We start from the raw sequence: 52,888 nt of genomic DNA on the forward strand, positions 1-52,888 counted from the left end.
GCTTTGTGCTGCTAAATTTCATGGTAGTTTGTTACACAGCACTGGACAGCAAATACATTGTTTCCTATCTCAACAGAAGCAGCATGCATAGTAGTTAAGAACACAAGTTCTGGGGTCAGCTCACATCACTTACTAGCTATGGACCTTGAAAAAGTTACTCCTGCCTCTCTGACTTTCTTCATTTATAAGCACATAGAATCACTGTCCCCATCTTATAGACCATTGGGTGGAGCAAAGGAGTTAATACAGAATATATAACAGTCCCTGGCATCTAGTAAACATTAGTTATTGTTATTATATGGGCGGGAAAACAGCTCCAGAGAGGTGAAGAGACATCTCCATGACTACACATCTCCATGGCTACTCAGCAGTTGGGCTGAGTGATGAACCCAGCTCTCCTGACTCCCTGTACAGTGCTCCTGGTTTCACTGAATGACTTCACTTCTATCATCCCCCACCTGCAGGAGGCCTTTTTAGTGGTGAAGCACTGTCAACAGCTGGCTGTGCATCTTGCCCTGGGGTCAGGGGGACAGCCAGTCAGGTCAGACCGTGGCCCTGGCCCTGGAAGGAGAACTCCTCAGCCCCTGCAGGAGGGATGTTAGACAGGCATGAAGGGCAGGCAGCAGCAGGCTGGGTACCCCCTGAGGGGGCTTTTCTGGATCACATTTCATTGCCAGAGCAGGTCCAAGGACACAATGAGCCATTTCCAGCCATGGTTAGGAAATGGCTGGGAGAGCAGGACAACTGTTTTGAAATGTAATCCAGTATTAGAGTGAAAGGGTTGTTGGGAGTAAGTCTCTACTGCCCGAGCTGCCTTGGTTTAAGCAGATCAAGATGACCTTGAATAAGCAGAGGCCCAGGAACCAAGGGCCCCCTAGAAGAAGCACCCACTTCCCTTTTTCCTCCGAGACTGCAGCTCAGCCCCACATCTGATAGCAGGAAGCATCTAATGGTTGCAGTGAGTGAGGCAATGGAAAAAAGAGCAGAAAGAAGAAAAGGCAGGGGCATTTGAACTTTACCTTTGAAAGAGCAGCATCACCTATGAAAATTGCATGCAAAACCTCCAGGTGTGCTTGTCACTTTCTAATGAAGCCTCAAGGCCAGGTGTAACCCTTATAAAACACCAAGGGAGGGTACTGGGTGTGATTTTTCCTAAATTGTCACTAAAGAGTGGCAGAATACGCCGTCCCAAAATATGCCTCTTTAGCATAAGGATGATTTTGAGCTGATTATTTTCAGAAACAGCCTACTCAGGAGAAGCTCTGAAAGCAGTCAGCTACCCTTTTGTAAGGGAAATTCACATTTATAAAGGAAATCTCCATTTGTAAGTGTGTCTCCCTCTCAGTACCAGGAAGGACGGCTGTAAACCTTGAGAATCTTATCCAGGAAGAAGGCACTGATGTAAATCTTCCTAACAAATCTTATCGGTTCTACCATCGTTTTCCTGGTCACCTCCCCCATACCTTTCTTTCCGTTGTCTTTAGCTGAAGATGGTATTTAAGCCTGAGTTCTAAGCCATCTCTTTGAGTTACTCATTTTCCCCAGGGCCTTCAAATCCTGTGCGTCCAGCCAGTGCTTTTCACGGCAGCGCTGCCGACCCCCTAAGGACTCCACGCTCTGATTTACTCTTCTACTTGTCTCCCCCTCAAAACCTGTTCCCAGGAGTGCATGCATTTAATCAGACTGCTCCCCCACCACACTCCCTCTGGTCACCCGCAGCTCCTCAGCCCATAGTCCCGCCCATCACCGTAGCCACCTATGAAGCATCTGCTTGGAATCACAAGAGATTTGTATTTCAGTGGCTCTCAAACGTTATCAGACACAAGCATCACCGGGAGCAGTTGTTCATCTATAGAGTCTGGGTGGGTTCAGAAACCGATAGTAATAATGAGCTCTTGGCGAGCCTCGAACTCCAAGGAACCATACCCTCACTGGGATGATTTCAGACAGGGCTAGCAGATACTTGAGAAAGGGGCCGAGAGCAAGACACGGGAGGAAGCCTAATAGTCACTCCCTGATACTATCTTCCCTTCAGCACAGGGCACGGGAGGGCGTGGGGAGGAACAGAGAAAGCTGCCGGCTCTGGGTTCCTGCAACACTTCCTCGTGGATCTCTGTGTGCCTCTTCACCCTGGCTCCACCCGTACGCCCATCCTTCAAAGTCTTTCATCCTTGGAGAAGCAGGTAATCTGCCCACCACCTGTGACGACAGAATCCTTCACGGGGCATCCATGTTGTTTGTGTATTGCCTCTGATTCTGCTTCTTTTCCTCCGAGCTGACTTGAACAATTCTTTGTTTAACCTTGCCTCACTAGTTCTCAAAGTCAGTGGACATCATGCATCACCTTTGGGGGTGGGGCGGGCAAGGATTTTGTAAAATAGGCTCTTAAGCTTCTTGGGTTCAATAGTCCACACTAGGACCCAGAAATCTGCTTTTTAAACAAACAACTCTGAAACTGTGACTTAAGTTTGAGAAGGCCTAAGGATCAGCTTCTCTTTTTACGAGCTGCCTTCTCCCTACACAGACCGGGCAGCGGACGGAGATGAGGCTGGGTCAGAAGGTTTTGAATCGCTAGGCACCTGGGCCAGGGGCTCTCAGAACTATGGTTTCAAGTAATCTCTACAGCAATCATGTGGTAGCCAATTGTTGTCCCATTTTACAGATTTTTTCAAGGAAGTTCTGTGCTCTTTGGACCACTCTAAGGCTCCTTTCAGTTCTAAAACTATTGGAAGTTAGAGCACCAGGCTTAACCTTTATATCCATCACTGTGTGACCTTGGGTAGGCTCTCTTCCCACCTGGCCGGCCGTCCTGTTCCCACGTGAGGCCAGCCACATCATCTGGGGACCAACTCTGAGGGCTCTCCAAAAACAGGCTAAGCGTGGGGCTTATTTTTGTTGTAAGGTAGGTTTGATTGTGACTTGAATCTTTTGTCACCTCAACTCAGTCTTGACACTTTATTGTTTACACTGCAGAATCAAATCACGCAGTTTCAATTTAAAAAGAAAGAAAAAAAGGCCCTCAGAGGAAACCCATCACTGGCTTTTACTGGAGGGACTGTGCCAGAATGCCTGCGAATGGGTTAACGTAGCAGGAGGGTATGAGGACAAACTGTAAAACTAAAGGAAAATGACTATGGGCCACACGAGTGACAGCAAGAACGAAGGCTGTTGCATCAGAGAGCTGAAGTATAGACTATTTATGGCCAGGTCCCTCTTTAGCTTAACCACAGCTGCTATTAAGACCCTCAAATACGCCATCAGTGGTTCTGGACTTGACATAATGACTGAACTCTGCCTTTTCATCAGAGGATAGAAGATCAGCGTGGAAACCAAAAAGGCTGAAATTTCAGCAGCTGCCGGGCGTCCCGGAGCTCCAACACACTCCCAGAATAGCACGGCTAGGTTCCCGGCAGCCTCGGGCTACTCCACAGCTGGGCTTCCGGTGAGGGAGCCGAGTCAAGCCCCAAGCAGAGCAGGGAACAGCTGGGACGGGGTACAACCCAGAAGCCAGCTGGCTGGCTGGCCCTGCCCTGCTGGAGGCGCCATCCCTGGTGAGTGTGGGCACGTCTGGCTCTCCTGTGGCACCCTGGCTCTCCCCCATCACCTTGGTGTCCAGGCTGAGTTCGAGAGTCAGGGGCACCCTCAAATCTCAGGGGAGGGGGAGGTCTTCTGAATGCTGTTGAGTGAACTATGTTGGTGTCTGGCAAGGCTGGTGAAGGACTGAGTGGCCCTGAAGGCAGGGCAGTTTATAGTGTGTGCAGAGAGGACGTGCCCATAGGGGCTGGTGGCCACCAGAACAGGGCTGGAGAAGGAAGAAGGGACAGAAAGGGAGACACACAACCCTGCCACAGGCAGGACAACTGCCCAGCAAGGCGCTGTCTTCCGAAGGTAAAGGGCTTGTTGGGAGAAGGGAGGGCAGCTGAGAAGGGAGGTTGCCCGCTTGACACCAGGTCAGCTCTGTGGCGAGCATCCTCTTGTGCTGGCCTGTGCAAAGCCTTCATCTATTTACTCCTTCATAGATATTCCCTGAGGCCCCACTATGGGCGAGGCACCAAGGCAACACAAAGAGGGATCAGGCACACGTTTTTCCCTCAAAGAGCTTACTCCCGGGCTGGGGACATAAGACACGTACCTGAACAAACAGAAGGCAGAAAATGAAGAGCTAGCCAAGAGATGAGAGAGCGCTTTGAGGTGTAGCAAAGTGACATGCCAGTCCAACCGAGTTCAAATAAATGGGCTCTGATCCGTGGCAAGTCACTTAGCCTTAATGAACCTCAGTTTTCACATCTATAAAATAGAGATAAGACTACCTGCCTTATTGAACTCATAGGGTTGTAAAGATCAAATATATATAAAAGACACTTTGAAAATTGTACAGTGCTACAGAGGTAAGCTGTTACGGGTATGCATTATCGGACTAGCCAGCGTTGCTCTGAACTTCTCGGCCTGGGGTTCTGGGAGCCAGCGGGAGCCAGGAGCTGAGTGCTGGGTGCAGGACAGCAGCAAGGCCAAACCTGCACCTTCCCCTGAGGGAAGGCTGATGGCCTCTCCCAGTTCTTGGCCAATCATTCCACTGATACTTACTGTCGACTTTTATTAATATGTCTATTAATACAATATTGTAGGGGCTGCCAGGAAGAATAGACATGAAATCTAGAGTCCATTCTCCACTGAGCCTATCGCAGAATTAGGGAGACAAGAGATCCTATGCGTGAGATACAAAACAGTGCAAAGCAGTGCCAGGCGGAGGCTGTGGGAGAGCAGAGGGAGGAGGGCTACGGGGTGGGGTCACCAGCCAAAGCTTCTGGGGGGAGTCAAAGGTTTCAAAGGGGGATTGATTCAGAGAGGCAGGAAGGTGGGGGCCTCCTGGATTGAGTGGCAACAGTGAGTGAAGCGACGGGAAAGCAAGTGTGGTGGTCTGACTCAGAGCTGACCTCTCAGGCCCAAGTGGCCACTTCCTGTGGGGGAGAGGAGGAAGATGAGGCTGGAGCCCAGGTCGAGTGCAGCTTGCAGAGGTCTTGAATGCCGGGCCAGGGAGTTTGCTCTTTTCACTTAGAGGCAGTGGGAGCCAGGGAAGGTGTTGTGAGCAAAGAGTGCTGGGTTAAGTCGGGGAGTGTCCCACAATGCATGGGGGTTTCAGGGTGTCTGGAGGTGTTGGGGAGTGGTAGGAAGACTGCATGTAGGGGTTATCAGTTTGGGCGTGTGTAGCTAGCTAGCTACTGGGATGAGGTAGAGGGTACGCCCTGAAATGTTCTCAGATCTGGGGTAAGACTCTACAGAAGGTATGGGGGAACTAAACACAGCACTGTTTGCACATTTCTTTTTTGGTTTTGGAAGGGGAGGGTGGGTTGAGGGGCCTGAATTCTGGACTTTCAGCTTTGACCCTGGTTCCTAGATTCACTCAGTCTGTTGGTGGAGACTGCCCAGACCTGCGCAGCTCATAAAATCCAGTCCTCTTCTTCCACAGGGAGTTGGTCAGGGGCCACTGAGCTATGGACAGGAGGGGAGGACAGGGAAAAGATTTTGTGGCCACTGTGGGGGCTCAGGATCAGGTGACATTCCAGCAGGCTCTGCCCAAGGCCCACTTCCGGGTACATTTCCAGAAGGATCATCCATGGGCAACTGGTTGTGGTGAATGAGCATTACATTCACCTGTGCCCTGCCCTGGCTTCCTGCTTCTTAAGGGGTCACGTTGGTACCTGGCTCCTCTCAAAAACCCAGGTGGCACCTGCTGCTCCAAGCAGGTAGTCCTATGAGCCCAAGAGAAAAGGACACATATCCAGACACAGAAGCCTGGACAGTAACCAGTTAATACAGGGGCCGGGGCAAGCAGAGGGCAAATGCAAAATCTGTTTACCAGCTGGTGGTGGGGTAGTAGGGACCTGGCACTAGATTCCAGGCACCCACCTGTCAGGTAGCCAAGAGCCCCACCCTCAGCTCAGTGAGCAAGTATTCTCGGAACTAGAACTATTCTCGCTCCACTGGCTGCAAGACCAGGGGTACTCCACCCGCTGGAAGGGAGAGCAGGCCTCCCACAGCCAGAGGAGGAAATGGCTCCTGAAAGAGATTCTGCAAGCTGAAACTGCACTCCAGGACTGCTGCTCCCCAGGGAAAAGGGAAGTCCCTCTAGGGAACAGAACTGACCCCTAGTGTTACAGGACCCCAGGCAAGGCCCCACCCTGGATTCCGGACACAGAGCTCCGCTGGCCCAGAAAGGTGGACTTCTTCACCAGGCACTGGGGCTTGCCTGCTTCCCAGGAAGGCTTGGCCCCCATGGGCAGGACATATGCTAGCAGGTGCAGGGCTGTTTGCAAGGCCCCTGGGTGAGGGGAAGGTCTGCAGCGGGCTGCCCTCCAGGGGCTGTATCTCAACCCTTGCTGCTATTGTTTGGGTCATAGAATAATGGATTTGCCGTGTGCCCAGCTCTGGGCCAGATGCCAGGGACAACAAGATGTGAGACATGTCCCTGCTCTTGAGAAGGGCACAGTCTAATTGCGGAGACAACAATTTAGAAAGCTGATTACGATACACTAAGATCAATGAAAAATAAATAAATGTATAATAGGCCATGGGGAAACAGGGCAGGTCACATAGTTCTTTCCGGGGAAGGGAAAGAAAGCTTTGCAGAGAAGGGGCACTGGAGCTGAGCTTTGATGTAGAGTTTAACATTTTGGTCCAAGAAAGGGAGGTGGGAGGGAAAGGATGTTGGAGGTAGAAGGAACAGCACAGATGAAGACCTAGAGCATGGCATGCCACGGCTATTCTGATAAATAATAAGACAGAATCAAACGGATGTCAGAGAAGCAGCTTTTACAAGTTTGGGTGAAAAACTTAGGCCTTTTTAACTGACAGGGCTAACGCTCAGAGGGGAAGGACTAGGAAAGGAGAGGCTCACCCCTGGGCCAGGTTTGTTTGAGGAACCTTTAGACGCAGCTTCATCTAGATGTTACCACAAGATGTGGGGTGGCGTTATACAGGTTTTAGAAGAAAGTGGGGCTCAGAGGAAGTGACTTGCTCAGGTCACACAGCTGGCAGGCGGCAGAGCTGCTCTTGACCCCTGGGCCTGGTCAGTACCTTAGACTCTTGCAGCTCAAAGAAGGAAGCAGTCCAATGAATGAAGGTAGTTTCCGTGGGCCAGCAGGAACTCAAGCGCCATGTTGGAGAAGGGACGGAGAGAGGAAGATACTCCTTTACAATTCGTTCGTCCCGGATCTCTCTGAACAGTGGGTGGGCAGTACCCATATGGGTCCACTTCTCCAAGTATTATTAGGTGAAAATGACATTCATAAAGGCTTATATGCCTGTGGGTTATTAAATTGGGGGAGGGGCATTTGGGGGCAAAGATGACCCTTGTCTTGGAAAGCAACATCACCTCCCACAGAACTTCCCTTCTAGTCACCCCAGGCCTGCTGTACCCGGCAGCACCCACCACCCTCTGAATCGCGGGGTGAGGTTCTCACCACCTCCACTTCCAGTCTTCCCACCGCTCACGGAGCACAGGCTGGGGGAAGAAAGCTGAGGGTACCGGGGACCCTGGAGACCTAGAGGCCCAGGCCATCCGCCCCAAGGGCCGGGCTTTGTTTTGAAGACAGATCCTGTTCCGCAGTGAGATGGGGAGAAAAGAAAACAAGCAAACAGTTCTCAGAAAACTGCCCTACATTTCCACTGCTATGTGCCGCTCAGGGCTGGCTGAGGGCAGAGCTCAGCCGCTCGGGTGTCCAGGCTTCTGTCCAAATGACTCCCAGTGGGTGGCCAGGCACCGGGTCCCCCTACCTTCCCCCTGTCTGGGGCCAGAGTGAGGGGGAAGACTTGCCTCTCCGGAAAGGTCTCTGTAGAGTGAAGGGGTTCACAAAGTTTGAATGTAAACGAAGACAGATCTACAATTCATCTGTCTCCAAGAGGTCTCTCTCAGGCCACTTCCCTCATCCCTTTCGGGGGGCTCTGAATTGGCTTGTCACTCTAATAAGCGACCCCTCCCAGCAAACTGATTTCAGCACTCGGAGTCTTTTTAATAAAGCCAGAGTGACTTATCCATGTCCGTAGGTCTGACCAGCTGCTCGCCTTTTCGTGGTGGGCACCCAGCTGCCTGGACCTTACAAGCGTCTGCACACCCTCGCATGGGGGGGCCCTGAGTTGTGGGGTGGGGGCTGTTGCTAGGGGAGGGAAACCAAAGGCACAACAGAAAGGTGCTTTTCCTCTTCATATTGAAAAGAACTGAAACAGTTCAGTCTTCGCCACGTTTCCGAGACCAGCCGGCGAGGGCAAGGCACAGAAAGGGACAGACAAGGTTCTAGAAAACCTGGGCCCCACCGCCAGCTCCAGCCGCTAAGCAAACACTCCCTGCTGGAGTCCGAAAAGCCGGTGTGCGACGGGAGGAGCCGGCCAGAGGTTTATCGCTCCGGCAGCTCAGGGTGATTCACGGAGTTAGACTGCAGGTTGTCAGAGACCGAGGCACTCAAACACCCTGGCAGGTACCCCTCCCCCATCCCTGCCACCCCCACCCCACCCCCAGCCTTGACCCGCTGCCTCCCCTCTTCCCACCTCCGCTCCCCCCCACCGCCCTCGCCCGGCGCTACAGGCTGAGCAAACACGTCCCGCCACCGGCTGGCTCCGACCGCGCGCCGCTGGCTATCCCCCAGGCAACTCGGCGTCACGAGAACCAGCACCCCGGAGACCCGGCGCCTTGCCCTCCCTCTGCGTCCCCTGGGCCCCGGCCAGGCCCAGCAATCTCTCCCTTCCCGGTGCGCCGCGGCCCCGCCGGGCCTCCAGCGCGTGCTAACTAGGCCCCGCTGGGCGCCGGGGACTGCGCAGCCCACGTCGCCGGAGCCCGCAGCCCCGGGGGAGGGCAGCCGAAAAATCTCTTGTTTACTGGGCCGGGGAAGTCCCAGCTTGGATTCGCTTCCCCATTTCTGCGGTTCCCTTTCTGCTGGTTACTCGGGCCGGAGGGGAAAGGGTGGCAACCGGCTGATCCACCCCGCGGCAGGGATTAGGGGTGGGGCGTGGAGAAAGCTAGGGAGAGCCGAACTCGTGGAAAAGTCCCCGGGCCGCGGGAGGGGCAGGTCTCGGAGTCACGGCCCACGCGTCCCGCCGCGCCGAGACCGCAGGGGCCGGGTTAAATACTGTACCTCGGGGAACAGGAGCGTGAAGGCTAATTAGGACAAGTCGGAACAAAAAACAGGGACACGGAAAGGGGAGCGCGCGCTCAGAGTTGGGCCGACTCTGGGGGAGGGTCGCAGGAAACCCAGGCGCTGGGCAGTCGGGCCCAGGGCGACATTCGCCCACCGTCCTGAGTGATTCTGAGCTCAGCCCATCGCATTAGGGGCGTGCACTGTGGTGTTCCCACGCATACTTGGTGGCCTGGGTGCTGGGGAAGGACCACGCGTGCAAGAGCGGACACTCGGTGGGTGGTGTGTCCACGTGTGCAAGCTCGGCGAGGGGAGGGAGCGCAGCAGGCGTGACAAAGGCGGACTTTGTGTCTGAGAGTGCGCCTTGCTCCAGTCCAGAGCAGCGAACTGTGTCCGGTGGGTGTCTTACGGGAGAGCCAGGACGAAGGTGACAAAGGCTAGATGTATGCCACCGAGAGACGCACCAAGGCGGCCCCTGCGCGCGCGTGTACGCCCGCGCTCTAGAAAATGCGAGGAGGGAGAGTCCGCCCGCAAGGTGCGCTGGGTTGCACCCCAAACTGCTTTCGGGAGAGAAAGCTGAGTGCAGAAAGTGAGTGCGCGTGAGTGTGCGCGCGCCCGCACGCGGGGGCGTGGCGGTAAACAGCAACAACTCACTTGCCAGCTCCGCCAGAAACTCCGATCTCCCTCCCCGGCCGGAAAGTGCGACTCGCCGGAGCCTGGAGGTGAGTCGGAGTGGGAGGGATGGGAGGGCTTTGTTACAGTGTAAACCGATTGCACATACCTGGAGCTGCGGTCGCCCGATAAGCGCCTGAATGGAGGTGATGTCACGGTGATGCAGGCGCGGGCCCACCCTCGCCGAGAGAAAGGAATCGAGCGCGGGGAGAGGCCAGCGCGAGAGCTAGCGACCGAGCTCCGCCAGCTCAGCCACGGTCCGGGAGAGGCAGGCCCCGCGCCCCGAGCCCCCGCCTGGGCCCCGCCACCCCAGGCCAGGGCTGGGCCTGGCCCTGCGTCCTGAGCCGAGTCCCTCCTACCTCCGCCCGCGCCCCGCCTGGGGCAGGAGTTGGCCCCAAACGCCGCGCCGTAGCCCGGCCGGCGGCGCGTCCCAGGTAAGGGCTGCTGCCTTCCCTCCCCGTCCTCCCCTCGGCCGCCCGGAAGAGTCGGGTCAGTCTGGCCCGGAGTGGGCGAGGGCTTAGGCCGGGGGGTGGAGAACGCAGGGGCGGAGGACGCCACGCCAACAGCGTTCACTCACAGAAACTTTCCAAACCGGACCCCGCTGGGGACTGCGGGTGCGGGAAATCCGGCGCGGCGCTCCGAGGGAGACGCGGGGCAGAACTCCGCGATGAGGGTCTCCAAGAGGTGCCCCCTCCAAACTCGCTGCCGCTCTGTGCGAATCCACAGTCAATAGTGACTTTGGGCAGCTGTCCTTTCCGCCGCCCCCTACCGTGGATAGGGAGGGCAGGTTTCTGTGGCCAGAGGAAATGGGGGAGAGAGGCTGGCTGGCTGCCCTGCGCCTTCTGTCCCGATGGCCTTCTGTCCCGATGGCCGGGGGAGCGTCGGTGTAGACCCCAGTGGAGGACGCGAGGAGTGAAGAGGGCAACCCTCAGAATCTTCCTGCCACAAGTTTGGGCTTTCAGACAATCAGAGAGACTCTACTTCTGGCAGCGTGGCTTCTAGATCCCCTGCCCCCCCACCCCCAATGGCTTTTCCAGCCTCAGGTTGAGTAGCGCCCCTCCATCCCCAGGCCTGCAGTTTTATATCCAGGAAAACCCCGTCACTTAAGAACGCCAGAGTCTTGATCCTTAAAGCACGGGGACCAGAATATGTGGAAATATGGTTTTGTGCTCCTGAAGCCGCCCCCTGCCCTGCCATGAGCCATGATGTGTGGCTGGGGGTGGGGGAGGGAGTGCTGGTGGCGGGTGGGGCACATTCCAGAACAGACCCTTGGATTGGGACATCCAAGTTTCAGAATGCTCATGGAAGTTTGGCCCATGAGCCCACCCTTGGTGTGGAGGGCCAGGCTGGGGTTCCAGGAGGCCTCCCAGCCCCACAACCTGGGCACTGAGGTGGCTCCCTACATCTCAGGTCCTAGAGGAAGGAGGAGGAGGGGAAGAGGTGGGTCCATCCATCTCTCCTGACAGGCTGCTGAGTGGTGACAGACAGGGAGGAAGGAGGATGCTCTGGGATTCCTGGGTGAGCATAGGTCCGTCCAAGAGGGAGCTCTCAAGGGTCGTGGCACCCTTGAAGGTAACCACTGACTGTGGTCTGGATCTTACTCTGTGCCCCTGAGCCTGGAAGACTGACCAGGGCAGCAATGTGAAGCCCAGTATGCTCTTTTCAGTATGGTTCTCAGGCCTTTGTGTGGATTGGGGGTGGGGGGTGCTCTGGAAAGGTGAGAGGGCCTGGCTGCCTCATCCTCGCTGGATGCAGCCAGTCAGGGCTGGCTGGGTCTTGAACCCACCGGCACCCCTGAGGCCTCTCTGCTGCCCTGGAGAGGGAAAGAGGGCGGAAGGGGATTCTGGAACTGGATTGGGCTGAGTGGCTGAGCCTGGGGAAAGGCTGGTTTCAGAGGTGATTAAAAATATTTGTTTGACTGATTCCAGGGAGGTGAGGCAAAAGGGCCCTTTTGTCCAGAAGACAATCTGCAGCTAGGGTGGGCTACAGCCATGTGAGGGGGAAACTGGTGGGGCAGGAGGAGGGCCCCCTCCCACTCCCACTGAGACCTGTAAAGCAGAAGATGTGACTCCAAAATGAAGCAGGCAGACCTGGGGTGGGGATAAGGGGGCACTGAGCGTGGGTAGGGAATGATTGTCAGATGCCTGCTGTGTTCAAGGCAAGGCTCTCAGTCCTGCAGGGGACGCGTCCTCTTCTCTATCCTCAGACTTAAGAGCCTAGTAGGGGAGACATGTGCACACATGCTTCTAACGTTCAGGTCTCAGGAGACTCAGCCTAGAGGTTCAGGCTCTAAGGACCCATGGGAGGGAGAGTCTCCAGGCAGAGCTGGGTCCGTTTCGTTGAAATCCTTTCCCCCTTCATCTTAAAAGGTAGCATCCGCAGACCGGCTGAATCTGGACTCCTGGAGGTCAAATTCTTCTGAGCTTCCTTCACTAAGTCTGCTGCTGGCTTCCAGGGGTGGCTGTCCTAGGCAGTGGACAAGAGCCAGGTCCCACTGGCCTAATTTCTCCAGCCGACCTGGTATATTCTTGCCCTTCCATTTTCCAGGGATCAGAGAAGCGAGACATATTAGGGTGGGAATGGTTTGTTTCATGGGGCTGGTAAGTTTCAGGGCAACTGGGCAGCGTGGTACCTGGATGGGGGAGCAGAGGCAGTTTCCTGTTTCCTTCCTTGGAAGTTCCCTTCTTGGTGGGGCCGACAGAGGGGAGCCTTGAAGGGTAAGGTTCAGGACCAATGGCAAAGTTAAGAGGAAATCGGGGTGAGAGCTGTGAAGCTTCTCTGGCCCTGGCCTAGTGTGCGTGGCTTCCTGCAGGGTATAGGCAGGTGTGGGTCTAAGAGCAAGGTGGATCAAGGAGTGACAAGGGTAACCGGGTTAAATGGAACCTGGTGTGTGGGTCCAGAAGGAGTCACCCCAAGGTGTGCCTCTGTGGTGTGCAGATTTTTTTGAGCCGAAGGCCACGGTAGCCTAGCCACAGGCTCAAGAGAAACTTCTGCCCACCCCTACCTTAACTACCTAAGAGAACTTGAATTAGGGGCCTTGTCCATAATAAATTATCAGAGATAACCTCTTTTGACCTATCTATAGGGCAGGGCAAACCTCTGTTTGCTAAAGGTCTGCTCTTCTAATCTTCCTGCAAATGAACTTTTGAAACCCTCAAGGCACCTTACCTCATTAGCTCAGAATGTCTTAAGTGCCGTGTTCCCTTTCTAACTCTGAGCCTCCTGTGCTTGGGAGTGGGGGTGGGAGGGGTGGGGAGAGGGTCTCTGACTGTCGTGTGTGTGGGGGTTCCCATATATATGTATGTATTCAATTTGGTCCTTTCGCCAATCTGTCTCACGTCTATTTATTTGATTATGAGACCAGCCAGAAGAACCTTGAGGGTAGAGGAAAGTCTGTTCCTTCCCCACACTGGCTTGGGGTTTTGTAAGACGGGGCTGTTAACAGATATGAACTTGTATCATGGGTTTATTAGCAACCTTTCCCGTATATCCAACCAGGCCTTAGATTTTATTTTGGAAAGGATCTTTCAGGTAACCCATGACGGCTTACCTTTGGTCTCGATCTTTAAACCGGGTGAATGTGCCCTCCACAAATTGGTTGCCTGTGCTCTTTGTGCCAGACTCAAATCTTAAAGCCCAACCCTGGTTATGCCCCCACTGTTCAAAAAACAGCCTTCAGTGGTTCCCCGTCGCCTTCGTATAATGCCCCACGCTCCTTCCCTGTGGCATTTCTAATCTGACGTCAGCCAGCGATTTAGTTCGTACTTGGTGAACTCGATGGAAGGTCTCCATTCTGTCTTTTCTGAGCCCCTCAGCTGGAAGAGCCTCTTGTGTTCCTGTAGCACCTTTCTGTCCCCTAGAGATAAATTCTGTTGTGCAGCACTTATCTTACTCTTCCTAGTGTAATTTTCCTGTAGACCTATCTTATCTTTCCTATTAGATTTTTAAATACCGGCAAGTCAGGGACTGTGTTTATTCCTCTTTGTATTTCCAAAGCTCTGAGAACAACTGGGCCTTGTCCCACAGATGCACAGTAAATATTTGCGGGTTTGGAATTATGGCCTGTTCTAAACCGGAACCTGGAAGAAGGAGGTAGGACGAAAAGCACTTGAAGACGTGTGGGTTCCCAGAGGCCAAGTCTGGGTGGCCATTCTCAGCATTCAGTTCCACAGCTCCCGGCGTCACGTCAAGTTCTGGCAGCTTTACTGTGAGCCAGAGACGCCCAAGATAGGGCTGAGTGCTTAGAATCTCATAACATCTTACCTGTGAATTACCTCCTGCAGCCGTTCAATATTCTTTCTTACCCGTTAGCCCTTCCTGACTCCTCTTTTCTCTTTCCAGCACTTGCAAATACTGTGTGTGCTTCATTGGTTTACGATTACACAAAGTCTCCCACAAAAGCTAATTTAAGTCATGATGTAGGGGAAACTCGCTTTTGCATGGGAAGTCAAGAGAGACTAGCTCTATTACAGTGCCAGTTATTTAGGAAAACAATAGTAAAATTCACGTAAGAATGTTAGTTTGTTAAGAGTTAACGGTGATCACTGCATAAGGTGTGTAAATGTCTAATCACTCTGTTGTATACCTGAAACTAACATGGTAATATTCTATGTCAACTGTAATTGAAATTAATTTAGGAAAAAAACACCGTTCATGGGAAAAGCAAGCTTACTTGAAAGATGTGGAGGTAGCTGAGAAGGCTGAGACACCTGAAATATTTCCAAGGGGCGTGTAGGTTATCTTAAAGGACGTGGAAAATTGTTGATCTTTATTATTACATCAGTTTCACGTCATTTGTGAGTTTTATTTTCCCTGACTTAGTAGAAGCGTCCTTCCATTTATCAATTACAGAGAAACAATTTTTATCGACTGAGATTTAGGATTTTTGTTTGCCTATTAGAAATTAAGTAACCAGGAATGGTGACAACATCAGGGAGTAAACTGTGCAAACCTTCCCTCCATCCCACCCCCCAAAAACACACAAAGAGGAAGAGGTGGTGGGGAGGATAGAGCTGGATCATGCCGTTCCCTTGCCATCCACTAGTGGTTACTATCAGCCCAGGAAAGCTTGGTTGCTGTCTTTCTGGACAGTTGTAGGCCCAAGAGGTGAGAGGAAGAGGCAGGGTCATAACTAGTTAGTTGAACATGCGGGATGATTTAAATGTGGAGTACCTGCATTTCACAGACTTTTTGGAATTTACAACTTGCGTTTTAGAGCATTTAAATTTTCTCTTCTCCAAGTAAATGTAAAGCCTTTGATTGGGAAAGACTGATTTGGTCTTTAATTTCTCTTAACCTGCCACATTCTTAACCTCCACTTCATACAGGAAATAATCCAGTTGGTAGTGAGGGGGGTTGGTTTTCTTTGGTAAAGCTGATATCCGGGACAGGTGGAATGAGTAGATGGAGTAACAAGTTAGCTTCCTGGTGTGAGTACAAGACATCTTTCTTGCCTTCCAGCTACAATCCTTGAAAGTCTTTCATTATAGATGCATTCCTTTGGGTTTTACATTGCTCTTGCCTGGTTCTTGTTTTTAAAATGTTAGTGCCTCATAGGAGAATTTTTGCATTAAGTCATTAACTCCCTAGCTGAAAAATTAGTTTATTCTGAGACTTCAGCCATGGAGCTAGACAAAGAACTTTGGATTCTGAAGAGAAGCCTTGGCACTAAAAGTGGGGAAATGAAGGGCAGAAAAGGGAAGTGGTAGGAGGACTTGGGGAAGTGCTGATAAACACAGCTTTTCAACTGTCTTCATTTTTTCTGACTGTAGGTCCATGCCTGTCACAGGTACTTGTTAAATATTTGTTTGAATGAATGATGGAATGAGTGAACCTATGGCTGATTCATCACAGGGAAGGAGTTCAGGGGCGTGGTATGTGGCCTATTGAACTCTGGAAGTACCAGGGCAAGAGAGGAAGTGCTGAATCGGTGGCATAAGCTTGCTCCTAAACCCCCTCACTCCCCACCCCCGCAGCTGCCAGAGCTCAGGGGACATTTGGACTCAGGTTACGGTTGGTGGAAGGAGGGACCTGAAAATTCAGTGACAGTTTTGTCCTCTTCCGTGACTAGGAATAGGGATGACAAATGGGCTTCATCTCCTTTGCCTCTCTGGTCCGTTGCTATGCCTCCCAGGAGATCTGGGTTAAGAAGGATTCTGAAGCCCAGAGGGACAATCTTACGATCAACTGTCACTGTGTGCCCCACTTCAGCGTGGGAGAATGAGCACCTTGGGTGTCAGAGTCTGACTTTGGAGGACTAATCTTGCCTTTCTCCTTGTGTCTTTAGGGACCCAGTGGGAGCCTGGCCTGGGAGCCAGGATGGCCATCCACAAAGCCTTGCTGACATGCTTGGGACTGCCTCTCCTCCTGTTCCCAGGGGCCCAGGCCCAGAACCATGCCCCACCTGGCTGCAGCCCGGACCTCAACCCCCTCTACTACAACCTATGTGACCGCTCTGGGGCTTGGGGCATCGTTCTGGAAGCAGTGGCTGGGGCGGGCGTCGTCACGACCTTTGTCCTCACCATCATCCTCGTGGCCAGCCTCCCCTTTGTGCAGGACACCAAGAAGCGGAGCCTTCTGGGGACCCAGGTGTTCTTCCTGCTGGGAACCCTGGGTCTCTTCTGCCTCGTGTTTGCCTGCGTGGTGAAGCCTGATTTCTCCACCTGTGCCTCTCGGCGCTTCCTCTTTGGGGTCCTATTCGCCATCTGCTTCTCCTGCCTGGTGGCCCACGTCTTTGCCCTCAACTTCCTGGCCCGGAAGAACCATGGGCCCCGGGGCTGGGTCATCTTCCTCGTGGCCCTGCTGCTGACCCTAGTGGAGGTGATCATCAACACGGAGTGGCTGATCATTACCCTGGTCCGGGGAGGAGGCGAGGACGGCCCGCTGGGCAACGGCAGTGCCGGCAGGGCCGTGGCGTCCCCGTGCGCCATTGCCAACATGGACTTTGTCATGGCGCTCATCTATGTCATGCTGCTGCTGCTGGGAGCCTTCACGGGGGCCTGGCCCACCCTGTGTGGCCGCTTCAAGCGCTGGCGTAAGCACGGGGTCTTCGTGCTGCTCACCACAGCCATGTCCATCGCCATCTGGGTGGTGTGGATTGTCATGTACACCTACGGCAACCAGCAGCACAACAGTCCCACCTGGGACGACCCCACGCTGGCCATTGCCCTCGCTGCCAATGCTTGGGCCTTTGTGCTCTTCTACGTCATCCCCGAGGTATCCCAGGTGACCAAGGCCAGCCCGGAGCAAAGCTACCAAGGGGACCTATACCCCACCCGGGGCGTGGGCTACGACACCATCCTGAAAGAGCAGAAGGGCCAGAGTATGTTTGTGGAGAACAAGGCATTTTCCATGGACGAACCAGCCTCAGGTAGGTCACGGGACACCCTCCCCACCACCCCTTCTTTTGTTCCACATCGTTTACTGCAGGACCGGGGCTGGTCTTGAGTGAAATGGAAGGTTCTGGAGAGTCATCTACAGTGTTCTGCCTTAAAGTCCCTAAATTCCATTTTTTTAAAGTTTTTTTTTTTTCTATACTCCTGTAATGCATGAATATATTTTCGCCAAAAAATTTGAAACGTTGCAGATAAAACACGTTTCTCCCAATTTTTTCCATAGTTCTACCCCATTTCTTCCTGTTCATCCCAGAACTGACCAGTGTCGATTGGTATTGTACCGTCACGTGCCTCAGTTTCCTTATTTGTAACATGGAGATAATAATGGCTCCTGTTTCATAGGAATTAATTAATGTATGTGCTTGGCACTTGGAAGGTACTCCAGAAGTATTAGCCATTAGCTGTGTGCAATACTGTTATTTTGCTATTATTATTATCCTTCATTAATGTACATATCCATAGTTGTCTTAGTTTCCTTTAAAAGTCTTTTCAGTTATACATTTTTTTTCTTTTTAATGAAAGCGCTCATGCCACACACTGATCTAATAAGCAGCGCCCCATTATCCAGCCGGCTTGTCCCCAAGCTCCTGCCCCAGCTCTTTGTTAATGGGACAGACTTTCTTGGCAGAGTCCAGCACTCCATGGTGGTCAGGGCTCCCCTCCCCACCCTTGCCCCTGGGGGTGGAAGAGGCAGGAAGGGGGGGTGGAGCCTCTGCAGCCTGTGCCAAGCCCCCCTGGGGAGGCAGGAATGGGGGTGGCCTTTCTCTGGGACACTTGGCCAGATGAGCTCCCAGCTCCCGAAAGAAGGAGTATTTCTCTGGCATTTGTGAACTGCGAGGACCGCTAGCATTTCTTGAGTACTTGCTGTGTGCCACGTGCCTTTCCGGATGTGTCCTGTTGCTTGTGTTGCACATGCTTTCTTAGCAGCCTCTTAGCAGGCTGGCTACAGTCCCTTGATCTGACATGACTCGGAAATCGAGAGGTGCAGTCTCAGAGCCCTGCCCCTGACTCCAGACTGCTGAGTAAGCTGTCCAGGGGCTTAAGACTTTACCTGCCTGATTGTCAAGTGCCAGCTCTGAGGCCTCTGCCAGAGGTCAGAGTTAGAAGCAAGGAAAGGTCCTGAATCGGAGAACTATCTCCCTGCCTCTTCTCTACAAACTGAGATCTCCGTAATCTCCGCTTTGAGGAGAGTAGTGACCCTTGTCTTACCAGGCACTTGATCTTTGATCTGCCCCCCAGGGTGGCCCCTGGCACACACAGTGGGCCAGTTGAGGGTACGTGAGGTGGGGGCAATTGATGAGGCTGGCAGGAGAGAGGGGGCTTGTGAACAGTGTTGGGAGGAGCTTCTGCCGTCCCTACCTCTGATCTCACCCCATGCCTATTTGTCAGGGCCAAATAGTTCCCAGCCTTTGTCCTCTCAAGGCAAACACTTCTGGGGCCCTGAGGGTTTTTTTTCCCAAATGGAAAAATCAATCCAGTGAACCAGGCACTTAGAAGCCCAATATAGTTGTGGTCCCTCAGAGCTCTGGGGCCATCGGCCTGCAGGAGACAGACATCCGCTGCCCCTGCCCTCGCAGCCCAGCCTGCTCCTGGGTCCCGGGGTTGGTCAGCAGTTTTCCTCAGACACCCTGGGAGCGCCCAGCAGGGTGGAATAGATCAGGAAACCAACACACCGAAGTCTCCTGGAGCTGAAAATAGTTCTGGAGACTTGCCCAGGGGCCGCAGGACAGGATGTGCATTCAGTCCCCCTGGGGGGCTCTGGGCGGTGGGTCCTGGGAACTCAGCACCAGCTATGCCCTGAAGACATGAGGAATCTTGGGCTATGGGGTCTCTGCTGTGTGTGCCCCAGCGCCTGGCAGCTGGCCCACAGCCATAGACGCCGGAGCTGGAGGCTGGCCATCTTGGAAGGTGGCCGAAGGCCCATGTGCCCCTTGTGGCCTCTGGCCCCGCAGGGCGGATGGGGATATGAAGATTGCTGACAGGAGCATTTTTCTGAGCTGACTGGTGAGGGGGGGATACCCCCCACTACAGGAAAGCCCGAGGGGAAGACAAAGCAGCATCGTGCTCACCGTGCATCTGAGCAAAGGGGTGCTGAATTCCGGGGGCCCCCACACCTACAGCCTCTCCCCCAAGCTGGCCACCCCTGGCCAGGCTCCCTCCCTGGGTTAGATGTTACCCCCTGGGGGGCCTAGGCCCCTCTTTTGTCTCCCTGTCCCCCGTGGAGCCTTGCTCAAGTGTGTGAAAGGGCGCTGAGAGCCCAGCCCTCAACCATTCCTGTTTCCTTGCAGCCAAGAGACCGGTATCACCATACAGTGGGTACAACGGGCAGCTGCTGACCAGTGTGTACCAGCCCACTGAGATGGCCCTGATGCACAAAGGCCCGGTGAGTGGGGTCCCGGGGTCCCCATGACCCTGCTGGGGCCACAGAGCCCAGCCTCAGTGGGTGGGTAAAGAGGGCCGTGTGGCCATTGCAGGGTGGGGTAGACGGGGTAGGAACAAGGCAGGTGTCCCCATTTAGTACGGCAGACTCGGGGAACCCAGAGCCCTGGCTCCTGATGCCCTTTTGCTGGAGTTGATGTATCCATGGCCTTTAGTTACACCTTGTCATCGGGGCGTCACACTGACTGGGGTTGCATGCTGTGGAGAGTGCTGGACGGGCTCTTTGAGCTGGTGGCAGCTACCAGCTTCACCCTTAGCAGCTTAAGGTAGGTGTCAATTCTTGGTGGCCCCAAAGGGGCAGAGGGCCAAGTAGCAGGTCTGGAAAGGTATTTACTCTTCAACCACAGCTGTCCCAGGAGGGCCTCAGCTCCCCTCCCCCTACCAGCAGGCAGCGCTCTCGACCTCACACCTCCCCTGGGTTCTGGAAACCAGATGCTCCATTAGCAGGGAGGGGGTGGGAACAGGAAGATGGTGAGTGAAATGCACTCACTCCATATATGTTCCTCCTCCGGGCCTGGCAGTCGCTGTGGGGAGAGGTCAGTGACCTGCCTTGGCAGGATGCTGAGAACAGGAAGCAGGGAGGTCAGCAGGGTGGTGTTCTCATCCCTTCCCCCTGTGAGCTCCGGGGGCAGGGTGAAGCAAAAGTCTCTGAAACTGCCAACCCAGCCCTTCTGTCTCCCTAAGCCTGAACCTGCCACCAGCCAGGAGCCGGGATGGGCAAAGGAGTGTCTGAAACGAGAGAGTCCTCCAGGCCCAAGCCACCCAGAGTGCCCTCACCTTACCACCCCTCACTCACAGGGAAGGGGCTGGGAGAGCTGGACCAGCAGTATGACAATGATTCTGAAAATGCGGTCCCCAGACACGCAGCATCACCGTCACCTGGGATCTTGCTAAAAATGTGAGCCGTGGTTAGCATCTCTTCGGTGACATCACCTTGATGACTTAGACTCTGCCACGATGGGCGTAACCACGTACAAAGACCTGCAAACACTGCAGATCGGGCTTCCTCCCTCCCAACCCCAGGTGTTAAACATTTACCAGCCCCGCCACAATTAGGTGTGGATGTGGCTTAACAAATAGTCCAGATGATTCTGGTTCACACCAGGTTTCAGAATGCCCATCCGGACGGTCCAGGATCTACAAGGGGAGGGGGAGTTGGAGACCACTGGGACAGCCCCAAGGCCGCTTGGCGCTCTGGAGCTGCAGGGGGTTGGTGGCAGCTCTTTCCCTGCAGATAAGGCAGGTGGGGCCAGGAGTTCACCTTCTCTCCAGGGGGGCAGCTGGGACAGCCTCTGGACCCTCTGCACCTGACAACTATGTCTCAGCCACATAAGAACAGGACCAGCTCTAACCACGTTTCAGGCAGAGAATTTGGGTCTCCAAACCCTTAAAACTCTCAAACGCAAAACCATTCGGGATTTAAGTCGCAAATCAGATGGGCCAGCCCAGACTCCTGGATAAGAAAGACAATGTGGGCATTTCCAGGCTCTGACAGAAGCGCGTGTCCTTCACCAGGCACACCAGCAGCTATCATGCCGTTGGGGGGACTCGGGTAAGAGAGTCTTGGAGGAAGGGAGTCTGGGAGTTCCAGACAGGTGACAGCAGCTCAGTGTGGTTCACCTTCCATTGGACCCCAAGTTTCGAGGAGGCAGGGGGCTTGAGAAGAGGCTTCATCTGAAAGGGTCAGTCTCTGAGCGAAACCCCAGGAAATGGAGGGGAGGGCGCCTCATTGGAATGCCCAGAGGCCTGGCCCTCTGCTGGGTGACATAAGGGGCTCAGGTCAGAGGTCAGGCCCTCCACTTCCAGAGGTGGCGTTATCCATCCAAGCCTGACACTGGGGCCTGTCTGGAGGACGGGGAAAGGGGAGCTGGCAGGCACAGCCCTGCAGGAAGCGGCGTGTTTGTGCATCCGCCCTGGCGGAACCTGGCTGTGAGACCGCCTGTTCTTCCTTCCAGTCTGAAGGAGCTTATGACGTCATCCTCCCACGGGCCACCGCCAACAGCCAGGTGATGGGCAGTGCCAACTCAACCCTGCGGGCTGAAGACATGTATGCGGCCCAGAGCCACCATGCGGCCACACCGCCAAAAGATGACAAGAACTCTCAGGTCTTTAGAAACCCCTACGTGTGGGACTGAGTGGGCGCCAGGAGGCGACAGGCAGATGCGGGAAGGGCCCTCGGGACCTGGCCTGGGCCAGGTCCCCTCTTGCTGGCTCAGGGCAGCTTGTGCCTCAGCCGTGGGGCCCTCCCTGTCGGCCAATGTTTGGGTGGGTGTCCTGAGTACCCCCAGCCACTCCTCAGTGTTTGTGGAGTCGAGGAGCCAACCCCAGCTTCATGCCAGGGTCCCCTTCAGTGGTCACACTCCAGCCAAATAGTGTTCTTGGGGTGGTGGCCTGCCAGCGCCCACATTCTCTACAGTCTTCGTGGAGATTCCTGCAACCTCGAGAGATTTCACAGGCGCTTTCTGTCCGGGGTCTTGCTCCTCTGTGAGGAACAAGGTGCCTAATAAAACACATTTCTGCTTTAGTAACCCTTCCTCTGGGAATGTCGTTTCTGACCCAGGCTCTTGGTTTCTGGTGAACTGCTCCTCCGTGAATCTGCTGTGAGTTTTCCTTCTGTGCAGTTAAGTGGCTGACGCCTCTACCCAGTGAAGGAATCTCCAGCTGAGCCACTGTCCCTGTCTGTCCTCTGTGCCCACAATGAACTTCTGGGCCGGTTCCCGTCTGGGGTCTAGTCCAGCATCTGAGCTTGTCTGAAAGCAGGCAGCTTTGCTCTGGGACCCCCTCCACTGGCCACATGTGGGGACCCCCCCCAGCAGGCAGTCCAGTGAAGGCGTGTGTAAGGGGAGATGGGCTACCTTCAGGCCTTCTCGGCGGGAACGGTGGTTAAGATCCTTTAGGAGACGAGATGGAAGGATCACTGTGCTCCGTGCTCTTAGATCGCGTTACTAAGTGGGTTTATCAAGTAGAAAGGACCAGGCCAGGCTGTGGTTGGTTTCACTCCTGGGCAGGATTTAAAATGCTCATTTGCTCAGGGTAAAGCCTTTTCACATTAGCTCATTGTCGGTCTCCCAACTGCTCCGAAAGATGGACTGGACAGTATTCTCCTTTCCAGATTTGAGATCCTGTATCATTTACGGGTAAGATGGGGCCTTGGGGTAAGTTAGGGGTGTCCGTTTTCCTGCCCCCTCTTTCAGGTCAGCAGACTGACCCAGAGAGTCCACACAGCCTTTAGAAGTGGCCAAACCCAGACCGGCCAGGTTTTCTCGAGACCCTGACCACTGGATAGTGGTCCTGGGACAGTCTGCGGGCCCCAATGGCCTGGTCGTGCATGATTGGCAGTGTCCTGACCCTTGGACACTGGCTCCAGGCTGCCAAGCCCGCCCCTCCCCGGCTTGGGAATGTTCTCCCTAACTAACCAGAAGCTATTTTCTGACACTGGTTGTAGGAAAAAATGTTTCTGTTGGAAAGGAGAGAAAGGTTGCTGGAGGAAAAAAAGTCAAACTTCACCCAAGCTTTTCCTTCTATGTCACATTGCACCAGCCCCCCGGGAACTCCAGCGCTGTTTTTGGTATAAACTAGTACTTGGGCCCCGAGCGTAGGGTCCCCTTTGACGCTTGTTCTTTCTGGTTACTTTAGGCTCAATCCCCACAAAATAAAACGAGATGGTAGACGCCCTGTTCCCTGGACTACACATCGTCCTGATGTCCTCATTCCTGTGTCCAGGCTGGGCAGGGCCCAGCACCTTTCCTGCCCTTGTCATTGGAGCTGGGAGGGCCCGGAGGCCACCAACTTGGAGCAGTGGACTGAGGGGGGATGGTCCTGTGAAACCCCGAGGCAGATGGCTGGGGCTGTAGGACCACCCCCCTTCCTGTCCTGCCCAGCCTCTCCTGGTCCCCAAGTGACTGAGGCCACAGGGAGCTGTCTGCATACCAGTCTGCCTCCAGCCCCCTGGTGACACCCTCCTCCCACATCACAGTCCGGTGTCCTCATGCTGTGGCTTCCCAGATGGCCATCCACAGATGCTCTTGTCTTCACCCCGCGGGCCTTGCTGGCCGTCTTTTGGTGTCCAGCCCCTCTCTGCGCCTTGGTGCATCCAGGTGAATCTCCTCTACGAGTCTTTGGAGCCACACCGTGGCAGAATTTGGTCCTGGGCCTTCTGCCACCACTTGGACTGTGGAAGGCCACTGAGCTGGGGCAGAGCTCAGGGGAGGCCTGGACAGACACCACTCCACTTCATGGCCTGTGGGTCTGGGATCTGAGCCCCTGTGGTGCTTCACTCTGTGCCCCGTGGCCACCGCCACCATGCCTTCCCCACCTTCGATGAACTGGGTCCCATGAAGACACAAGATGGGGGTTGGGCTGCATTCTCAGGGACCAGCTGAGTATCTAGGACCACGAGCCCTGGAGTCTAGGCCTCTTCCAGGACAGACCTGTGGGGTGTAGGACTGAACATTGTACCTTTTCTGGATGGGCAGAAATACAGGTTTCTACCTCACCTTGGGCACCTCTCCATGCTGGCACTGCTCCCCTTGCCGAGGATGTGCTCCGGAGGGTCCTGACGGCCACCAGGGAAGTAAGGGAGGGACATCTGTGGGACCTGCTTGTTGCTGGCACCAAGGACAGATGTGCACAGCTCCAGACTCGGGAATCTCTCTAGATTGGTCTCCCTGGCTTTTTCCTGTCCTCTGGTACCAGGCAGAGCAGGCTCGTCTTGGGGGGGGGGGCTCCTAGGTGTGCCCCTGGTGCTCAGGTCTCAGCCCAGCATCACTGTCACCTCTAGGTGCCAAGATGAGGGCGAGGACAAGAGAAGTGGAGGTGAGCTGGCTTGTGCCCAACCGCACCCTGTAGTCAGTCCCAGCTCCAGTGCCACCCTCCTGCCCCCAGCAGCCTGTGCCTTAGTCACTGGAGTATTTCTCCAGAGCTAGATGGGTGAACAGGTCCTGTAGATAGGAGTAGGGCTACACATCCACGTAAGACAATCCCCCCGTTGTACAGGGCTGCTCGGTTCCAAGAATGGAGTATAACTTCCCTCTGATGGAAGGGAAGGGGAAGCTCGGCGCACCTCAGGTGTCTCTTGATCTAAACTAGTGGCCCCAAGATCCCTTACGGTGAATAAAGGCACTATCTTGCTTTTTGATAGTCTCACGTGAGTCGTTGCAGCGCCAAGCAGCCACGGAGTGGCCTGCAGTGAATGTAGGTTTGTTCATAGTCTGCGTCCCCTGGGGGCCTGCTGGGGAGGCTCCTAAAAGATGCAGGCCTGCCTGGATTCAGGTATACCTCATGCCCCTGCTCACTCCAGTCCTTCCCAAGTGGAGAAGACAGAGAAGTGGTCCAGCTGCATCACAAACAAGTCTTGAATGAATGGACGAAAATCAGAATAGGCCAGAACCTGTTGCAGGTAAGGTCAGGCCAACACCTTGGTGAATTTCACGCCCACTCTGTCAACCCGTGTAGCTCAAAGCAGAGTCGTTTGGACTTCATAAATGCTAGGAATTAAATGACCTTGTCCTCCATGGGTGAGGAATTACTACCCCGGAATCCCTGTGTCCATTAAGAATGTTTCTGGGCTTTATTAATATATATTTTTAACTCTTATTCCTTGGCCTTCTAGACCAAGAAAGGCTGTTTGATTCCAATTAACCATTTTCTTGGTTGGGAATTTATTCTAAGAGGGGGACCAGGTCTCCCAAACCAGCCAGGCCTCAGAGCAGTGCCGCAGCCCCCACTCCCACCCCAACACACAAGGCCTCCGGATGAGGCAGGAGAGGGGACCACCCTTATCGTCCTGCTGCCTGGCATTCTGGGGGACACTGTGGGGTGAAATGCCGGGCTCAGGGGAAGACATACTGGGGCCAGGGGATGGTCTGTACCTTCCCTGGGTCAGGAGGGCCTGCCAAGTAGCACACCCAGCATTCAGTTTGCACATGTGGTTCCAACACTTGTTCAGGGCCCCTCACATCTCATATAAAGAGCAAGACACGGGTTAAATGACTTGCTCCTGGTCACGCATCTAGTGAGGGCAGCTGTAAGCTATCATCAGCTCTCCAACCCATTCTCACCAAGCCTAAGCTCTTTCTCTAGCCCCACGGGGATGTGGTCAGGCGCAGGTGCTGGTGACCAGACGTTGTTTCCTGTCTGCTGTCTGCACTCTGGGCCGTCCGGAAGCTGCAAACCCCACTCACAGCAGTCCATGAATTATTTAGCATCTGCGCCAGCCTGGTAATGCTCTGACCTCATCCTCCTTGGGCTCAGGGCGCCGCTCTGACCTTGGTCTCCTTGCAAGGATGCTGATAACAGGAGGCTGGGGCCGTGCGTCCCTCTGTGGAATGCAGGTGATTGAAGGAGGGGACAGCAGTACCCTTGGGAGGTGGTGGGGGCCGGAGACCAACTAGCCTTGTAGCATGAGGCAGGTCTGCAGAGGAGAGACTATGACTCAGAAATCTGTTGGCCATGGACTCAGGTCTCAGCTCTTGCTTACTAACTTTGTGACCTCCAGCAGCTCTCTTGACCAGTCCTCCGTTTCCTCCTCTGTAACATGGAAGTACTAACACCGAGTTTGTGTTTAGTGTTCCAGCCCCTCAAGGTCACTCCTGAAAGTCATGGCCACGGCAGAGCATCCAGGATTTAGCTGCCCTGTGTCCAGATCTCTAGTTGGTCTCTAGTATAGATCCCACCAGTTGTCAGCCCTCTGGAGGTGCCACATCTTCCCTTTTCTGTCCCTCATGCATCGGGTCCCCAGAGAGGGTGGGATGGCAGGTTGCTGCGATTGGAAGGGGGTGCTAAGGAGAGGGAAAGCCCTTTGGCAGTGCCAAGGCAGTGAATGACAGGGATAAACAAGTTAAGAGGGTCCCCTGGGACACAGGAAGTCAAGAAGCCAGGTTGAAGAGCTAGGATTGAACTGCTTTCTGTCGGTCAGCAAATGTTGATTGAGTGCTGATTCTGGGGACATAGAGATGAGCAAGAGCTGGTCCCTGCTCTCTGGGGCTCACAGCCTAACTCCTCCTTTGCCAGGTCAGGCCCAAGGGCTGAAGTGGGAGTGGGTTTCATCCTGGATCCATGTTAGCATTAGGCAGGCACCTCCTGTTTCCAACAGGCACCCCTTCCCAAGGGCACCTTTGCTGTCAACAGGGCTCCTTGTGCGGGACCTGGTTCTTACTAGCTCCCTGACCTTGGGCAGCTTCCTGACTCTGCCTCGGTTTCCTCATCTGTGAAATGGACCTCAAGCTCCAGTTCTGCCTAAGCCTTGCAGTTGGGGCCCCCAGGAGATGGGAGGGACCCCAACCCACAGGGCTGTGCTGAGGGTGTATCCCAATGGCGTGACTCAAAGCCTGGAGCGGAGCTGGGTGGATGCAATGCCAATGCCTGGCTGTGCCTGGGACAGAGGCGCTGGGTCCCCGTGAGCAAGGGGGCCAAATCCCAGTGGCTCTCTGCTCGCTCCCCCAGGCCTCTCCAAGCCAGGGGTCTGGGAAGGAGCCCTGTGTTGATTCTAAAGCCGCAATCGGGGCGCACAAAGGCGACAGCTGCTCCTTCACTGTCCCACCGCAGCAGAGAGCCAGTGGGGACCAGAGACCACAGAAGCTTTTATGGTTCCTTGACAAAGCGTCACAGCGGCAGCCCGGCCCGGCCCTGAGTGGGTGTAGGGAGGGCGCAGGCTCCCGAATCCCTTTGGCTGCACCCTAGACACCCCACTCTCCCCCACACACCTGTAGTGGTGGCTGGTGGGGGTGGGGATCCAGACTCCGGCGCTCTCACTTCATTCTCCAGCGAGGGCCCGCCCCCGACCCCAGCCAACCCGAGGCCGCCTCTTGCTCCCCACCCCAAGCCCCGCCCGACATCCCTGCAACTTGATCCCAGCCACCGGACCAGCAGGGCAGGGACTGGCTGTTCAGTGGGCTCCCGCCGCGCTCCCCACTCCTGCCTGGGTCCTTCCACTCAGCCTCACTTCCCGGATTGCAGCCTTGTGGCCTTTTTCCTCTCCCCTCCCAGGCTGCAAGCCGCGGATCCTGGCCGGTACCTACAGCATACATCCCTGTATTTCTGGGCCTAGCACATAGCAGGTCCCGGTTCCCAAGAGAAGGAATCTCCCGGGAGGCCCACTGGGCTCTTTACATTACATGGGTGGGTGTAATGCAACGAGGTGCCCAGGGAGCCCCACCTCTGTCTTGGATCTGGCTCTAGAGCGGGGTTCTCAGCCTCGCACTGCTGACATTGGGACCAGATCATTCTTTGTGGTGGGGCCACATCCTGTGTACTGTAGGATGCTAAACAGCATCCTGGCCTAGATGCCAGTAGTACCACCACCTTCTTAACTGTGACAACCAAAAATATCTCCAGACTTTGCCCAATGTCCCCTGGGGGCAAACTCTCTCGTGGTTGAGAACCACTTCTGTGGGGTATGAAGTGGGTGCTGAGCCAGCCCACACAGGGCCCTCCCTGGGCCTGGAGCTGTAGGTCCCCACCAGCCCAGGAGTCTGTGAGGCACCCCCCCACGCCCCAGGCTAGTTCACAGACATCTCAGTCCAGCCTGGGGACTGAGACCCTTAGCCTGACAACATCTGGGCAGGACGTGACCAGCCAGCCAGCCAGCTCCTCTCACTGTGCAAACACCTTCTCAGTCCCTGCTCTAAGGTGGGTGCTGAGCAGGCCGTGGGATGGGATGAGGGCGACTCAGATGTTTTCCTGTCACTAGCAGTCAGCAGAGTAGTTGTGGCACCACGAAGAGACTCACACAGTATGTCCATCAGGCACCCTTGGGGTTCTTGGAGAGAAGCTGGGGGAGGGGGCCCGGTGGGCTGAGGCTGTCAGAACTGAGACGCAGGGGAGCATCCCGGTCAGCAGGGCTCAGCTATGGACCCCAGTCCTTGAAGCTCACCAGACGTGGCAGGGGCTCAGCCTGTTCTCTCCATAGGGATGGCAAAAACCTTACACACACACATTACACACACACACACACACACGCACACACACGCACGTGACACGTGCATGCACATACACACTCGAAGGTAAGGAGTGGGGTTTTAGGGAAGGACAAAAAACGAATCAGACCGAGCTGGGGAAGATTCCTTCCAGTCTCTTAACCAGGCCCGCGTGGGAGTGGTCATCACCACCAAGCGGAGGGCACAGAGAGGGTGGGGGCAGGACACTGTCGGCACCAACCCCTCCTCCCCACATGCAAAGTAGGATTTTCTTTTTTCTTTTCTTTTTTTTTAGATGAGTCTGTGCCTTTATGGCCAGGCAGGCTACTTGGGGGGAATGAAGCAGGAGGAGTGGCTGGCCCCGTACCAGGCTGGCTGTGCTTCACCGGCTTGTAGGTTATTGAGAACTTGCCCAGACACTGTGTTTCCCCTAAAATAAGACTGGGTTTCATATTAATTTTTGCTCCAAAAGACACATTCGGGCTTATTTTCAGGGGATGTCTTATTTGTTTCAGGTACCACAACCTACATTTATTCAAGTAACAGTCATGTCATCTTCCGGAACACCATCGTAACGTGCTAAATGCGTCTGTCTGGCTGACGATCTTAACTGGGGCTTATTTTCGGGGCAACACGGTAGTAGCCAATCAGCTCAGGCTTGATTTCCACCTGAAGGTCTTGCCCTTGTAGATACCGACCGTGCATCCACGGTCTCAGGCAGGATGATCATGTCCCACAGGTGGACTTCACCACCTCGGGCTTCTCCAGGGCTGGAGCCTCTTTCCTGACCTTGCGCAGGCGCTTCAGCAGCGAGTGCCGCTTCCTCCGCAGGCCCGGTCCTGCCACGCGCTGCTCGGCGCTGTCCGGCCACATCAGCTGCTCGGAGGCCGTGTCCAGCCGCTGGGCGAGGTCCACGCCGCGGTAGGTGACCTTGCGAAAGATCCGCTTCTTCTTCTGCTCCAAGGCTGCCATCTTGCCGGTTCTTCAGAAAGAAAGTAGGATTTTTCAAAAGGATTCACTCCCATACTTACAGGGAAGGTTTTAATAGTCCCCCACCTCCATACACATATTTACCTGTATTTGCATAGAGAATCAAAAGGCACCATAACAGGTAAAAGTGGACGGGGTGGGTCCCTGGGACCTGGCAGTGAAGGACATTAACTGGGGGAGGTTTTACTATTTCCTCCCTCCCTTCCTTCCTTCCTTCCTTCCTCCCTTCCTCTCATTCTTTCCTTCTCCATGAAAATAAATTACATATTTAAAAATAATTGATCTGAAAGAAAGAAACGAAGCCCCAAAGTTCACCCTGGAGCAGCGCCCCAGGCTTCACAAAGGCCAGACCCACAGCAGTGCTCGGCCACATTTCTCATTCCTCACCCTCCAAGAAAAGACAGGCGCCTCGTGTCCTGCCTAGTTTTCCCAGTGCATCCTCCCCTGGGGAGGGTTTTTGGGGAGGCTCAGAATGGGGGGGCCTGGAGAAGGCAGAGTGTGTTCATTGCATGAAGGTGGATGAGGCCCCCACACCCACCCCTACCCCCCCACCCCCCCGTTAAATACTTGCCATTCTGAGAAGACTGAATTAGACCGACGTTCATGGAGCAGGTGGGCATGCTGACGCCATTTGCAGCTTCTCTGTGTGTAGTTCATCATTATAAAACACGGCCGTGTCCCATCAGGCAGACAATACAGACACGGGAGTCACATTTGGCTCATCCATCCATTCATTCATTCATCAGTTAGTTCATCAATATTTATTAAAGGCTGTTCGCTGCCATCATCCTAACTGATATCAATTCCCACACTGAACTCTCTCCTAGCACCCAAGTCTGTCTGGCACACAATTCTACCTCCTCAAATCCGTGAACTCCATCTCTCCTCATCAATTCAGCCACATGTCAGATGTCAGAGCCACCTACACTACCGTTTCCGTGAATCCTTCAGCTACTTTACCCTATCAATAAGGTGCTGCCATACGGGCTGCAGGAACAGAGCCACCCCTATGTGTGTGTGTGTCCAGGACTTGTGTTGGGGGGTGAGGTTGTCTCAGATAGGAAAATGGGGCCAAAGGGGACAGACTGAGCTGGGATGAGAGTGTCTCTCCCTTGGTCATAATCATGAAGGTCAAGAGAGGAGTTTGCATCATTACAAGGTCCGTTTTCCAGAGGGACCAGTGAGTGAGTAGGGGCCTGGTGTATTGGTTTGCTAGGGCTGCCTGATAAAGGGCCCCCAACACTTCCCATGCCTGAGGTTCCATTTGCATCAGGCCGTATATCCTTCTGGAATTTTCAAGGGCTCTTTCTCTCCTCCCAGAATTCCTCAAGGAGGATCATGTGAGACTAAGATGAGGGGTGGGGACACAGGGCTGGGGTCCAGGACCCTGGGCCACTTGTCTGCACCATTTCCTGTCTAATAAAGGGAGGCGCCCTCTTTCATCCAGGCCACTGGGATTTTTGCCTTGACCTGAGTACCCCTTCTACCTTTTAAGGTAATCCTTTGTTTTCCCATCTTTATTTTTACATGCTTCCCACTAAACCACAAACTCCTGGAAAGGAGAATTGTTTGGGGCCGGCCGGGTGGCTCAGGTGGTTGGAGCACAGTGCTCCTAACGCCCAGGTGGTGGGTTCGATTGCCGCATGGGCCATGAGCTGCGCCCTCTACAGCTAAGACTGTGAACAACAGCTCTCCCTGGAGCTGGGCTGCCCTGAGCAGCCAGAAGTTGGCCTGAGCTGCCGCAGGCTTCTGAGTGCTGCAGCTTCTGAGTGCTGCCACGGGCTACCGTGTGCCACCGTGACTGGCAACCGACTGCCTCAGCCAGGGGGAGTGCAAGGCTCATAATACCAGCATGGGCCTGGGAGCTGTGTCCTACACAACTAGACTGAGAAGCAATGGCTTGAACCGGAGTGGGGGAGAGGCAGCAGAAGGGAAGGGGGGAAAGAAGAATTGTTTTATTTTTAATCTTCATGTCTCATCTTTGGGCCCAGGACTTGGCACAACATAAGCAGCCCTCAAATATTTGTCAAATAAACAAATAAACGGTGCCTGGGCATAGAGTGCCCCCTGATGGAATCAGAGAGCATGGCAGTGTCTTAGATCTTGGCTGCAACAGTCTACTTGGAGGGAGAAGGAAGAGGAGGCAAGAATTTAACGAAGTCTGAGCTGACATGCGGAAGAGGGAGGGCTGGGATTCAAAACCAGCCAGTGAGACCCAGAGTCCATGCTCTTAATCACTGTCAGCATCCATCCATCCACCCATTCATTCATTTTCAGAGCCAACTTTACGCATCTGACTCTATAGAAGGGTTAGGGCCGAGACACCAGGTCTCACAGCCACCGGCTTTGTCGAGTACCCCTGGAGGATCCCCCTCCTTCTCTGGGGAGAGTTTCTGTTGTCCAGTGGTTGGAGAGTGTGTCCTTGAAATCGAGTCCCCCGCTGACTGCTGTGTATCCTCCACCTGTTCTTGGGTGTGTCCAGGGTCTGTCTGAAACCTCTTTCCTGCCCCATGAAGCATCGTCCAGCCTCCGTCTTCCTCAGGGCGTGGGTGCCGTGCCAGGGCTCCCCCCAGATCAGCGGAATCAGAATCTCAGGGCTCAGATGGGGAAGATAAGGGGCAACAGATGGTTCAGGCACGGGTATTTCTAAAAAGCTCCCCAGCCTAACACACCTGCGGGGTGGGGACCCCTGGCAGCTTCTGTGGAAACAGAGGCGGTCAGCGGGACTGGGAAGCATGCTAGGACTATGCCTTTCTCTGCTGCTTCACCCCCCGTCCCACACACATACACATGTGCACTCTGACCCCTGAAACTGCCCACGACAAAGCTGAGCCTCCCATTCTCTAGAGCTGGACACCTCAGCAGCACTTAAGGTCTCACCCTCAGGTCCCTTCCCCTGTGGCCAACACACACGTTCAGAAAGGGGTTCCTGTCTGCAGGGAGCCTTGGGGTGGTGCAGCCTCCAGCCCAGAGCCTTGCTGGAGAACTTAACGGGAGGGGAGGGCAGGGAGGTGTGAGGCTGGCTTGCCTGTCTGCCTTCTCAGTCCTCAAAGTGAGGCTGATGCCCTCCCACCCCCACTTACAACCTCAGCCCCGCCCCTCTTCTAGGACCGTCCAACGGAGGCAGGAAGTTGAACAGCAGCCTGCCGCCCTAATGAGGCAGCTGGCCAGTGCAGGTTGGCTTCAGAACTAGTGGTCTGGTTGGGTATCTGAGCACCCACTGGGTTTCATGGGATTTGAACCAGGGGCCCAAGAGACCCCGAAGCTGAGCTCCAGAGTCCCCCATCCCTCCTGGGTGGCCTGGTCCAAGGGCTGGCCACTGTCCTGTTTCTTTCTCCATCACTTCTACCCCTTTTTTCACCTGCTCCTTCTTCACCACGCAGGGCCAGCCTGCCTCTCTGAAGCCCCCAGACTCCCTTCCCAAGAGGCTGGAGCCTTCCCCTTGTTGCCAGTCTACTGGCTTGGGATCAGGAAGGATTATTGCCACACACCTGGATACCTGTACAGAAAGAAGCCTCTCCACTTCCTGACTTGCAGAGATGGGAAAAAAGTCACCTGCTCAAGAAAGCTGGCAGTTCTGGCAACGACCACCAGATGGCACTGGAGCTGCTCCTGGCTGGCCAGGTCAGACTTTACCTGAGTTCAAAGAAGAGCAGCGTCTGTATAAAGTGCGGACTTCACTGCTTCTTGGCTGCTGGGTCCCACTGCCTGATTTGTATTCCTTGGTTCTGGCCACTTCAGGAACTAGGACCAGGCACCGTTGCACCTCCCAGCATGCCCCACAACCTGCCTGCTGAGGGGCTGGGTTTGGCCATCTGGTCTCCCCCACCCCTCTGCCCGCCCCCAGCTTCACTGTCCAGTCCCTGTTCACTCCCTCCCCACCACCCTGAATCTCTGGGCCCCTTACGTATCCCCTTGGGGCCAACCAGAGATGGGACAGACAAGCAGGGATGGGCTGGGATGGAGACCAGGTGGAACCAGGCGTCTGGAGCCAGGCAGGAAGTCAGGAATTAGAGCAGGGAAGGTGCTGGAATTCAGAGTGTGATGGAGTGAGTTGGGAACACCGGCGTCCAGGCCAGGCCAGGCCAGAGCAGTAAGTACATCTTGCCTTTAGCTCCACTGGCCAGCAGCACCTACACCACTGCACTGACTCCTCACTCCCTAGGGAGAGGTAGACACCAGCCCCTCTGTTGGAATCTTTGAACCGCATACTTTCGTTCTTGGTTTGCAGACAGCCTTCCCTGGTTTTACTTGCTGCCTCGGAACAGGGAGGGAGACACAGCCTCACCTACAGTTAGGGCTCACCTCTTACAAGCACTAATAACTCTTGACTTGCCTCGAGTAGCCCTTGGAAACACACACATTCTACCAGCTTCTGGAAGTGTCTGTGGGGAGACCACCGTGGTGCTGGGACAGAGGAGCAGCGGGGTCACGATGGTTGTAGGGGTGTGTGGGGGGTGGGGTGGGGAGGAATCTTCTGCCCTCGTTGAGGCCTTGGGAGTTGGTGGTCATCCTCACAAAATCAGAAATGCACACATTCAAGTTCCAGGGCAAATGTATCTCCTGAAGCCAAATATTAGAGGTTTTTGAACTGACCCCTTGCTGGTTCACCCCAGCTTTGGTCAGCACAGTGGCAGGACCCTACAGGGTGTGTTTTGTGTTCTTCTGGCCTGGACCATGCCCTGGGTGAGGAGGGAGGAGGAAGTGGAGCTGGTGGTGGTGCAGGCAGGTGGGGCGGGGAAAGGAAACTCCCAGGCAAGCCTGTCAGTTTAGGTTCTCATGGCTGTAATTGCTCAACATCCTCTTCCCCTGCTGTTCCTGGGTCAGCAGTTTGCGGGCCGTCCACTGCTTCTCATAGCCACACTCTCCCTCCCCTGTGCAATCACTCCCCGCTGCACCCCCGAGAGCCATGGAATGGTGGACGAAAGTTTGGGGGTTAATACCTACACACGTATTAAATGTAATTTTCAGGTTGGTTATCATACCTCTCTGAGTCGTGAGGTATTGAGGTTGACACATGCACATGGCGGGAGCTCAGTAAACCACATGTAAGTGACAGATGAGTGAATTCACATCTCCGTTCTCATTTTGAGCCTCTTGTGAAGTGGGCAGGGTGAGTAGCAGTATTCCCATTTCACAGAAGGGGAAACTGACTGGACAAGGACGCACAAGTGGCCAGGATGCAGCTCAGGGCCAGGCTACAAGGGCGCCGCCCCCCCCATCTGCTGTCCCCATTGTCACAGTCAGGGGGCCTCGAGGGCCAGCACCCCTCAATAACCTCCCGCCCTAGTCCTGTTCCCTGGAAGGACCCAGGTTATTGCCTGTGATTCAGGAGACACTGGAGGCCTGTGCCGGGAGGAGGTGGCTCTCTTAGAAGCCACCATCTCTGTGTGTCCCTGGGGAGCTGAGAGGGGGTTGTGGGTGGATGAGCAGCTCGATGCGGCCACTGTTCCCCCTTCCGGGTGTGCAGACTGCTGGCCTCTGCTGGAACCTGGTTTTCGCTGCGGTTTATGAATCTTAAGTGCTCAGCTGGACGGATTTTAACCTGCTCTCACCATTTTAAGTCCTATCCATTTCTTCTCCCTGGGGATGGCGTTTGGCAAGAAGATGAGAGAGGACTCGATGTCCTGGCCTTGTCTGTGTTTATCCCGAATTCCAGTTTCCCTTCCGTGGGAAGTGCAGTAGGCATGTGAGGCCAGGGCTGTGGTGGCCTGTGTGGTCCCTGCTTTTGTGAAGGCCATGAAAAGAGGGGACTGCAGTGATACCCCGGAATACAGAAATAGCCATTGCAGGGTACAAGGCTGCAGGGCGGTGAGAGGGGCTCAGAGAGGCTTGCAGAAGGAAGGGGAGGCTTCCGAGGGGATGGCTTAAGGAGTCATTCACTCCCTCCCACTGTGGATTCCCTGTCCTCGTGCCTGTGACATTGGCGAGCCCCAAGACAGTCTCTCCGGGTAGAGCCAGGAGCAGGCCCCTGGCTGGTGCGGAGCTCCCCTCCTAAGCAGCCCCCAGGGGTACCCTGCTGAGCTCCACAGGCCCCTATCAGAGCAGGTCGCAATCCTCCCCTCTCCAGGTCCAGGCACCTGTGAGGTGGGACAGGGCCTGCCGGGAGCCGGGCTGTGGGGACGGACAGTGCTCTCAGGCCTCAGGACTGCCACCCATCTGCTCATCCACAACTTCCTCTTCCTCTGTCTCCACTAAGCAGGAAAGCACGTTACCGCCATCACGAAGGGCTGGTTGGACTGTGGGTTGTTTGAGCTGCTTCCGCAGGTCTGGCCCCGCTGGGGCAGCTTCCCCAGAGGTGGGCAGGAAGGCGGGGTGTGAGAAGTCCGCGGGAGCTGAGACAGGGGCGGGGCCGGGCCATCTTGCTGGTCTCTCTCACCCAGGCGCCTGCGGAAGGGAAACCAGATGCTCCCAGGCTGTCCTCCTTCCCTGCTGCCTCTCCCCCAGCTGCCTCTCATTCAGCCGGTCCGTTTGCCTCATGGATCTGCAGTTATTAAACCCCGAGTTAGGTCCATTCAGCCATGACCAAAGTGCCCGGCAGGTAGTAGGTGCTCAGTGGCTGTCCATCCCCTCCCTGCCCCTTTCAGCACCAGCTCACCCAGCTGTCAAACTCTTCTTCCCATTGCAGCCATATCATGTGGACCCTTCCGCTCTACTAGGGGTGGGTAACCTCTTGGTCTCTAGGCCGCACTTGAGCCCCCCAGCCCCCTCCAGCCCATAGTGAGCTTGTGGAGGAAGAGGCAGACTGGCTGGGGAGCCACAGACTGCCTTGGGGACAAGGAGGCCCTGACTTGTGCTGCCTGGCAGAGGGAAGTTCTGCTGAGAAGCCCCACAGCTCAGTCACCCCCAAATCTTTCCTGGGGCCCCTATAGTTAAAAAAACCTCAATGCTGGCACTACAAGTGTGCCTGAGCGCCCCCACCCAGCACCACCAACGCCCTCCCCACTGGCCCCCAAGCCCACGTATCCCAACCCAATGAGAGGCACCCGCCTGAGAAAGGGGGTGCTGGCCTGCGGCCCCAGGCTTGGCCTTCCCTTGGTCTGTTAATCGTCAGTAGGCGGCAGCAGGAGAGGCGCCATTTCCTTAATTTTCTGGCATCAAGTGGCAGAGATCAATTCCCCGGGCCATTTCCTCTTTGCGATAGTTTAAGTGTTTATGTTCCTAAGGAGAATCAAATCCCGTAAATTATTCGTAAAGCATAGTCTCCCTATTGAATCCTATTTTCCTATTGCTTTTCCTTAAAGATGTATTCCCTTGGGAAAAAAACTGGCCTAAGGATATTATGTCACATTTGAGTATTTTCATTATTATTATATTATGCTATTTATTCCCATTGATTAGCTATTATTATCGACATTTTATAGAAGCCACGGGTTTCGTTCAAGATCACACCGGCAGTAACTGGATGAGTTAACGAGAACCCAGCCTCCTGCTTCTCAGTCTGGGGCTTCCTCGTCTTAACCTTGACATTCAGACCGTAACATGCCTTTTGGTGGTTGAGTTGGAAAATACGTGTTTCTGGGGAAACCTGACAAGTATTTGACAAGTAAACCGACAAGTGTGATGCCTGCCCTCCGTGTTCCTGTTTCGTTCAAGATCTTAATCTTGAGCTTCACCGGTGTTAGTTCATCTGTGACTGTAGTGTTATAGAAATTCTCCCGATGCCTACCAAACTGTCTTCAGAAAGTTCCAGAAAGTAAACCAGCAAGTCTCCTTGGTTCCCTTGCACTCGCTTCTGCGGAAGGTGCTCCTGTGGCCTAAAGAGCTTGCTGAGTACCTGCTCTGGGCCCACCCCTGCGCTGGGTCCAGTAGGGGCCACACAAGAAGACCACAGCCTGAGGACCTTTGGGCCAAGTTCAGGACACATTTCCAAGACTAGTTCCCTGACCACCAGCCCACAAGGTAACAGGGTGGGGGCGGGTGTTACTGGGCCCGACTAGAAGGAAAGCTGGCCTTGTGGTCTTGGGGGATGGGATGGGGGCAGGGGGATGGGGGTGAGTGGGCGGGGTTGGGGGGGCGTGCAGGACGGTGAGCTCGGGAGGGGGGCGGTGTTTCCTCACTGGAAATAATGTACAGAGACTGCAACTCAAACGGGATTAAGTAGGAAAGTGCACAGTTCCTGGGGTGTCTCAGCCAGCCACCCCAGCTTTGCTCCCTCAGAGTCCTCCATTTTCTGACCAGCTCTAGGAACAGAACCAAAAGGAAGTTGAACAAGGAAGCAGCAGGCAGAAAGAAAAGCAGAAGTGGGAGCCTTGGAGACTTGGCCCTCCCCTTTGAGGAAGATTGAAGCTTCTGGTCCAGCTGGGACCTGATGCTGCTGCAGGCGACCTCTGTGCTGGAGAGATGATGACCCAGCAGGACCGAGCACGGTGGCTGCCTTCAGCTCTGGCTCTGCTGCTTCTCTGGGTCCCAGGTGAGGGGCTGCCGGGGGAGGGTCAGCGGGAGGGAACGCAGAAGGGGTAGGGCTGCAGGAGCTGTTACTGAAAGCACCCTGAGTCTGGACTCCATACTGAACTCAGAATGGGATGCGCTTGAACCACCGTGCAAGGTGGACAGATGGAAGGACCGCACCCTGGGAGGGAAAGGGGCGAGGGTTTGTCTCTCCTTAGGCATCCATCTGACCCTGGGTGAGCCACGGTGAGGCAAAGGGGTTGGCACAGAGGAAGGGCTTTGCGGGAGGTGTTCAGATGAATTAATACAGGAAGAAGGAGGGCGAGAAGCAGGAAGGACGCAGCCAGCGGAGTGGGTGGAAGAGTGGCTGCCCTAAGCGCACCCAAGGGGCTGTGTTTTGACAGGGAGGCGCCCCCCTGGTTCACCACTTCCAGGGTATGAAGGAAGTGTGGGAACTGGGCAGGAGGAGGTCATGTCTCAGGGCGGTGGAAGTGTATAGCCAGGACCTCTGAAGGGTTAGGGCCTAAGGGCCAGCGGGGGGATGGGACAGAGGGGAGAAGGACGGCAGTGGGAGGTAGAGGAGGGCAGAGAAACTGGGAGGGGAAGGGAGGAGACTTTCTCCAGTAAGAAGAACAGGGCCTCCTTCCCATAATCTATTTTCTGTACCGCTCAGTAACTAACAGCTCTTCTCAAACAGGTTCTATTTCTATTTCTGTCGGAAAGCTATGACTTTTTGTGAATTAATTTGGAAATGGTCATCCTCTTCCCACTAGTTTGTCTACTGACCTTCTCAGTGTTCTTGTGTTTTCACGGGATCTGCCTGCATTGAGAGCTTGTGGTTCCTTCCTGATATCTGTCTCACTCACACCCATTTTCTCACTCAGTGTCCCCAAATGCCACATGAGGCCTACCAATTATCACCACTTGACAGATCAAGCATCTGAAGCTCAGAGAGGTTAAGTAACTTGCTTCAGAACACACAGCTGCTACACCGTAGAGCAGAGACATAAACCCAGATTCTTCTGATACTCTTTCCACTACACCTTGGCAATGGCTACTGAGCATGTCAATAAATGTCACACCTATGACAGGGCTTGAGGACAGCCATCTCTGCAGGGCATCTGCTTACCTAGGCCAGGAAAGGAGGTCCTGACGGGCCCCCTGTGGAGTGACTGACAGGAACTGGTGGTCAGTTTTGGCACCAGGGACATAGAGCAGTGATGGGGATTTGAGAACCTGAAAAAGCAAGTAAATTTAAGGAGTTTTAACTCTAAGAAAAGAGAGCAAGCCCCTCCCCCATCCCCATTTGGGGGCCGGATCACAGAATTGCAAGGGTGACAAGTAGCTGCACACACAAGTGTCCAGGGTAGGGGAGGAATCCTCCGTGAGGTGGCCAGCATCGGTGTCACACGCCTCATCTTACTCGCCCAGCTCTGTCTCTGAGAACAGTTTAGGAAAATGCAGACGTAAATCTTGGAAACAAAAAAACGAGCTTCCTTAGAAATTAAGTCTATAAGAGCCGGGCGAACTGAAGTCAGACAGGATGAAATGAAGGTCGTCATCAGTAAACTTTTCATGCATGTGAATGATTTTTATCCACAAGCTTTACCGAGCATGGCCAGTGTTTTGGGGACTGTTTGGCAGCCCTCTCTCTATCCTTGGTCGTAGTCCCTTGATGGGAACAGAGCTGCATGCCAGCAGTTCTTCAAGTCCCTGAGGTGCTCAGGGCCGCGGTGGGCCTCCAGGGAGAGCAGGGTGCTTGGGGTGAGTTCTTGTGGTCCTGACAAGTTTGGGAGTGGGAGGCCCCTGGTCAGTGAGGGATGGGAAAGGCAGCAAGAAACAGGTCAGGGTCTGGAGAAAGGGGCTGCTGTGATCAATATCTTGGGGTGACAGAGAGGAAAGGGGGGGACACTCAAGATGTGATCTGGATGATAGAGGATGGCTGATGTGAAAGGGGGAAACCTATGGGGGTGACTCCAGAGCACCCCGACCCTAGCCCATCTGGTGAGGAGCCGGGACTGGGCTGTGTCTTCCAGGTTCTTTGTCTCTGAGTGGCCCCAGCACCGTGACGGGCACTGTGGGGGGATCCCTGAGCGTGCAGTGTCGGTACCAGGAGGAATACAGAAAATATATCAAATACTGGTGCGACTACCCGTGCTTGCCACTGATGAAGAAGATTGTGGAGACGACAAGGTCAGAGAGAGAAGTGAGGAGCGGTCGTGTGTCCATCAGGGACCATCCAGCAAACCTCACCTTCACAGTGACCTTGGACAGCCTCACAAAGGATGATGAAGGCACGTACATGTGTGGGATCGATATACCATTGGCTCAGGACCCCCTGTTCCAGGTTACGGTGTCTGTGTTCCCAGGTGAGCCGCACACCCTCCCCTTGTACCAGCTCCGGGGCACCTAAAGGGTCTCAGGTCGGAGTAGCCGAGGCAGGAATCAGATCAGAGACTTGGAGCAAACCAGGGGGGAGAGAGAGAGAGAGAGAGAGAGACAGAGAGAGAGAGAGACTTCCTGGAGGAGCTGGCGTCTGTGCTCAATCTTGAGGAATGGCAAGGTGTTTGTCAGGTGAAGGGGAGGCCAAGAGAGCAGCGTGTGCAGAGGAGAGGAGGGCAGGGGAGAGGAGAGGAGAGGAGAGGAGGGCAGGGGAGACGCTGTGGGTCAGCCCCACAGAAGCCCAGAGCTGCATGGGGAAAGGCTGGGAGCTGAACCCAGAGGCAGACAGGGGAGCTCTAATTAGTGACTTGTCAGATTTGTAGTTTACGCAGACATTTCTGGAAGCAGCATGTGGCTGTGGCTGGAGGGGGACAAGATGGGGTGTGGAGGTGACTCAGAGGTTCTCTGGAAGACATTTCTGGAAGCAGGATGGATTCAGGACTCTTGGGGGTGTACCTGCATCCTGTTAGATGCTCAGTTGGCGCAGGACAATCCTGGGGAGAGTTTGGGCCCATGCTCCTCCATCCTGTCCCCTTCCTGGGTGAGCATTTTGTGTGGAATCCAACACAAAGGTGTTGGCAAGTGGTGGGAGAGTCAGAAGAAAGGTCCCTGGGTCTGATTTGTGTTTCTGCGCCAGCAACAACGTCAGCATCACCTGCAAGTGTCACTAGAGCCACAACCTCCACAGTCACAGATCAAATCCCAACTGTGTGCACAGTTTGGCCTGCCGTGAATGCCACCCACAGCGCGAACAGCCAGGAGCATGTCCTGCCGAGCCGGGGCTGGGGGTAAGGCACCCTGTCCCCGTGTCCTGGAGGGGAGGAGCCCAGGGCACCACCTCCTCCCCTGGCCATGTGGTCCTAGAGGTGGGGGTGGGAGTCACGCCCCTGCTGGCTGGGGTCTCTGGCTCCCTTTGCACCAGACCCAGGCTGGAAGCCGCAGTCTGTACATCCTGGCTTGGGCTGTTAAGGCCACGCTGGCCCTGCCCTGGGCTCCAAGAGAAGCTTCTTGGGGAGGAGCTGGGAGGTGAATGGAAGGAAAGTAACATTTAATGAGCTGATGACCCCCCACCAGGCACGTGCTAACTGCCTTACCTGAGTGTTCTCATATGCTCCTCACTACAGCTCTGCACCCTTACCACCCTCCCTTACAGATGGGGAAACTCAGGCTCGGACAGGGTAAGCGGTTTGCCGGCTCAGGTAGCTACAAGAGGCCGGCTGGGCTTCCCACCCAGGGTTATGTGCTTAGGTTATCCCCTTTGAAATAGTGATTCTTGACCTTGTTTGGGTTTCACAAAGCCGAGGAGAAGGACAACTTCTATAGACTGTCTCCCTAGAGAAATGCATGCTGTCCTAAACCATTTCTGGGGTTCCCAGCCTCCCTATCCTGACAGCACCTGGTGTTGTGCAATTCAGTTCTAGCACTGACACCTGGAGTTAGCACAGACTCCACAGCTTAAGGGCTCCGTCCCCTAAAACTACCTGACTTTAGATGCCAGAGCATTTTGGGGATCCCCAGGCCATCACACTTCTGACCAACTGGATGTACATTTGGGGGTTCCCACTGGAGTCAGGGCACATCACTCACGTGGATACGGATGTGTTCACCAGCCAGGAAGCTCCTCCAAGCTTTGGTGTCCAGAGTTTTTATTTGGGTTCCATCACATAGGCACGATTGAGTCACTGGCCACGTGGTTGAGCTCAATCCCCAGCCGCCTCCGCCCCCTGAAGGTCAGGCTGCCTCAGAGCCCTACATGTGGTGGGTCCTTTAGTGACCAGCCCGCATTCTGAGTCACCACATCTCTTAGCACAATCTCTGTGATGCAAGGGAATCCCAGTAAGAGGGAAATCCCCAGGGTTTAGGGCCTCCCACCCAGGAGCCAGGATCAGAGGCCAGTTAGATTCTTCACTACGTGACAGCCTTTCCACAGGCTTCCTACCAACACAAGGGACAATCTTAATATCAGGCAAGGTGAAATTCAGATCCCAAACACACCGCTTCCAGGAACTGACTCTGCAGATACACACAGGGGGGACAGAGCTGGGTTTTGTGGGGCTTTAAGCCTGTGCCACGTGGGGGGAGGGGCGGTGCATCTTTAAGAAAAAGACAAGAACTTTAGAATGCAAGGCGTGAAAGAAGGGGCCCAAACCAGTGAGGGGCCCGAACCCTAACTGCTTCCGGGTAAGTCTGCGGCTGCTGGTCCCCAGGTGCAATGGTAGAGCTACAAGGTGGTTCTTTGTAGCAATGTTCGTAATTGTAAAAGACTTGGTGAAATGCCCGTTGAGAGGGAAGAGTTAAGTAAATGATGGCCCACCCATGCAATGGATGTGAAAAAGAATGATGGACTTCTGTATGCACTGACGCGGAAAGATGTCCAAGGTGTATTGTTAAGTGAAAAACTAGTATTTGTACTATGCCTCCTTTGTGTGAGGAAAGGAGGAAAATAATGTGCATTCATATTTTCTTGTCTGGAAGGTTCTTAAGTATACTGTGTGTTGGGCTGGGGGAAATTGGGTAGGTGGGGTTTGTGTAGAAAGGAGACTTTATGCTGTTTGTTTTTTAAAATTAGATTTATTGGTGTAACATTGGTTAACATTATCTATAAAGGTCAGGTGTAAACTTTATAATTCCACATCTGTATACTTTATTGTGTGCTCACTACCCAATGTCTAGTCTCCTTCCGTCACCATGTATTTGGCCCCCTTTACCCTGTTCATTCTCCACCCCCACCCTTCTCCACACACACCCTCTTCCCCTCTGGTAACCACCATTCTGTTGTCTGTGTCTATGAGTTTGGTTTTTTGTGTGTGCATGTTTATATATTTGTTTTGTTTGTTTGTCTGTTGCTTTCTATTTTATATCCCATATTCGAGGGAAATCATATGGTTCTTGTCCTTTTCCGTCTGAATTATTTAACTTCGCATAATACTCTCAAGATCCATTCAGGTTGTCGCAAAAGGCAATATTTCATCTTTCTTTTGTTGCCGAGCCGTATTCAATTGTATATCTGTGCCCCATCTGCTTTATCCGCTCATCCATCAAAGGGCCCTTGGGTTGTTTCCATGTCTTGGCTGTTGTGAATAATGCTGCAATGAACACAGGGGTGCAGATATCTTTACAAATAAGTGTTTTCAATTTGGGGGGGAAGCTACCCAGAAGAGGGGTTGCTGGGTCATATGGTAGCTCTATTCTTAATTTTTTGAGGGACCTCCATACTGTTTTCCATAGTGGCTGCACCAATCTGCATTCCCACCAGCAGTGTGGGAGGGTTCCCTTTTCTCCACATGTTCGCCAGCACTTGTTGTTTGTTGATTTATTGATGACAGCCATTCTGACCGGAATGAGGTAGTTTTGATTTGCATTTCCCATATAACTAGTGATGCGGAGCACCTTTTCATATATCTGTTGGCCATTTGTATGTCTTCCTTTGACCTTATTTTTTTTTTTTTAATATGACCTTATCCATCTATGGAAACAAAGGAGGGAAGGCAAGACTCCCCGCCCCTCCTACACCATTCTGTGTCTCTCCTCCAGGCTCCATGTACTGTTCTCCTTGTTAGCAGTTCTGCTGCTGCTTTTGGGGGGAACCTCACTGCTGGCCTGGAGAATGGTTCGGAGACGGAGCAAAGGTGAGTTTGATCAAGGCGGGCAGGCCCTGACTGTACCCTCCTGTCTCCAAGGCTCTAAGTCCTTGTTCCCAGGATGGGCATTGAATGTATGCCCTCAGACTGTATATGCTGGGGGACCCTAGAGGGCAGACCCTAAGCAGGTGATGCTAGTACGGTGGAGACAGGCTGTGGGAGGGGGGCCCCCCCGACGGAGGCCTTTCCGTGAAGCACTGTCCCTCTTCTGTCTAAAACCCTTGCATGACCTCCCATGTTCTCCAAAGTCCCGGCCCCTCCAGGACAGTCACTGTCCTCCAGTCTGGCCCTGCCCACCCCTCCGCCCATCCTTACACCCCGAGAGGCAGCTGTTCCCAAGTTCTTGTCTCCTGCCAAGAGCTATGACCTGTCTCGCCTTCTGGGTTTTCTCTGGGCACCTGGAAAGAGGGCCTCTCCTGCCCCCTTTCTCTGCCTTACTCCTGGTGGGCCCTAAGGGCTGCCCTCAGAATTCCTTTCCTGTAGGACCTTATCCTGGTCCCCAAAGAGTAGGGTGGGGGCCCCTCTTGGGTGTACCTCTGTACCTCTACCATCATACCGTGTCTCCCCGAAAATAAGACCTAACTGGAAAATAAGCATGATTTTTCAGGAGGACACCCCCTGAACATAAGCCCTTATGCGTCTTTTGGAGCAAACCTTCACATAAGACCCGGTCTCATTTTCGGGGAAACACAGTAGCCCTTTTTCGCCCAGATGGTCACCGCTTACTTCCTTGCCAGCCTCCCACCAGCCCGTGCGACTCCTTAAGATCAGGGACCGTGACTTGAGCAGACACATAATCAGTGTTTGTTGAGTGAATGTATTGTTTAACATCTCCAGCCGCGATGGCAGCCCAGGAAGCTCCTGGCATCTGTGGTCCAGTTGCTCTGCTCTGAGCTCAAATTAAAAGAGAGAACATGTGTGGTGCACCCAGCACCCAGTGACGGTCTGGCACTCAGTTAGTAAGTACTCACTAAACACTCGATGAGTGAATTAAGTAAATAGAAGAACACACAAGAATGCTTCTTGGTGCTGGCTGGAGGCTGACCGTCTCCTGCAGGAGCACAGGTTTCTGCCTGAGCTGACATGTGAGCCGATAGTTCCCTCCTGTGCTAAGAGTTCTTGATTCCACGAACAGAAGGTTCTCTGGGGAATCTTTTTCCTGACTTTCAAAGGCTGCAGTGAGATTGGGTGAGTGGGGAGGGGATTATTCTCTCCACAGCCGCAGTGCTACTTGGGAGCTGGTATGTGCTGGGGGCAGGGGTAGGGGGCTGGGGACACGTGACCACTGCCTTCCGCTCTTCCCTCCAGCCCGTCCACGCCTCCACGGGGCCCAGCCTGTCGCCCTATCAGGGCTCGGGTCTTGAGGAGAGGAATTTGTGTCAGCACATCTGTAAGCAAAGAAAACTACTTCCTCTTCCCATCTCCTGCCCCCACTTCATTTTCGGGTGCCCTCCTTTTAAACTTCAGCCGACATGTAGGCACTGCCTACCACGTGGGGATTTTCCCAGCCTGCGTTGCTTCAAATCTGTGGGTCCCAGGGATTCCCGCAGTACCCTTTCACCTAGAAAGGATCCTCTTTTAAAAAAGGGGCTGTGTGATGGTTGTAGAAAACCACAAGTAAAAGCACAAAGGAGGAAATAAATCCCTGTAATAAATAAAAACTAAACTCCCACCACTGAGAAAACCAACCCCTGACATTTGAGGTATGTCCTTCCAGTCATTTCGATGCCATCTATGCACATATGATTTCTTAAAATGTTTGCTTCATACCTTTATTCCTCTCTTAAACCTATTTTTCCTGCGCTTAACGCATTGTGTCATTTTCCCTGCAATTAAATGTTCTTCTAAAAATCCCTGATGGCAGAGTTCATAGGTGTGTGCGTGGATTACACCTTTTTACCTGATCCTTTGAGGAGACAGGCTTTCTGTTCAAATATCCTGACTCTCCCTCCCCCGCTTTGCAAGCCTCAGCTCCTGTCTCCTGGTCACATCTGGGCTGTCTTGCCGTTGTCCCCTGCCCCTTTGCCGTCCCCCCCACTCGCCACACCCACTCACAGTTCTCCTCACTCACTCACTCACTCACTCGCTCACTCACAGAGCAAAGCTGTCCTGAGCACCTACTGTGCGCCAGGCCCTGTGCTGGGTGCTGCGGGGCCACTGGGGACCACTGTCTTTAGACCAGGGTAGACTGGACCTATCCAGGTGGCTATTGTCGAACTTTCTCAATGGCACCTTCCCACCCCAGCAATGTGCCCCCACCTCTTCCCCACCTGCTCTTTCCATCCTCCCCATCAGAGCACCTGTCCCAGTTGAGGGGGTAGGTGGTGTGGAGCCCAACGCAGCACTTGGAGCAGAATGTGTTCACAACTCAGAGCTCTGGTTGCGTGTTTGTGAAGTCAGTTGAGCGGGCTCAGGAAACACTTCTGTCATACGTGGTCTTGTGTCTCCGACTGTAGGTATCATCTCACCTTTGACTTCGAGGGTCCCTAAGGGGTGGACACTGCCTCTCCCTCTGGCATCTAGTGCAGCGATCCCGGGGCATTCTGGCTGGGGGTGCACCAGCTCCTGGGCCCCGGGTTGGAAAAGCCAGGGTGCACAGAGCTGTGCTCAGAGGCAGAAGCAACACTGCAGGTGACAGAAGGGGAAGGTTGTGTGCCCTGAGCTGTGATCCCTCCGAGCTCTGGGCTTTCTGTGTGTGAAGAACCGGCTCCCAGGCCAGGGGGATGGAGCAGACGAGCCCGGTGACTTTTCATGGTATGGTGCAGTTCCAGGTCTTTACAAGGACAGCTCATAGTAGTTTAGTTTAGTTTAGTTTTAATTATTTTAGGGCTTGTTAAAACAGATTGCGAAACCCATCCCCAGAGTTTCTGATTCACTATATCTGGGCTGGGGCCTACGGGTCTGTATTTTTTTCCTTTTCTTTCTTTCTTTCTTTCTTTTTTTTTTTTTGTGGTAAAAAGCACATGATATAACATTTGCCATCCTAACCACTTTTAAAGTGACAGAACAGTAGTGTTAAATATATTCACACTGGTGTGAAGACATCTCCCGAGCTTTTGCATCTTCCACAGGTCCTCTTCACGGACATCCTTCCTTCCTGTCTTCTCCCCCACCCCCGGGGCATTCTCTGTGAGGGACTGTTTTGAGAACTGGTTCTGTTTGCCACCCTCCCCAAGCTACAGCTGGCCCGTTAGTTCGTTCATTCACTTATTCATTCACTCCCTCTTTCTTCACTCATTCATTTCCTCATTCACTAATTCACCCTGTCAACCAACCCTTGAGTTCCAGCCGTGCTGCAGACCTGCAGTGGGAGGTCCCTAGGGCCCCCGTGTCTAGGCAAAGGCCTTTCTCCAGGTGGGTCGTAGGGAGCGCCAGTCCCGCCTTGTTCTGGGACTCAACCTCCTCGCTCTCCCCATTCTTTGTCTCTAGCTCGTGAGAATCTGGAGCCCCTGCAGGACCCCGGCCAGGTAAGAAAGGCTACCAGGAGTGTCAGTGGCTGGGTGGGGACACAGGGTGCTGGGGGTTGGACTGTCCCGTTGCTAGTGGAGGTCTAGGTGGATCGTTGATGGACAGAGACGGATCCTCACCTGGCAGAGCTGGTCACTGGGTCTTGTCTCCAGCTTTGGCCAGTCTGTCCCCTTCCCCCAGGGCAAGTGAATGAGGCAGGGTCCTTCCAGCCCAGCTGCTGACCTGAGGAGGGTTCCAGTACTGCCCAGGGAGGACCAGAGCAGGGGGTGGGGAGGCAGGGAGGCAAGGCGGGGGCACCTAGAGCATACAGGGAGGGGCAGATGTCTACAGAGAAGCAGCACAGAGGCTCCCCTGGGCTCAGCTACCAAACCCCGGCCCTCCTCCCCGCCACAGGCTGCCCAGCAGACTGAGCCTTGCTATGCCGATCTGGAACTGTTGCCATGGCCCGTACTGGAAGAGCCCGTGAAACCGAGGCCGATGGAGGTGGAATACAGCACCGTGGTGAGTGCCAGGGCCCAGCTTCCAGCATGGGGACCCTGGGCTATGTGTGCCAGGGGCATCACCATAGGGCATGGCAGCAGGCAGAGGGACGAGGGCCTGGCTTGGTGGTCTTACGTCTCTCCAGGCACAGCCACACGGAGAATGGGGCAGGTGCAGATTTTGGCAGAGCTTGGTGTCATTGTGGCTGGGGGGTGGGGATGGGCTGGGAGCCAGAGGGGCTGTCGGAATGGCCAGTGAGTATAGCACCGAGAGCCAATAAAGTATAGCTTTTGTTAAGTACCTACTATGTGCCATAGACACAGTGTTAAAGCCTGTGATTGCTTACAGTTTGGGCCCCAACATTTCTTTGGTATCAACTCTGCTTTTCAGGTTTTTATCAATGATCCGTTGCAGGTCAACCCCTAGGCCGAGCCACTGTGACATAAAATAATGGAAGAGGCTGCCCCTCAGGGTCACGACCGTGCCCTTAGTGGAAGAATTCAGATAGAGGCTGGGGGTCCATTTGGTGGAGAAGACGAGGGTGGGGGGTGGGGATAGATTAAGCATCAGACATGTGGCCCTGAGATAGCAACAGGGCCTTGTTTTTCTACTTGGGAGCTGATGACCTCAGAGTGGACCTCAGGGACCCCCTGCTCTGATGCCTGGGACTTTGTGCTGTGGTTTGACCAGGCGGGTAGTGCAGGCGGGCAGACAGGATCTCAGAGCCCAGTCCTTACGGGAGAAAGAGGCAGGACAGTGGGGAAGGCTGGAGCACCCCCGTGGAGCCTCCCCACGGCCCCCTCAGGTGTCCCCCTCCTAAGCGGGGGGTCCGTGCTTCCCCCACCTCTCACTGAGTCTTGGGTCTCTTTCTCTCTGCAGGGGCCCTGCAAGGACAATCTTCACTACAGCTCGGTGGTATTCAACCACCAGAGTCAGGATTCTAAGGACAAGGCTCCCTCCCGGAAGCCCCTGCTGGAGGAAACAGAGTACAGAGTGATTAGGGCATAATCCTGCGTCTCTGGCCTCACCACCTGGCGGTCTCTGTGGACCACAGAAGCCCGCGGCCGGCTCCCTCACCCTCACTCGCGTGCCCCTCAGCCTGCTCCCCTCATTGGTGACCCACAAGGCAGCTGGGCTCCTGTGGGCTGTCCCTCTTGCACCGTCAGCCATGTGGCTTCACGGAGGACAAGTGGGGACCTGTGGGAAACACTGCCATCCTGCTGACTCTTGTCACACCTTTTCTCTTTTTCTCTACTTCATACCAGCTCTGTGTTAGAGGACGGGGGCCCAGTCCAATGGGATTCCAGGCATTGACGTGGCTCACATAGGATGTTACCTCTGAATAGCTTTGTAAATCCAGCCCCAGGAAAGTGTCTGGGTTTGCTGGGGAAGGGGACAACTGGCAAAGAGCCAGGAGAATGCAAAGGCACCAACATGGGGTCCCCTCGTCTCACAGACAAGGAAACTGAGGCCAGAGAGAGGCAAGGCTTGTCTGTGGCTCCGGAACCAGCAGTGGGCAGGGTCCTCGGTTCCTCTGGACTCTTACATGAGGTTTATTTTTTATTTTTTTTTCAATTGTAAAAATGTGTTTATTCACAATCCTTGAGAAGTTACCATTCCTTCAAAAATTTCTCTATGAACAAAATTCCAAAAAAAATTATAATAGTAGCTTATGCCAAACCAAAAATATACATCCGATGTATACAAACTGTAAAAAGCATACGAGGTTTATTTTTAATATGAGAGACCAATAAAGTTTAAAATAGCGTAAGAGAGAAGAAAGTTATTTAAACAATGCCTTCTAGGTGTCTGCAATCCTGTATTAAAGAAAGCTTCTGGCTTTGATCTCAAACGAGCACAGAGAAGCTTGGAGGATCCAAGGGGTTGGGGACATCCTGAGAGATGTCTTCTTTGGGAGGGAGAGGGACAGTCACAGCTGATTCTCTCCATTCTGGAAAATGCTGCAGGGGGATTCCAAGCTTGCTGCAGACAGTCCCGGGGCTCTCAGAACCTCGCCTGCCGTCCCTCGCCCCTCGGCTGTGCGAAGTCTCCGGGGTTTTCTTTCAACTCAACAAAATTTTGACTCATTTAAAGTAAATATTAGTGAAAAGCAAGGGATGTATTTCATTTAAGTCAAAACTTTTTGTTTTTATCCACTGACATTACAATCAAATTGTACCCTTTGAGCAGTTTTCTCTGAGATGTGGGCCCATGGCTTTCAGAAGATTCTTCAAGGGGTAAGTGGGCCCCCCGAGGGTGGAGAGACACTGCTCTGGTTGGTGTCTTCTTTAGATTTTTCATTATTTGTGCATGTGTGAGTCACCATCAACACTGCCTCTCTCCTTTTACTACTGTTCTGAGGTACCAAAGAGGAAATACACACACGCAGACACACACGTAAACATATGGACAGACACATACACACAGAATGGATTGTCCTGGATTACGTGGGCCCAACGAAATCACAAGGGGCTTTATAGGAGGGAGCATGAGGGTCAGAGTTAGAGAAGACAATGTGATGAGAAAAGCAGAGGAGAGAGAGAGAGAGAGAGAGAGAGAGAGAGAGAGAGAGAGAGAGAGAGAGAGAGAGAGAGAGAGAGAGATACGCTACACTGGTTTTGAAGATGGAGGACAGGGCCACAAGCCAAAGAGTATGTGCAACCTCTAGAAACTGAAAAAGGCAAGGAAACACATTCTGCCCTGCAGCCTCCAGGAGCATAGCCCTGCTGCCACCTTGTTTTTAGGACTTTGGACCTCCAGAACTGAAAGATAATGCAGTGTTGCTTAATGCCACCAACTGTGTGGTAACTTGTTACAGCCGCAGGAGGAAACTAATACAGCTGTTCTAGCTTGAATAGCCTGGCCACTGGCCAACGTGCCCTGTCAGAGAGTGTTGCACAGATGGTGCTGGCGGCACACCTGAGCACAGGGGTGGGGCAGGATTCGGCACTGGGGAGTGGGCAGTGGGCTTCAGTGATGAGGAGGAAGTCAAGCCTCCAAGTAGAAACAAGGAGACACCTCAGATTTAACTTCTGTCTTTTTCCTGGTGCTCTGGGGACAGTTATATGGAGGATGTAGTTTTCATATGTCTCTCCACTGATTTTAATTCCACCCATATTGCCAACTCTTCAGTAGTGTGTACAGCCCCAGGGTGGTCCGGTCATGGGAATTAAGAGGCAGGAGGGTGGCAGAAGTGTGGCCTCGTCCAAACCACCCTGTGGTCCCTGAGTCTGCTGGCAGCAGTGGCAGCAGAGGGTCTCAGAGCTGCAGGAGGTGACTAGGGTGAGCCTGTCAGAGGGGTAGATGTGAGATGAGCCCCTTTGCCCCTAAGTAGAGGGGAGGAAAGGAGCCCGGGGAGTAGGAGGTGCTGACTCAGGTCACAGGTGAATGAACAGATATTATGTGGTGACTAAGTGAATTGAAGAGGATGGATACAGAGGACAGAGGGTGCATCTGTGTGGTAGGTGAGTCTGATGTCCACAGGGAAGGGCTTGTGGAGGATGAGGGAAGCCGGGTGAGGGGAGGAGGGGTGGAACACAGGCTGTTGGCAGCATGTCTGATGAGTTTTAGTCCAAATCTTGCAGCAGACACTGTATATGGCTGACCAGCCCCCATCTCTGCTTCCTTCTCTGTGGCCACCTTTCACCTAGGAGGGGCCATGGGTCACTGGGACGTAGCGCTGGCCAGTGAGATGTAAGCGGGTGTGGCTGGGTGGGCTCCCAGGAAAGCCCTTTAGAAGGAAAGCTCGGGCCGGCCCGGTGGCTCAGGCAGTTAGAGCTCCATGCTCCTAACTCCGAAGGCTGCCGGTTCGATTCCCACATGGGCCAGTGGGCTCTCAACCACAAGGTTGCCAGTTCAACTCCTCAAGTCCCGCAAGGGATGGTGGGCTCTGCCCCTTGCAACTAGCAACAGCAACTGGACCTGGAGCTGAGCTACGTCCTCCACAACTAAGATTGAAAGGACAACAACTTGACTTGGAAAAAAGGCCTGGAAGTACACACTGTTCCCCAATAAAGTCCTGTTCCCCTTCCCCAATAAAATCTTTAAAAAAAAAAAAAAAAAGAAGGAAAGCTCTTGGTTGGCATGCTCTTTTCCCCTTCCAATTTAAAAAATATAGGAAGTACACATAAAAAATACGCATAACCTAAAATTTAGCATCTTAACCATTTTAAGTGTACAGTGCAGTGGTAGTCAATACATTCATACTGTTGTATAACCATCACCACCATTTGTCTCCATAACTCTTTTCATCTTGTAAAACGGAAACTCTATACCCATTAAACAATGACACCCCTCACCCCACCCACACCCCAGCCCCTGGCAATCCGAGGATGGCTGTGGCAAGTACCAGGCCTGGGGTAACTGCAAAAAGCCAGGATACCCTGAGGCCTGCTGCCACCTACTGGCTCCCTTAAGGTTCAGCCACTGATAAAGCCTCATACAGCATATGAGTTAGATGAGGCAGGGTCTCAGGGAGTCAACAGAGTGGGAAGATTTGTGGTCACCAGGTTAATGCAGACTCTGGTTTAGTGCCCGTGCTGAGCCTGGAGTGACTCAGCAAAAGTTTCAGAACACACTGAGGTCAGTCACCAGCCGCCTGGGGCCCATGGATTCTAATAGTTTTCCAAGAAAGAGTGCAATGAGAAAGTGCCTCCAGCTGTGCTCGACTTGGGTGGGGCGGGTCCCAATTGAGTCAGCAGAGCAGAGCAATGGAGCTCATCAGGCCAATCAGAATCAGATTTGGCCTGTGGGGGCGGGCTCAACATAGGAAAGATGGTGCCCGCCTGCCAGCTGCACAGGAGGAAGACCTCGCACCCGAAAAATGCGGACTATCCTCCAGTTTCCCCCTGAAGCTGCACTCCTCGATCTGTTGCCCATGTCTCCGAGGCCCCCCGAGTCACCGCACCTCCGCTGGAGCCCAAGGTGAGTGC

General features: G+C 54.0%; 2 protein-coding genes and 1 pseudogene across 10 annotated transcripts; 2 read left to right on the forward strand and 1 right to left on the reverse strand.

The window, feature by feature from the left end:
• The first annotated feature begins 3,273 nt into the window (after positions 1-3,273).
• GPRC5C (G protein-coupled receptor class C group 5 member C) lies at positions 3,274-24,777 on the forward strand. 9 transcript variants are annotated; one of them, XM_033090098.1, is made up of 6 exons: positions 8,634-9,847; positions 12,167-12,370; positions 16,084-17,166; positions 19,480-19,574; positions 21,586-21,735; positions 23,267-24,777. In XM_033090098.1, exons 3-6 carry the CDS (start codon positions 16,116-16,118, stop codon positions 23,297-23,299), a joined length of 1,329 nt encoding a protein of 442 aa, XP_032945989.1. In that variant the 5' UTR covers positions 8,634-9,847; positions 12,167-12,370; positions 16,084-16,115; the 3' UTR covers positions 23,300-24,777. The 9 variants fall into 9 exon arrangements, with proteins under 9 accessions (XP_032945994.1, XP_032945993.1, XP_032945995.1 ...); XM_033090100.1 differs by having other exon boundaries at positions 12,167-12,317; XM_033090105.1 differs by lacking the exon at positions 8,634-9,847 and adding an exon at positions 10,053-10,231 and having other exon boundaries at positions 12,167-12,317.
• Positions 24,778-28,869: 4,092 nt separating this feature from the next.
• LOC117013951 (40S ribosomal protein S15-like) lies at positions 28,870-29,517 on the reverse strand (annotated as a pseudogene).
• Positions 29,518-37,209: 7,692 nt separating this feature from the next.
• Positions 37,210-49,724, forward strand: CD300A (CD300a molecule). The gene is made up of 8 exons (XM_033091756.1): positions 37,210-37,437; positions 37,717-37,948; positions 39,963-40,295; positions 41,006-41,156; positions 43,903-43,997; positions 47,439-47,476; positions 47,871-47,978; positions 48,837-49,724. The coding sequence occupies exons 2-8, from the start codon at positions 37,879-37,881 to the stop codon at positions 48,963-48,965; spliced, it is 924 nt and encodes a 307-aa protein (XP_032947647.1). The 5' UTR covers positions 37,210-37,437; positions 37,717-37,878; the 3' UTR covers positions 48,966-49,724.
• The last annotated feature ends 3,164 nt before the right edge of the window (positions 49,725-52,888 follow it).

This window comes from Rhinolophus ferrumequinum, chromosome 21 (assembly GCF_004115265.2).
Source record: "Rhinolophus ferrumequinum isolate MPI-CBG mRhiFer1 chromosome 21, mRhiFer1_v1.p, whole genome shotgun sequence".
In the NCBI taxonomy this organism is placed as follows: Eukaryota; Metazoa; Chordata; class Mammalia; order Chiroptera; family Rhinolophidae; genus Rhinolophus; species Rhinolophus ferrumequinum.

Bases quoted from the DNA above. Each gene is read 5' to 3' on its own strand.
- GPRC5C (XM_033090103.1), top strand. From the start codon at position 16,116: ATGGCCATCCACAAAGCCTTGCTGACATGCTTGGGACTGCCTCTCCTC. The intron at 17,167-19,479 runs GTAGGTCACGGG...GTTTCCTTGCAG, and splicing joins CATGGACGAACCAGCCTCAG to CCAAGAGACCGGTATCACCA. The intron at 19,575-21,585 runs GTGAGTGGGGTC...TCTTCCTTCCAG, and splicing joins CCCTGATGCACAAAGGCCCG to TCTGAAGGAGCTTATGACGT.
- CD300A (XM_033091756.1), top strand. From the start codon at position 37,879: ATGATGACCCAGCAGGACCGAGCACGGTGGCTGCCTTCAGCTCTGGCT. The intron at 37,949-39,962 runs GTGAGGGGCTGC...TGTGTCTTCCAG, and splicing joins GCTGCTTCTCTGGGTCCCAG to GTTCTTTGTCTCTGAGTGGC. The intron at 40,296-41,005 runs GTGAGCCGCACA...TTTCTGCGCCAG, and splicing joins TACGGTGTCTGTGTTCCCAG to CAACAACGTCAGCATCACCT.